The 72,089-nt window shown below is 37.4% G+C and overlaps 1 long non-coding RNA gene across 1 annotated transcript; it reads left to right on the plus strand.

Moving 5' to 3' along the window:
- Positions 1-19,837: 19,837 nt before the first annotated feature.
- Positions 19,838-50,141, plus strand: LOC130859669 (uncharacterized). Its single transcript, XR_009055239.1, has 5 exons — positions 19,838-20,089; positions 20,341-20,435; positions 24,339-24,362; positions 48,708-48,791; positions 49,915-50,141. It is a non-coding gene; the product is annotated as an uncharacterized LOC130859669 (long non-coding RNA).
- The last annotated feature ends 21,948 nt before the right edge of the window (positions 50,142-72,089 follow it).

Raw genomic sequence — 72,089 nt, forward strand, 5'->3', positions numbered from 1 at the left:
GAAAAGCAACAAATAACATATAAGGGAAAACCCATAAGGTTAACAGCTGATCCTTCTGCAGTAGATACTTAAAGTCTTTAAAGAGAAAAACCTACAGCCAAGAATACTCTACCCAGCAAGAATCTCATTCAGATTCAATGGACAAATCAAAAGCTTTATAGACAAGCAAAAGGTAAGAGAATACAGCACCACCAAACCAGCCTTACAACAATTGCTAAAGGAATTTACCATGCAGGAAACATAAGAGAAGGAAAAGACCTACAAAAACAAACCCAGAGAGAAAAGATGGTGGCAAAGTAGAGAGACGTGGAGTGCATCCCTCTCCACAGATGCGTTGGGAATGCACGGAAGGACGCAGTCATTCCCACAGAGAACCAGCTGAACACCAGCAGACGGCCTCGGACACCAGAAAGGGCTGAGGGGAGCCCAACATAGCCGGTAGGGAGGCATCTACGAGGGCTCAAAGAGGGTGAAGCGGCGGAGCTGTGGCAGACGGCAGGGAGTGAGAAACATACGGAGGGTCCGCAGCGCAGCTCAGCGTTCCCGGACCGAGACATCGATCCGCGGCTGAACGGAGGGTCCGGGAGCGGGAGCGTGGGAACCGGAGAGCTGGTTCAGGGTGAGAAACATTGTTGCCAGTAGGGTGACGGTCCGAGAGGACAGGAGGGAGGAGGTCCGCGGAGAGGAGTGCCCGTCCCTGAGAGCTGCCCGGCCATGATGGCGGCTGGAGGCTGCAGGCTCCTGGGCGGAGGGTAGGAGCCGCGGCTATAGCCTCTCCCTCTCTTTCTGTGCCTCTGCAACAGGCAGTGGAGAGACGCCCTGCGGGCCACCTAAGGCGCTCAGGGATAACAAGCACCCTCAGGCACTCGGGCGGGGCTAGATTAAAACTCCTTGCAACACCAGCAGCAGGGAGGCTGCCGAGAGAAAAAAAAAAAACAGCATCAAAAAGAAAAAACCCCGAGAGAGGCCCAACTCTAAGACTTTCTGTGTACGCCTGAGCCACCAGCGCCCTCTGCAACAGGCACCTCCAAGCCTGACTGAAACAACAGTGCACCACTGCACACTCACTCCCAGGAGAAGGAGCCACTATTGTACCCTCTCCCTCCTCACACACCTAGGCTTACAGACGAACAATAAAGGAATCTCTGCTGGTCACAGAATAACGCAAAAAAAAACCCAAGACTGAATATTCGTTTAATCCAATACTTGGACATTAGTCTGAGGCTTGGACAGTCTTCTATAAACACCTCTATCACCAGGACAAGCAACCCCAAAAGCTTGGACAACCATGAGGAAACAAAGAAACCCCATGCAGGCAAAGGAGCAGGGAAAAAACCCACAAGACCAAATAAATGAGGAGGAAATAGGAAAAATGCCTGAAAAAGAATTTAGAGTAATGATAGTAAAAATGATACAAAATCTCGATAACAAAATAGAGAAAGTACAAGAAACAGTTCATAAGAACTCAGAAAAACAAACAGCAATGGGTAACAAAATAACTGAAATTAAAAATACTCTAGATGCTCTAACCAGCAGAATGACTGAGGCAGAAGAACGAATAAGTGAGTTGGAAGATAGAATGGGGGAAATAAACGCCACAGAGCAGGAAAAAGATAAAAAAATAAAAAGACTAGAAGACAGCCTCAGAGACCTCAGTGATAACCTTAAACGTACCAACATTCAAATTATAGGCATCCCAGAAGAAGAAGAAAACAAGAAAGGGTCTGAGAAAATATTTGAAGAGGTTCTAGTGGAAAACTTCCCCAACATGGGAAAGGAAATAATTCACCAAGTCCAAGAAGCACAGAGAGTCCCATACAGAATAAACCCAAGGAGAAATACACCAAGACACATATTAATCAAACTAATGACAATTAAACACAAAGAAAAAATATGAAAAGCAGCAAGAGAAAAGCAACAAACAACATATAAGGGAAAACCCATCAGGATAACAGCTGACCTTTCTACAGAAACTCTGCAGGCCAGAAGGGAATGGCAGGATATACTGAAAGTCCTGAAAGAGAGAAACCTACAGCCAAGAATACTCTACCCAGCAAGAATCTCATTCAGATTTGAGGGAGAAATCAAAAGATTTCCAGACAAGCAAAAGTTAAGAGAATTCAGCACCACCAAACCAGCCTTACAACAAGTGCTAAAGGAACTTCTCTAAGTAGGAAACACAAGAAAAGGAAAACACCTACAAATACAAACCCAAAACAATTAAGAAAATGGTAATTGGAACACACATGTCAATAATCACTTTAAATGTCAATGGATTAAATGCTCCAACCAAAAGACACAGACTGGCTGAATGGATACAAAAACAAGACCCTTCTATATGCTGCCTACAAGAAACCCACTTCAGACCAAGGGATACATATAGACTGAAAGTGAAGGGATGGAAAAAGATACTCCATGCAAATGGAAGTCAAAAGAAAGCTGGAGTAGCAATACTCATATCAGACAAATTAGACTTGAAAGTAAAGACTATTAAAAGAGACAAGGAAGGGCACTACATAATGATCACGGGATCCATCCAAGAACATATCACAATGGTAAATATCTATGCCCCCAATATAGGAGCACCTCAATACATAAGGCAAATGCTAACAGCTATAAAAGGGGACATCGACAGTAACACAATAATAGTGGGAGACTTGAACACCCCACTTACATCAATGGACAGATCATCCAAACAGAAAATAAAGACACACAAGCTTTAAATGACACATTAGACCATCTCGACTTCATTGATATTTATAGGACATTCCATCCAAAAACGACAGACTACACTTTCTTCTCAAGTGCACACAGAACACTTTCCAGGATAGATCACATCTTGGGTCACAAATCAAACCTCAGCAAATTCAAGAACATTAAAATCATATCAAGCATCTTCTCAGACCACAACGCCATGAGACTAGATATCAATTACAGGGAAAAAACTGCAAAAACTACAAACACATGGAGGCTAAACAATTCACTCTTAAACAACCAAGGAATCACTACAGAAATCAAAGAGGAAATCAAAAAATATCTAGAAACAAATGACAACGAAAACAAAACAACCCAAAACCTATGGGACGCAGCAAAAACAGTTCTAAGAGGGAAGTTTATAGCAATACAATCCTACCTTAAGAAACAAGAAAATGATCGAATAAACAACCTAAACTTACACCTCAAACAACTAGAGAAAGAAGAACAAAGAAACCCCAAAGTGAGCAGAAGGAAAGAAACCACAAAGATCAGAGCAGAAATAAATGAAAAAGAAAGGAAAGAAACCATAAGAAAAATAAATAAAACTAAAAGCTGGTTCTTTGAGAAGATTAACAAAATTGATAAACCATTAGCCAGACTCATCAAGAAAAAAAGGGAGAAGATGCAAATCAACAGAATTAGAAATGAAAAAGGAGAAGTCACAATGGACACCTCAGAAATACAAAACATCATGAGAGACTACTACAAGCAACTCTATGCCAATCAATTGGATAACCTGGAAGAAATGGATACATTCTTAGAAAAATACAATCTTCCAAGACTGAACCAGGAAGAAATACAAACCATGAACAGACCAATCACAAGTATGGAAATTGAGGCAGTGATTAAAAATCTCCCAACACACAAAAGCCCAGGACCAGATGGATTCACAGGCGAATTCTATCAAACATTTTGAGAAGAGTTAACACCTATCCTTCTCAAACTCTTCCAAAATATAGCAGAAGGCGGAGCACTCCCAAACTAATTCTACGAGGCTACCATCACCCTGATACCAAAACCAGGCAAAGATGTCACAAAAAAAGAAAACTACAGACCAATATCACTGATGAATATAGATGCAAAAATCCTCAACAAAATACTAGCCAACAGACTCCAACAGCACATTAAAAAAATCATACACCATGATCAAGTGGGGTTTATCCCTGGGATGCAAGGATTCTTCAATATACACAAATCAATCAACGTGATACATCATATCAACAAATTGAAGGATAAAAACCATATGATCATTTCAATAGATGCAGAAAAAGCTTTTGACAAAGTTCAACATCCATTTATGATAAAAGCTCTCCAGAAAATGGGCATAGAAGGAAATTACCTCAACATAATAAAAGCCATATATGACAAACCAAAAGCCAACATTGTTCTCAATGGAGAAAAACTGGAAGAATTCCCTCTAAGAACAGGAACAAGACAAGGGTGTCCACTCTCACCACTGTTATTCAACATAGTTTTGGAAGTGTTAGCCATAGCAATCAGAGAAAAAAAAGAAATCAAAGGAATCCAAATTGGAAAAGAAGAAGTAAAATTGTCCCTCTTTGCAGATGGCATGATATTATACATAGAAAACCCTAAAGACTCTACCAGAAAACTGCTAGCACTCATTGATGAGTTTAGTAAAGTAGCAGGATACAAAATTAATGCACAGAAATCTCTTGCATTCCTATACACTAACAACGGAAGAGCAGAAAGAGAAATTAAGGAAACTCTCCCATTCACCATTGCAACAAAAAGAATCAAATACCTAGGAATAAACCTGCCTAAGGAGGCAAAAGATCTGTATGCAGAAAACTTTAAGACATTGCTGAAAGAAATCAAAGACGACACAAACAGATGGAGGGACATACCATGTTCCTGGATTGGAAGAATCAACATCATGAAAATGACTGTACTACCCAAAGCAATTTACAGATTCAATGCAATCCCGATCAAATTACCAATGGCATTTTTCACAGAACTAGAGCAAGAAATCTTACGATTTGTATGGAAACGCAAAAGACCCCGAATAGCCAAAGCAATCTTGAGAAGGAAAAATGGAGTTGGTGGAATCAGGCTTCCTGACTTCAAACTATACTACAAGGCCATAGTGATCAAGACAGTATGGTACTGGCACAAAAATAGAAAGGATGATCAATGGAATAGAATAGAGAACTCAGAAGTAAGCCCAAACACATATGGGCACCTTATCTTTGACAAAGGAGGCACGAGTATACAATGGAAAAAAGACAGCCTCTTCAATAAGTGGTGCTGGGAAAATTGGACAGCAACATGTAAAAGAATGAAATTAGAACACTTCCTAACACCATACACAAAAATAAACTCCAAATGGATTAAAGACCTACATGTAAGGCCAGACACTATAAAACTCCTAGAGGAAAACATAGGCAGAACACTCTTTGACATCCATCAAAGCAACATCCTTTTTGACCCACCTCCTAGAATCATGGAAATAAAATCAAGAATAAACGAATGGGACCTCATGAAACTTAAAAGCTTTTGCACAGCAAAAGAAACCATAAACAAGACTAAAAGGCAACCCTCAGAATGGGAAAAAATAATTGCCTATGAAACAACGGACAAAGGATTAACCTCCAAAATATACAAGCAGCTCATGCAGCTTCATACCAAAAAAGCAAATAACCCAGTCCACAAATGGGCAGAAGACCTAAATAGACATTTCTCCAAAGAAGACATACAGATGGCCAACAAACACATGAAAAGATGCTCAACATCACTAATCATCAGAGAAATGCCAGTCAAAGCCACAATGAGGTATCACCTCACACCAATCAGAATGGCCATCATCACAAAGTCTGGAAACCACAAATGTTGGAGAGGGTGTGGAGAAAAGGGAACTCTCCTGCACTGTTGGTGGGACTGTAAGTTGGTACAGCCACTATGGAAAACAATTTGGAGGTTCCTTAAAAAACTACAAATAGAACTCCCATATGATCCAGTAATCCCACTCCTGGGCATATACCCAAAGAAAACCATAATCCCAAAAGAAACTTGTACCATAATGTTTATTGCAGCACTCTTTACAATAGCCAGGACATGGAAGCAACCTAAATGCCCATCAACAAATGAATGGATACAGAAGATGTGGCATATATATACAATGGAATATTACTCAGCTATAAAAACGGATGAGATGGAGCTATATGTAATGAGGTGGATAGAACTACAATCTGTCATACATAGTGAAGTAAGTCAGAAAGAGAAGGACAAATATTGTATGCTAACTCACATATACGGAATCTAAAAATGGTACTGATGAACTCAGTGACAAGAACAAGGAAGCAGATACAGAGAATGGACTGGAGAACTCGAGGTAAGGGAGGGGGCGTGGGGTGAAGGGGAAACTGAGAAGAAGCGAGAGAGTAGCACAGACATATATATACTACCAACTGTAAAACAGTCAGTGGGAAGTTGTTGTATAACAAAGGGAGTCCAACTTGAGGATGGAAGATGCCTTAGAGGACTGGGGCAGGGAGGGTGGGGGGGACTCGAGGGGGGGGCGTCAAGGAAGGGAGGGAATACAGGGATATGTGTATAAAAACAGATGATTGAACCTGGTGTACCCCAAAAAAAATTAAAAAAATTAAAAAAAAAGGAGTTAAAATTAAAAAAAATAAAAAAAAATAAAAAACAAACCCAAAACAATTAAGAAAATGGTAATAGGAACATACATGTCAATAATTACCTTAAATGTAAATGGATTAAATGCTCCAACCAAAAGACACAGACTGGCTGAATGGATACAAAAACAAGACCCTTATATCTGCTTTCTACAAGAAACCCGCTTCAGACCTAGGGACACATACAGACTGAAAGTAAGGGGATGGAAAAAGATATTCCATGCAAATTGAAGTCAAAAGAAAGTCAGAGTAGCAATACTCATATCACACAAATTAGACTTAAAGTAAAGACTATTACAAGAGACAAGGAGGGACACTACATAATCATCAAGGGATCAATCCAAGAAGAAGATATAACCACTGTAAATAACTATGCATGCAGCATAGGAGCACCTAAATATATAAGGCAAATGCTCACAGCTATATAAGGGGAAATCGAGAGTAACACAATAATAGTAGGAGACTTTAGCACCCCACTTACACCAATGGAAAGATCATCAAAACAGAAAACAAGGAAACACAAGCTTTAAATGACACATTAGACCATCTCGACTTAATTTATAGGATATTCCATCCAAAAACGACAGAAAACACTTTCTTCTCAAGGGCACATGGAACATTCTCCAGGACAGATCACGTCTTGGGTCACAAATCAAGTCTCAGTAAATTCAAGAAAATTGAAATTGTATCAAGCATTTTCTCCAATCACAACGCCATGAGACTACATACCAATAACAGGAAAAAAACTAAAAAATATAAATACATGGAGGTTAAACAATATGTTATTAAACAACAAGGAAATCACTGAAGAAATCAAAGAAGAAATCAAAAAAAATACCTAGAAACAAATGACAATGAAAACACAGCAACACAAAACCTATTTAGAGAAAGAAGAACAAAGTAACCCCAAAGTGAGCAGAAGGAAAGAAATCATAAAGATCAGATCAGAAATAAATGAAAAAGAAATGAAGGAAACAATAGCAAAGATCAATGAAACTAAAGGCTGGTTCTTTGAGAAGATAAACAAAATTGATAGACTCATCAAGAAAAAAAGGGAAAAGACACAAATCAACAGAATTAGAAATGAAAAAGGAGAAGTAACAAGCAACACAGCAGAAATACAAAAGATCATGAGAGACTACTACAAGGAACTATATGCCAATAAATTGGGTAACGTGGAAAAAATGGATAAATTCTTAGAAAAGTACAATCTTCCAAGACTGAAACAGGAAGAAACAGAAATTATGAACAGACCAATCACAAGTATGGAAATTGAGACTGTGCTTAAAAATCTCCCAACAAACAAAAGCCCAGGGCCAGATGGCTCCACAGGTGAATTCTATCAAACATTTAGAGAAGAGCTAATACCTATCCTTCTCAAAATTTCCAAAATAGAGCAGGAGGAACACTCCCAAACTCATTCTACAAGCCCACCATCACCCTGATACCAAAACCAGACAAACATGTCACAGAAAAAGAAAATTACAGGCCAATATGACTGATGAAAATAGATGCAAAGATCCTCAACAAAATACTAGCAAACAGAATCCAATAGCACATTAAAAAGATCATACACCATGATCAAGAGGGGTTGATTCCTAGAATGCAAGGATTCTTCAGTATACGCAAATCAATCAATGTGATATATCATATTAACAAATTGAAGGATAAAAACCATATGATAATCTCAACAGATGCAGAAAAAGCTTTTGACAAAATTCAACATCCATTTATGATAAAAACTCTCCAGAAAATGGGCATAGAAGGAAATTACCTCAACATAATAATAGCCATATATGACAAACCAACAGCCAACATCATTCTCAATGGGGAAAAACTGAAAGCATTCCCTCTAAGAACAGGAACAAGACAAGGGTGCCCACTCTCACCACTGTTATTCAACACAGTTTTGGAAGTTTTAGCCACAGGAGAGAAGAAAACGAAATCAAAGGAATCCAAATTGGAAAAGAAGTAAAATTGTCAGTCTTTGCAGATGACATGATATTATACATAGGAAACCCTAAAGATGCTACCAGAAAACTGCTAGCACTAATTTTTGAATTTAGTAAAGTAGCAGGATACAAAATTAAGACACAGAAATCTCTTGCATTCCTATACACCAGCAACAAAAGAGCAGAAAGAGAAATTAAGGAAACAATCCCATTTACCATTGCAACAAAAAGTATAAAATACCTAGGAATAAACCTGCCTAAGGAGGCAAAAGACCAGTATGCAAAAAACCATAAGACACTGATGAAAGTAATCAAAGATGATACAAACAAATGGAGGGACATACCACATTCTTGGATTGGAAGAATCAACATTGTGAAAATGACTATACTACCCAAAGCAATTTACAGATTCAGTGCAATCCCTATCAAATTACCATTGGCATCTTTCAGAGAACTAGAAGAAGAAATTTTCCGATTTGTATGGAAATGCAAAAGACCCCGAATAGCCAAAGCAATCTTGAGAGGGAAAGACGGAGCTGGTGGCAACAGGCTCCCTGACTTCAAACTATAAGGCTACAGTGATCAAGACAGTATGGTACTGGCACAGAAACAGAAATATAGATCAATGGAACAGAATAGAGAACCCAGAGGTAAACCCAAGCACATATGGGCACCTTATCTTTGACAAAGGAGGCAAGAATATACAATGGAAAAAAGACAGCCTTCTCAATAAGTAGTTCTGGGAAAACTGGACAGCTACATGTAAGTGAATAAAATTAGAACACTTCCTAACACCATACACAAAAATAAACTCAAAATGGATTAAAGACCTAAATGTAAGGTCAGACACTATAAAACTCTTAGAGGAAAACATAGGGAGAACACTCTATGACATAAATCAAAACAAGATCCTTTTTGACCCACCTCCTAGAATCATGGAAATAAAATCAAGAATAAACAAATGGGACCTAATGAAACTTAAAAGCTTTTGCACAGCAAAAGAGACCATAAACAAGACAAGAAGACAACCCTCAGAATGGGAGAAAATATTTGCCAATGAAGCAACCGACAAAGGATTAATCTCTAAAATATAAAAGTAACTCATGTAGCTCAATATCAAACGAGCAAACGACCCAATCCACAAATGGGCAGAAGACCTAAATAGACATTTCTGCAAAGAAGACATGCAGATGGCTAACAAACACATGAAAAGATGCCCAACATCACTAATCATCAGAGAAATGCAAGTCAAAGCCACAATGAGGTATCACCTCATAGTGGTCAGAATGGGCATCATCAAAAAATCTAAAAACAATAAATGTTGGAGAGGGTGTGGAGAAAAGGGAGCTCTCCTGCACTATTGGTGGGAATGTAAGTTGGTACAGCCACTATGGAAAACAGTTTGGAGGTTCCTTAAAAAACTCAAAGTAGAACTACCATATGACCCAGCAATCCCACTCCTGGGCATATAACCAGAGAAAAGCATAATCCAAAAAGAAACATGTACCACAATGTTCATTGCAGCGCTATTTATGATAGCCAGGATATGGAAGCAACCTAAATGCCCATCAACAGATGAATGGATAAAGAAGATGTGGCACATATATACAATGGAATATTACTCAGCCATAAAAAGGAATGAAATGGAGCTATATGTAATGAGGTGGATAGAACTAGAGACTGTCATACAGAGCAAAGTAAGCCAGAAAGAGAAGGGGATGCTGAGAACAAGTGAGAGAGTAGCACTGACATATATACACTACCAAATGTAAAATAGATAGCTAGTGGGAAGCTGCTGTATAACACAGGGAGATCAACTCGATGACAGGTAATGACTCAGAGGACTGGGATAGGGAGGGTGGGAAGGAGCCAGGGGAGGGAGGGCATATGGGGATATATGTATAAAAACAGCTGATTCACTTTGTTGTATAGCAAAAACTGGCACAATAGTGTAAAGCAATTATATTCCATTAAAGAGCTTAAAAAAAAAAAAGGAAAGAAAATGACTGTGAAGGAACAAATGCAGGAAACTGATTGGTAGGTTTAGGTGTTAAACTCTGGGCAATAGTCCCTTTGAGAATCTGATCCTTGTAAATTCTACTCTGAGAAAGACAAGAAAACAAACATCACATAATGCCCTCTGTCAGAAATCAAATTTTGCATCAAGCTGAGTAAAGCAGGCATTAGTGGGATGGATAAACTAACAAGGCTTGAAAGAAACAGGAAAAGCAGTTGCAACAGAGCATCTCTCAAGTCAAATTTGCAAGCACTGACAATTACCTGGAGTGCCTTTATGTATCATTAAGCGCGCATTTCTCTGAGCCAGAGTTGGATTCAGAAAGGAGTAGAACTCAATGAAATATTGTTAGTATTATTATTCCTAGGTCTTTATGGAATTGTAAATGAATCTTCCATTATCTCAAAATATATCACAACTTTATTATAACTGCGATTCCATAACCTTCTCTGGCTGTTAAATATTACTGTGTCTTAAAAATTCTTACAGGAGTAGTTTCAAAATCAAGTTATAATTTCCCCCATATTTTCCAGATATAAATAAACAAGTTACATAAAAATTGCCATTTAATTTTATCGCTACACTTAATAAGTTGTCCAATAAACATAAAAATCTGTTTATTAACGATTTATAGATTTGTTTGAACTTTTAATTTTCTTTTAATAGACAGATATACTCATTTGTTAGCAGTTATTCATAAAAAATATTCTTAATCTGTCTTGTCTGTTTTTACATAGAGCTATGAGAGAAGAGATTAAGCATTCTGTCTGGGGGCAGAATGGCAAACATACAGTATTATGACAGAAGCAGTGAAATTTAGTTTTAAATATGAGTGTAAATTAGATATGTAAGTCAGTAAAAATGTACAAGTGTGTTAAAAAGAAAAAGGATTTTTACTAGCCTAGCTCTTACTTGTTCAGAGAGATTTAAAGAACTAAAGACAAATGAAGGAAAATTTATAGAATATGACTGGTATGAGAAATCAAGAAAGCTTTCAGGGTAAGAAAGGGATATTGGGAGGTTGGGATTAGCAGATGCAAACTATTATATATAAAGTGGATAAACAACAAGGTCCTACTGTACAGCACAGGGAACTATATTCAATATCCTGTGATAAACCATAATGGAAATGAATTTGAAAAAGAATATATATATATATATATATATATATATATAACTGAATCACTTTGCTGTACAGCAGAAATGAACACAGCGTTGTAAATCAACTATACTTCAATAAAATTTTTTAAAAAGAAAGGTTTATAGCCTGATTGACTAGACAGAGTAACTATTGATAAATAGGAAAATCAAAATGAGCAAGAAATAGTTTTATTAAGAATTAATGAATTTGGCCTTAAAAGAATTGAATCAAATGTTTCAGTAGGCTATCAAAATGAGAATAAACATTTATACAGTACTTACTGTTGTGAGAGTAGAATTCACAAAGGAGATAATGACAGAAATAAAAGGCATGGGGACTTCCCTGGGGGCGCAGTGGTTAAGAATCCACCTGCAAATGCAGGAGACACAGTTTCGATCCCTGGTCTGGGAAGATCCCACATGCCATGGAGCAACTAAGCCTGTGCACCACAACTACTGAGCCTGCACTCTAGAGCCCTCGAGCCACAACTACTGAGCCCGGATGCCACAACTACTGAAGCCTGTGTGCCTAGAGCCTGTGCTCTGCAACAAGAGAAGCCACGGCAACGAGAAGCCTGCGCACTGCAACAAAGAGCAGCCCCCCCACCCCACGCCACAACTAGGGAAAGCCCTCGTGCAGCAAAGAAGACCCAATGCAGCCAATAAATAAGTAAATAAAACTTTTAAAAAAGAAATAAATAAAAGGCATGTGTGAGAGTCTTTTAAAGAAAATAAGGATGTATGACATAGTTAAGAACTCAGAGAATAAAGATTTAGAACAAGAAGGCAGAGGCAGTCAATGGAGCAAGTAAAGCAGCAGTAGCAATCAGAAACAGAGAAGAAACAGAACGTGGCTAAAACAACACTGGGACGTTGCACAGTTCACTCAGCTGGGTCTAGAGTCAGAAACCACCCAACACTTGGACTACATGGGAGGTTCTCAGCTCAGCCAAGGGCTTGGTTGTTTCAGAACACACCACTTTCCTTCCTGGAGTCACATACGTAACAAATAGGTAACCCCTTTTACTTGACAGTAAGAGCAGTGCTAAGATGCTGCTCACTTCCCAAAACACTGCACCCCAAATAACCACACTGGCCACGGGGAGAGTTTTTCTTCCAGAGAGGCCTCCTAGTAACAGTCCTCTTCAAAAGGCAAGAGTTTTCATTGCCAAAATGTGCCCTCCATCAACCTCCAAACAAGAACAATCTTGCCAAATATCCCTTTCTTTAAGGAAGAAGGAGTGTATTAATCCGAATAGGCTAGGCTGCTGTAAAAACCCCTAAACCTAAGCGGAATAATAAAACAAAAGTTCATTTATCTTTCCCTCACAAAGTCTTCTGTCATTTGTGTGACTCCCTAGGGCAAGTGTCCTCTCGGAAGTCACTCAGCAATCCAAGAAACTTTGATCTTATGACTCCACTATTTCAACATGTGATCTGTATACTCACCACTGGAGGAATGAAAAGAAGCCTGCTGGCTGCACAAGGGGTGTGTGAATTTGGCCAATCTGAAACCACGTTTCTCAGAATCCTTTGCCCCTTTAAGTCTCCCAACTAGAGGTGGCCAACACAAGAATAGCCCAAGATTTGGTACGCAGAAGTGAAATAGCAGTGGTTATATTCTGAAAGTCGCCATGGCTAGAGGTGGGGAGAGACAGATGTACAGCTATCAGCAGATTCCACCTTGTCTTTGCTCTCCCCACACTGACAAATAAATGCAGTAGGGCAGAAGACTGTAGCTTCTTCTGACTCATCTTGACTCCGTGTTCTGACTACCAGCCTCTCTCATCAACAGTAATTTCCATTTCTCCACCAGTCGCAGAGGCAGTAACCCTCTGCAGATTTCTCTAGCTGTTTTTGTTCACAGTCCCACGCTAGCAGGTAGACATATCTGCTTCACAAATTCCCTGACAAGCATCAATTTACCCACCTGTGCCAGTGCTTCAGAAGTACTACTTTGTAGTTTTTTCATTGATCTGCAAATTGCCCTTTTACACTCTTATTTTTCCATCTCATATAATTTTATAAATTCTTATCCAACGATAAAACCCTTGATCCACAATACTCAGAGTGGTTCTGCTTTCCTGACTGACACTACCTGCTACAATGTTGGTACCAAGAGTGGTTCCAGGTGAACAGAAGTTTAAGAATGAAAACAAAGAGTTAGTTCTCTGACTAAATAGTAATATAGGCGTTAATGATCCTATTGCCGGTAGTAAAGGGAAGTCTGGTGTTCTGTAATATACAGTGGTAAAAATGTCATACAGTGGTTAAATTCTTTCCTATACTCAGATGCCTACGGAAGGCAGGACTTTAGGTGACCAAGAATTTGCTCTTATAAGAAATTTTAATATAAATAAAAGTATAACAGATTGCTTGGTTGTTCTAAGTGCACTAGAAAACTTGGAGAAAGGAATTTGATGGGCTCAGGGTGTTAAATTTCCATCTCAAGGACAGTTAAAGAAACAAAGTTTCTTTGCTCCAAAAAGTTACCCTTATTTCTTTAGTTGTAGGTCAAGATTTCTGAAAACAAAACTGGAAAAGTCCAATGCCCTGCTTGGCTGAAGAACAACCCCAATTGAATTCCCAACCTCAAAGTGAAAGGCATTGGGAAAGGCTGGGGCCCTAAACAATGTGATGGGCAGATTCCAATAAAGTATAGAACCCTGACTCCTTAGAGCAGCCCTTCTCACCTTGTCCAAGTATGGAGAAGGCCTCCCCTGAGATAGTTACCGTGAAGAGATCTATCTTTATCCATCTACTATGAAAGGATAAATACCAACTCCCACTAACTCTCCTTGCTTCTAGACCCACTACCAGACTTAGTAATAGGTCTGGTACTGGCAAGACCCAAGTGGTCAGGTTTAAAATAGCTACCATACCCCTCAAAGATTTGCAAGACTTCTGTCACTCTTTAATCAAAGAAATCTGAATAAATATGTATGGCAATGGCTCATAAGAGTGTTGAGTTGTGGTAGAAGGAACATTATGTTTGTGCTGGACTTGTTGATATGGCACGGGTCAATTGGGACTCTTAGCTACTATTATAATAGGCAGCAGAGCCAAAGTAGTAATTTAAATGATTTGACCAACAGTGATCCTTGGCGTTTGACAATTTACCACAGTGTACCTAAGAGGGGAAGACTACTAAACTCTTACTTGATTTGTGTAAGCAGAAATTATCTTGAAACAAATGTCTGCCTTGAATCATTAAAATAGTCATAACTCCTTAACCAGTTCCAAGGCTTGAGCCAGTTCACACACCCAGAACTATGTGGATGAAAGGAAGGCTGAGGCCCTTGAGGAAGGACCTTGATACATTGCCAAATAATATATTACAAACATTTTTCTTATCCCTTCCTAAGGGACGTGTGGCATTTTACCAGGGTGGCTATGCATTGGAGAGGAAAAAATTACCCACTTTTGAGGGAATTATTGGACCCTCCCTCTGGAGTGAGATAATTTCTGAAGAACAAAAACGCCACTGTGGACCACGAGCTAGTCATAGTACAGGCTTTTGGAAGTCAGGCAATTAATGAAGTGTGGGCTTGGGTCTATCTCACAGTAATTCCAGTGTGTCCCAAAAAATCAGCTCATGATTCTTTCTCACTTCTAGAAAGCATTATTGGAAAAGACAAGATAAGCAGCCTGTAGAATCTCCACATTGGTTCCTTGACTCACAGAGTAAGGGCTAGTAAGACCAACTGGAAACATCCAGAACCACTTCTACACACCAAAATAATACAGTAAAGGCAGTGCTTCATTCTTGGAGAGATTGTAGTTCTAAGTGCCAACATCACTGACTTGAAAGATACAGAAGTAGTGATTCCTACCACATTTCTGTTCAACCTGCCTATTTTTCCTGTGCAAAGGACAGATGGATCTTCGAGAATGACAGTGGCTTATTGTAAACTTAAGCAGGTGGCAACTCCTATTACAGCTGCAGTTCCAGATGTGATTTCTTTACTAAAGTAAATCAACATGTTTCCTGGTATGTTACTACTAAGCATATGGATGCTTTCACCTAGCAGAGATAGCAATACACCATCACAAATCTACATCAGGGTTATATCAGCTCTGCAGTCTTATTCATAATCTATTCCAGAGAGTACCTCCTTGATCATATCTCCATTCCCCAAGTATCATGATGGTTCACATTAATATACTGATTAGATCTAGAAAGCAGGAAGTAGCAACTATTTTAGACACTTTAGCAAGGTATACATACGTAAAATATTCAAAAAAAGTTTCTAGGATTCTAGTGGTCAGTAGCATGCCATTACATCCCTTACAAGCTGAACATCAAACTGCTGAATTTGGCCCTAACATTGAGAGACGGACTATGCCTTTTGGGCGTCTTTAGATTTGAGGGCAACATACATGTCATTTGGACATGCTATCATGACCCCAAATATGGAGTAATCCAAAAGGCTGCCAGCTTTGAGTGGGGCCCAAACAAGAGAAGGAGGTACAAAAAAATCCCAGACTTTCGTGTAACCTGTTATGCCACTAAGGCCATATAATTCAGCAGATCCTATTGTGCTTGAAACGCTTGTGGCAGCAGGAACACTGTATGGAGCCATTGCAATGTCAAAATAAGGTGAAAAAGAGTGCACAACTTTAAGAATTTGGCGCTAAGCTATGCCACCCCTTGCAGATAACTAGTCACCTTTTGAGAAATAGCATCTGGCTTTTATTAGATCCTAGTAGAGAAGTGGATGCTTAACATAGGCTACCAAATTATCTTGAAAACTAAACTGAATATCAAGAATTGATTGCTGATTGACCTACCAAGCCATACAACTGGGAGTGAACAGCAGCACTCCATCACTAACATGAACTCCATCATTCATGTCATGAACCAGAAGGGGTATACACTAGATCAGGCTGGGGCAATTCCTGAAGGCACAAGTAAGACACAGTAGAAACTAGTTCAGATCCCTATGACTCCTATTTCTGCTCATTGCCTCCACTCTAATCAGCCCACACCTATGGGAGTCACTTTAACCAGGTGACTGATGAGAAAGAAAACTTTGGTGACAGCTTCACAAATGGTTCTGCACAGCACACTGGCCCTACCTCAAAGTGGAGAGCTCTTCCACTACAGCCCCACTTAGGAGTGGCCCTGAGGACACCGGTGAAGAAAAATATTCCTGGTGAGCATAAACTTCGAGCAGTGCACCTGCTGTTTTGTTTTTTTATTCTGCCTAGAATGAGAGATGGCCAGAGGTATGGATCCACGCTGATTCTTAGTCAAGGGCTGACAGTGTGTTTGCTGGATGGTCAGGGACCACGACTGGACTTGGAGAAAAGGAGTTCTGGACAAGAAGCGTGTGGGTGGACCTCTGAAAATAAGCACAGAGTATGAAGATATCTGCCTCGTATATCAATGCCCACCAAAGAGCAACACCAGCAGAAGAGGTCTGAATAATCAGGTGGAAAAATTACTCATTCTGTGGATGCCAGTCAGCCTCTCCACCAGCTTATGCATCAAGTGGTTACAGTAGTAAAGGTGAAAGTTACTTATGAGCTGAGCAACATGGACTTCCACTCTATCAACTGCTGGGTACTCAGCCTGGGAACAGATTAACGCTGAGTTTCAACACTGTACATGATTCCCCAGGGAAACCAGACATCTCAAGGCAGGTCGATTACTTTGAGTCATTTCCTTCATGAAAGGGGCAGCAATTTCTTTATTTGAGAAGACACTTATTCTGGATACAAATTTGCAATCCTGGGCCACACATCTTCAACCAAAACCACCAACTGTGAATTTACAGAATGCCTCATCTACCAGCATGGTGTTCCATGCAGCCTTGCTTCTGTTCAAGGAACTTATTTTACAGTGAGAGCAGTAATCAGCTTTTGCTCAGCGAATTCACTGATCTTACTATATTTCCCAGAAGCAATGAAATGGTCTTTTAAAGACTCTGATACAGTGACAACTGGATGATCACACTTTTGGGGGTTGGCGTAATGTCCTTAAGCATTTAGTATATGCTCTGAATCAATGACCAATATGTGATGCTGGGTTTTTTCCCCTACAGCCAAGCTTCACTGGTTGGAGAAGCAAAGAATGGAAGATGGAACAGCTCCTCTCCCTATTACTCCTAATGATCTAATAGCAACATGTTGCCTTCCTGCCTCCATGAATTTAGGATCTGCTAGTTTAGAGATCTTTGCTCCAAAGGAAGGATTGCTTCTGATGGGCAGCACAACAGGAGTTCTCAAAAACTGAAGTTGAAACTGCCACCTGGTCACTCCTTATAGCAATGACTCAGCTGTCAGAGAACAAACCAATTGTGGTGAGTAGAATGATCGATTCTGACTACCAAGAGAATATTGTGTGATTGGCAGAATTCTAAAATGGCTCCCAACGTTCCCACTCCCTGGTGAACATGCTAATAACCTCTCCCTGAATGTGGGCAAGACCTCTGAATATGATCAGATAGGTACTCCTTGATTAGATTACATTCTCTAAGATTCAGTTGCAGCAGTCTGGAGTAAGTTTCCCTGATGGAGCTGAAGAATTAAGCTGTCATGTTTCAAGATAAGAGGGCCATATGCCTAGGGCCGAAAAGAGGCTTCTAGGAGCTGAAAGGGACTCTCTCCCCCAGCCACCACACAGAGAGTAAATGGGTCTCAGTCCTAAAATCACTAGGAACTGAATGTTGCCAATAGCCTGAATGAACTTAGAAAAGAACCTGGAGTATCAGATGAGATCACAGTCCTAGCTGACCACTTGGTTTCAACCTGAGGAGACCCTGAGCAGAGGACTCAGTTAAACCATAGCAATATTCCCGAGCCACAGAAACTGTGAGATAATAAGTGTGTATTGTTTTAAATTGCTGAATTTATTATAATTTGGTTTGCAATAATAGAAATCTAATGCAGTTGTGTTGCTTCTGTACCACAGGGGAGAGAGGCAGATGTCTGTGACACAGGTGATCCTCTAGGGCACCTCTCAGGACTCACATATTCTTCCAACAAAAAATGATTGGAACAGTACAAAAATTCGAAATAATCAGAACTGCTAATGCTATAGACCCTTCAGGAATACAGGTTTGGGATACCCTACCAGTTAAAAAACCATTATCAGCTAAGCTGCTTGCTGGGGGCAAAGGGAATATGGAATGGGTATTGGAAAAACCAAGTTATAAATACCAGCTACAACCATGTGACTATTTACAAATTTAAGACTATAGTAGTTATGAGTATTTCCTCCTCTGATATGAATGTATTTGGGTATGTATATCCACATGCTTAGATAAATATGTTAATAAATCTTTACTATTTTCATCTCTCCTATTTCCCTACTCTGTAACATGTTAATAGCAATTAATCTAATATGTCAATACTTAAGTTAGAAGATGTCAACAAGAGAGTAGGACTCGGCTAGAAAAGGAATAAATATCACCCAAAGATGGGGCCTTAGTGTCCTCTTTTGGGAGAGGATACAGTGTTAGCATGTTTTCAGTTGCATGTAGCTGCATCATGTCAGGTGGAATCATTATTTAGCTGCTAGATATAAATATGGTTGGGCTTCCCTGGTAGTGCAGTGGTGAAGAATCCGCCTGCCAATGCAGGGGACACAGATTCGAACCCTGGGCTGGGAAGATCCCACATGCCACAGAGCAACTAAGCTTATGGGCGACAACTTCTAAGCCTACGCCCTAGACCCCGCGAGCCACAACTGCTGAGCCCACGTGCTACAATTACTGTAGCCCACATGCCTAGAGCCCATGCTCCACAACAAGAGAAGCCACTGCAATGAGAAGCCTGCATACCACAACGAAGAGTAGCTCCTGCTCTCTGCAACTTCAGAAAGCCAGCGCACAGCAACGAAGACCCAGCACAGCCAATAAATAAAAATATATTAAAAAAAATAAAAATAAAAATGGTTAAAAACAATATGAACCGATGTCTGTAGCTGTTTTGCACTTTATCAATCTGGCTAATCTGAAACCATGTTTCCCAGAATCCTCTTCCCCTGTATGGTTCTCAGTTAAATGTGATCCAAAGAGAAACCGATGTGATTTGGAAAGCAGAAGTGCAACAGCAGCCTTTACTCTTAGAAGGTCATCCTAGTTAAAGCCAGTGAGAGACACAAAGATCTTCCAGAAGATTTCAGCTTGTCTTTAATCTTCTTGATGTTGAAAAACAGATGCAGGCGTATCAACAGATTCAGCTGTTCTCACTCTCCCCCACTCTGCATTCAGCTCTCCTCCCAAACTGCTAACTCCGCTAATAGACAGGAACCCTAACCACCACCAGACACAGAAATAGTAACCTTCCACAGACTTCTCCACCAGTTCCCCTTTACGGTAATACCCCAGCAGCTGCACGTATGTCACTTCACAAGCTCCCCGGCAAGCTAACTCATCCACCCACGCCAGTGCAGAGAGGCTGGTTATAACCTCAATTCTCCAGCCTCTCCCACAGCCTTCCGGGTCTTGTTCCTATCACAAATCCTGCTCTACAACACTCAGAGTGTCTCCTCCCCTGACTGAAGCCTGACTGGTAGAGGAGCTTCTCACATCTGCTGCCACGAGACCATCCATGAGGTAAAGCATCCACAGTGTACTTATCTCCAGGTGGGCTGGGGGAGTTTGGAGAGCATGGACAGGTGAGCAATAGTGATGTAAACCACTTCTTTTTTGTTTTTAACGTTATTTATTTTAAAGGATAATAGCCATGTGCTTGTTATTTTTAAAACTGTGGGAATATAAACTTTCTATCTTATAAAAGTCAAGATGTTCCATTCTTCACTCTCCCAATAATCCTACTTTAAAGGAGCCCTTTCTTTTCTACACAGGGTACAGGACAAAAGGTTTGAAGTTGCATTACACTCCTCTACAGAGTCCATTTACTTTCTACACCTGTGGTCAGAGGAGAACGCAAACTGCACAGGTGAGTAAGAGGCCCTAAAATGCTTCTTAAAAATAACAGGTCTAGCATCCTTGTTAACAAAAACAACAACAAAAGAGAAAATCAGGGCTAGATGGTAAGGAAACAGAGCAAAGAGCATCCTAAGAAGTTAATAGATGAAGAAGATGGGACAGCAACCTGAGAGAGCAATAAAGTCCTTAGAAGATTTTTCTGAGACAGGGAGGATCTGAAAACATTTATAGAACACAAGGATGATGTCAAACTGACAAAGGAAAAAAATAACTAAGATTTAGATGGCTGCTAAAGACGGAAGACTGGAATAAAGAGCATAAGGAGAGAATGTGCCTTAAAAATGAGAGGCCCTGTATCCCCTGCCATTGGGGAGAGAGAGAAGAGCTGAAGCAGAGATGCCAAAAAGTTCCGATAGAAAAAGTACAGTTTCTCTCTTTCTCCCCTCTCCCCCAACACACATCCACCCCCATTGAAAGTTTTTTTCCAATGACCACAGCTAACAAATAATACAAGATCAAATTTTAAAAAGGAACTTGCCTTACTTTAATATGGAGGTATGTCCTGGCTGAACCTAAATTAAGATTAGAAGACTGACGCCAACAGAGATGCTCTCAACTCTGCCACCACCATTATTCCCTGACTCCCAAACACAGAGAGAGATGGAGAGAGAGAATACTTGAGTGATTGCATGGAACAGAACTTGACCTGTATGGAGGACTTTGGGGGATGGAGAAAAGAGTATAAATAACACATGCTCTCAATACATTAGTTGGGAAATTATCTAAACCCATCGTTACTTTGATTTATTTTAATTATAGCCATCAAACTGTGGTTTCCCCCAAAAAAGGATAAAAGCATAATTAAGAAAAATATTAAAACATAATCTAATACATAGCAGTCACTCTACAATCTTATAGCTAAATGGTCAATTGGAAACCTTCAAAGAAAATGATGAAGCTTGGCTTATATCTGAAGCCATGTTACAAAAAAATTGAAGCATAGTTGTTTCAAGAAATATAATGTAATACAGTGCATCAACTTAACTTTTGGTCCTTAAAACCTCTATAAGACCAATCACAATGTTACACACTATTTCCTGGTAATAGCAATAGCAGTAGTGGCAGCTGATATTACTAAGAGCTTACTCTTAGTAAGCTTAGACACTTCGCTAAGCACTGTATTTATCTCATTTAATCCTCAAAACCTTAGAAGGGAAAAAATACTATTATGCACATTTCACATATGCAAGAAAATCGGAGTTGAGACACAAGTGATTCACTCAAGGTCACACAGTAAGAAAGGAAGCTCAGTACTTAAACCCACAGCTCTCTGCTATGCTGTCCCATGTTCTCCACCACTGAGCTATGCAAACTTCTTACATTCACAGGCTTCTAAAAAAGTTCATCCACCTATAAACACTGTGCATCCCCCAGCAAAAAACTTCTTTCCTATAAATTCTATTAATTTTTCATGAATGCAAATCTTTTATGACCCTCTACATAAAAAATGATTATTTTGGTTATTTTTGTGGCCTTATTGTCATTCAAGAAGACAGTCTCTGCAAAGTCTAGGTTTAATTTAAATTCAGCCTAAGTTGTAAAGGTTTGGCACTCTCCTGAGTACTACCATTTCTCGTGTGGAATTACTGACCTAGTACTAAACTAAGGGATAAATTCACGTAGCTTAAATGTACTCTTTAGGGAAAGAGTTGAGTTATTGTTCATGTCCCATTTATACAGAACGCTGACCTTTGAAAATAATCCATTTCTTATTGTAAATGTTTAAAAAGTAAAAATAATTCTGCTTCTACTTTAATAACAATGATCCATGCTACTTTGGCCTTGCTTTTTTTATCTTATAGTTGGAATACTCCACTTGGGTTCAGTCTTAGTATATATGACAACATGTTATGTAAGGTAAAACATCACATAATTAACCCTATATACCTTTAACCTGGAAGGTAAATGGGTAGGTAGAAAACAGCTGTCTCTAACTTACACTAAATCAGATAAAGAGGAGGAGAAAGCCCATTAATTATCTAACTACATGACATGAAACAGTTATTACTGACTATTGCATTGATATAGACATTGATTTTGGCTCATATAATAAAGTGTCAGCAACGCTAAAAAAATCTACTGATTAGAGATATCAAAATTATAACCTGTGACACAAGCTTCAGAATCAGAAAATGCCTCCAAGTTGCATATTGTTTTATAGTATTTATAAAGAAAAAGTATTCAAAGAATTATAGAATTATAAATTCTTGCAAAATGTGGTATAAAACTCCAAAAGGTAAATACTAAATGATAAAGAAAACAGAGTTGTAGTTGTATTAATCTTAATTTGGTACAAGTTAATGAAAAACAATGATATTCAACATGATTAAGTAAAATTTGCAGGTTAAATAAAAGAAACATGCGTCAAGAAAAATATTCAGGGAAGAATGTAAAAACCTACTTTTTAGTATAGGCATATTATATTCGATTGCAAAGAATAGGAATCCTCTCAACATAGCTTAATGAAAACAGGATTTAACATAAAGGTAAACACGCACATTTCATGATCACTCAAAGAGAGGAAAGGAAAAACAACTAGACCACAACAGTCTCAGAAATGGAACTGAAAATTGAGACTTAAGGTGTGTCTTACCGTCTCCTGTCTCTGGGAGATCGCTCAGGTCTCTGCTCGCCCTCGCACCCGTTTTCCTGGCATGCGCACTGCCAGTGTGGCCGCGCCACTCCAGCTCCCACCTCAGGCTGTTCTTTGAAAGACTATCATTGGATGAGCACGAGCCCCGCTTGCATCGGCTGTAGATTGTTAGCTCCTGGGTCAGGTGTCCATCCCAAAGCACATCAGCTGTGGCATTGGCCCAACTGAAAGATAATTTTAAAGAAGGGAAACTTTGATAGGAAAAAACCACCGAAGCGTACAGCTACCTCCAGCTACAAAAAAGACAAAAGAAACAACAATAAAATGCAGGTTTTAGTCTATACATTTAAAGTTGAAATGAGAAAAAAGAGAACATTCTTTTGGTGATTTATGAGATCTGCCCAAATACAAAAAAAAAAAGGGAATTCCCAAAACAGTTTACTTGGTCTATTTTTCTCCTACTTTTAATGCAAATAAAACAATTACTTTCATTTTAAACTACTGTAAGCTGAAGACAAGTGTTTACCAATGGTTTTAACTTGGGTTTTTGAACTCAACAAAGGCTGTTTGAATAACTAAACTAAACTTAAAGCAGCTTCAACACGCACATTTTCAAAACGGCGGGTCTCTGGATAACAGGTAGACGTAATGAACACAGAATTAGGCCACTATTTTCAAAAGTACTTACATGGTATCCTGACAGTAGGATTTCTATTGTGGCCAAGCAAAAAACAAAACACAAACAACAACAACAACAACAAAACCCTTACCGTTTAATGCAATTTATTTTAAAGTCAGTTTTGTTAGATGTACTCATAAAATATTAGTTATTAATTAAAAATCAAAATTTCTAATATCTTATAAATATGGCTTTTGGGTATATTTCTAATAGTCAACTATCAAAACTTGTATATATAATATTATATACAGTATCTTACAAAATTATATGAAAATGTAATAGGTATTGCTTATCATTCATGATAGAAACACAATCTTTTTTTTCTTTCACTTAGAATCTGTGAATTATTTTCTTTTCTGTGATATTCTTAGTAGTGTACTTTCCACATAGGAGGCATTTAAATTCACTGACTGATTTTAATTTGTGGTGGTCTATCTTTCCCTTATCTACAATTCCATAAGTTTTATTAAGTGCCCATTTTGTGAAAAGCACCATACTTAGTGATACAATTAAGTTTTAGACTGGCTTTAATCAATGATTAAACTTCCATTTTATTCTCTTTTCCTACAATTCCCTAACAGATGAAGAAATATATACATGAACTGGTAAGTCCTTAGATATTTGAAGATTGATTACATTTCCTAATAATTTACCAACCTTAATTGGTTCTCCTTTGCCTTTACATTCTCTTTATTTCAGGATTCCTCCCTTAGCAATCTTTCTCTGTGCATCTTAAAATAAGTTAATGTCAAGGAAAAAAAAACTAACATTTTTGTGCATAATCGTGTTATTTTTAATTAATCTTTTAAATGGAATTAATTGTAGAAACTTGGATTTTTTTTTTAATTTTGTGAAGTTGAATTTACTGCTATTTTAGTTAAGAAATGTTTCTGTGGATGGAAACACTACCAGCTAGCATTTAGGCAATAGTGCAGAGCAGTTGGTGGTTTCAAATTGCATGTATCATTGCTCTGTGTATAGTATGAAAAGCTTTACAAATTTATCATCTATCTGAAATTTATGTTCCAGCTTTCTTCCAAGTAGCTATTAGTATAAGCCTCCACTTCCATTTTCTCTCTTGCAATATTAAAAAATATTGTTCATTTAAAATTAACCACACTTTGGAAACTTTTTTCACAATAATGATTCTAAAAATGAAGCCCAATTATAGCAGAGTAATAAAACATTACTGCCTACAATTTCAGATCATGAAAGGTAAGAGCAACACTATGAGGATCAGTGAGTTAAAGACAGAACAGGAAAGCTCTAGGCTGAAATTCTAGAGTAAGGTGACTCACAGAGTTATTTGTTAGGAGACAAACCAGTTGCTAAGGCCAAATCAGGAGGTACGTGTCTTAGTACAGGTGTAAGCAGGTTGAGACCATTATGTACTAAGTGATAAATTCCAAACTAAAACCGAAAGGAGATGTCAGAGGTCAGTTCTTTGGCGAGGATTGTCAGCAATTCTTCAACTAAGGTTGGTGGCAGCATCAGAGAAGGGAATGAAGGAAGAAAGGGATAGGTCTTCAGGGTCAAATAAGAAAACCGTACTAAAAAGGTAAATAAAATACTTAGGTGTAAATCTAACAAAACTTGTACAGAATATATGTTTTTTATCTGTACACAACCCTAATGAAAGAAAACAAAGAAGATCTAAATAAATGAAAAGACATACCATTTCCATGTCTAGGAAGACTCAACATAGTCAAGATGTCTATTTTCCCCAAACTGATATACAGGTATGTCACAACATCCATCAAAATCTCAACAAGATATTGATGAGATTTTGATATTGATGTAGATATTGACAAGATTATTCTAAAATTTGTATGTAAAGACAAAGGAACTAGTTTAGTTTAAATAATTTTGTAAAAGAAAAATGAAGTACCAGAAATTAGTCTACCCAGTAATCAAGTCTATGTGGTATTGGTGGAAGCATAGACAAAAGATCAGTGAAATAGAGAAAGCAGTTAAACCCACACAAATATGCCCAAATGATTTATGGCAAACTTCACTGTTGTCTCATTTTAAGAAATGGCCGCAGCCACCCCAACCTTCAGTCAACAGCCATCAACATCAAGGCAAGACCTTCCACCAGCAAAAAGATTACGACTCACCAAATGCTCAGATGATAGTTTTTAGAGATCAAGTATTTTTTAGCAATAAAGTATTTTTAATGAAGTTATGTACATTGATTTTTAGACATAATGCTATTGCACACTTAGACTACAGTATAATATGAATATAACTTTTAAAATCACTGGGAAATTAAAAAAAATTCATATGACTAGCTTTATTGTAATATTTGCTTTATTGCAGTGGTATGGAACCAAACCTGCAATATCTCCAAGGTATGCCTCTATATAGAATATTTTTAAAATTTCTCAAGATTCAACAGTAAAAAAGCAAACAATCCAATTAGAGAACATGCAAAAGACATTGAGACATTTCACCAAAGAAAATATGCAAAGGTCAATAAATACATGAAAAGATGTTCAACATCATTAGCCATCAGAGGACTGCAAATTAAAACTGTAATGAGATATCACTACACACACATCAAAATGACTAAAATAAATAATACTAGTAAAGATATGAAATACCTGGATCACTCATACATTGCTGGTAGCAATATAAATAGTACAGCCACTCTGGTAAAGAGCTTGTCAGTTTCTTAAAAGACTAAATATTTTACTACCATAGTACTCAGCAATTGCACTCCTGGGCATTTATCCCAAAGAAATGAAGAGTTATGTTCACAGACAAACCTGTACACAAATGTTTATAATTTTATTCATAGTAGTAAAAAACTGGAAACAACCCAGCTGTCCTTCAGTGGCAAATGCTTAGGCTCACTGGTATATGCCTACCACAAAATATTACTCAACAATAATAAAGAAGGAACACACAGAACAACCTAGTTGAATCTCCAGAGAATTATGCTGAGTGAAAAATACAAATCCTAAAGGTTATATGATATACGATTCCATTTATATAACGTTCTTGAAATCACAAAATTATAGAATTGTAAAACATATCAGAGAGTGACAGGAGGGGCAAGAAGTAGGTGTAGATGTGATTATAAAAGGGCAACATGAGGCATCCTTGTGGTGCTGGAAATAGTCTATGTCTTGTCAGTATCAATGCCAATATCCTAGTTTTGATATCATACTATAGTTTTAAAAGATATTACCATTGAGGGAAACTGGGTAAGGGGTACATTGGGTCATTATGTATTATTTCTTACAATTCCATATGAATCTACAATCAACTCAAAATAGTAAGCTTAATTGAAAAGATTCACAGACCTAAAAAAAAAAAACCGGTAGAGAGCATAAGGAATGCTCAGGTTCAGGGTCAAGGTGGAAAACAAGGAATTTTCTTGAAATGTGGTTTCTTGACATTATTTGGCAGTTACATGCATTTGAAGGTATATCCTATGAAGGAGGAAGAAAGGATGTTTGCTTTAAAGAATAAAACTAGGGAAAATTATGAGTTAGAAGAATACAAATTAAGGCTTAAGCAGGGAGAGAGCTTTTCAGTAGTAAACGGGGCGGGGAGGGGGGGCGGTGGCAGAGGGGAGTCCAATACTGGCATGGGTTGCCTAGAGAAGAAGTGAACTTCTAGGTGATGCATTAAAGCAGGAAGGATGTTACAAAAGCCATGACTGTATTTGGTGGAGGCTGGGCTTCATCAGGGAATCAAAAATTCAAATGTCAACAGGGAACTAGCTAGGTAATCAACATGAACTAGTAAAGTATGGTGGGAGAAAAAATAGAGAACAATAAGAAACAATGAGGCTGTGGAAAGCCAAAGAGGCCACCTGCCACTCAGCTCTATGAGAATGCTAACCTAGAGGAGCTAGGTTTTCATATGTTTCAAAAGAAGTTGGGAATCTGGCTTTTTAAATGAAATCTCCCAATAATTAAAATATCTTTACTAATTTGCTTCTGATGTACAAATACTATGAAGTCTAAAATTGTGTAGTCCAAATAAAAGTTATCTGGAACTTATTCTATTGTTTTAATTTTAATACTTCATATGAGTCACCAGAAAAAAAAAAAAGGCTTCTATCATTACGTCCATGCATTTTAATTTAACCTTACATTTATATCTCATCATAGACTGTTGTTTCCATAAAAATATCTTGAGCGAATATCTCATTTGCTGCAGTTGGTATTTGATATTAAGGTAGCCATTAGGCCAGTGCCTTCCTGTTTAGTCCTGCATATGATGGCCCATTTTTAGGGGGAGGACATTTATGAAAATTCCAGTTGCATTGCAGAATATATCATCTTTACCACATATTCAGAGATACAATGATATATCATGTTTCATTGTTCAAATTTACTTCATGAAGGTATGTCTTTTCTCCTAACATGATAGGAACTTTCTTGAAAGAAAGTGTCATCTTAAATTTCCTTTTTCTGTCCTCAGTATTGCTTACCACAGTTTGGATCATACAATAAGTACTCAAAAATGGTTAGATTGCAAGGCCCTGTGTCAAATAATATAATTGAAGACATCCCGGTCAAAAAAGGAAAAGTTGGGATAAGTGGGCTGGAAGATTTATTCAGCCCTACCCTCTACAGACTTACCATCAGCACAATCACAACCTCCCAGCCCCTTAGCTGACCTCTCCTTAAAATTTTAACACCATTTGTATTTCCCCAAGAGTCCTCAGGAGCTCTTTAATAGGCAGTGATTGAAAATTCCATTCACTGTTTTGAATTTCAAAAAGAAATAAAGAAAACAATCAGACAAAATCTTTCTGTATTTCATGCATCTTATGTAACTGTGGCCTTGGGAGAAATTGGCACTGTAGGGCAGCTTAGATGGGATTTATCAACCAATTGAGGAGGTAAACGGCTCATATTTATTCCTTTCCTTTCTTTCTTTCAAATTCAAGTAGATGCTATGGTATTAGTCAGCATCTATAATGTCTATGGTAGGGGTCCTAGGGCAGATGGAGGGTTTCTACAAATCAGATTGAGTACCCACAAACATGGCAAATGGCATTTGACATCAGAGAAAAGTAATGAATTCTCAAGCAGAGAGGGTCTTCAACTTTCCGTTTACCTGACACTGAGATTTTGAGTTGTAAAAATAATGTTGCGTTTAAAGAGCATAGAATGACCAGAATGCAGGCAATTTTATGCTAAGGAGGAACCCCCCACCACCCGCCCCCAACACACGCGACTCCTTTGCTCATGTCAAATAAAATGAAAACTTTTAAGGAGCCACCTATAAGGTCTTTGACAATCAGATATAGTACTTTTTAAAACCGGTGGTAAAAGATAAAGTTCAGCACAACTGGTGTCCAGAGAAGCTTCATCAAAAACTTCTTTTAAGGACGTCTACTTCCAAAAAAAAGAAAGAATCTGAGAGTCAAAATCCAGTTTCAGAAATGCCCGTTCACCAAGAGTGAAAGGTGCTAAGTTGTTTTGCTCTGGGCACATGTCCTGGGCAGGGCTCCTGACTTTTCAAGACAGCGAGGTTTTTTCACTTTACTGTTTCCTGTACTGACTTAGTCGTGTTCTGCCTTCCCAGCCAGGAAGCTGTATTTCCTTTAACTTATTTCTTTGCCTCCATCTAACTGCTGCACACTTAGTGCATTCCCTTGCCTGACTATTGCTCCAAATATGAAATATCCCTTCCTTTCTTCTCCACTGATGGAGTTATTTGGCTTTCATGAAAGCATTTTTTTTAACAGAAAGACAAAAAAGGTCCATGTCCGACTGTATATTTCCGCTTCAAAAATCACTTCTGAGGACACAAGCTGCATTGGGAATGGCTGACCAGAAATCTGGGCACGACAGTACATAAACCTCAACACTAGAACAGTCTTTCAGATCCTGAAATGCCACAGAGCAGCACAAAGGAGAGACACATGCTCTCGCTATTTCACGTCACCTTTTAGTCCTGAGAGAACAGAGGTTACCAAACAATAGACAATTTCTCTCAAAGTGCAGTTCTTTTGCTGACGCTGAGTGTTAGATCTAAGTCCAGTGAAAGCAGTAGCACAGCATTACTTGGCCTTCTTACTTTTTTTCAATCTACTGCGAAAAGGAAGGCAGCACCTTGTTTACCTGGATTACCGGACCAGCCTTCTAACTGGTCCCCAGCCTCTGCCCTGACTTCTCTCACCCCCTCCAGTTTATTCTCCAAGAGCAGCCACAGGGAGCCTTTGAAACTCATCAGATGGTTAAATGTCTTCCATTCCAAATGCAACAGTTCTGACTCTCCATCGGGATGAAAGCCCAAGTTTTACCCCATCTCCTCACACACTCAACCCCCCCTTACTGTGCTGACCTCATTTATCACCCCCTCAACATCCTTCACTCTCCTCCAGCCTCATCAGTCTCTTTGCTACTCCCTGAATACCCCAGGCAGGCTCTAGGACGAGGGTACCTGCACCAGAGGCTGCTCGGCCGCAACCGCATCCTCATAGACATCACTGCCTTCAAGACGTTGGTCAAATAGCAACGTCTCAAAGAGACCCGCCTCGACCACCCTATAACAGATCAAAATTCTTTTTTCTTTTCTTTTACTATACCTCCAACTCCTTTAATCCTGATCTACTTTTCATTTGTCTATATTATACATTGTCGTCTGTGTACTGTTTATGATGCAGATCTACAAACGCAGGGATCTTTGTTTTATTCAGCCACTTCATCACCTGAAACAGTGCCTGGTCTATGTGTGGTAGAGACTCAATTAAATCTGTTGAATAAATTAATTAGTGGTAAACTGGCTTTTTTTCAATGAAGAGAAAAACATATTGTTAACAAAGTAATTGTAATTCACAATTACTGAATAATCAAAAACTTGATGTTCTAAATTCAAACTCATGGACTTTGGTTTGTATTTCCCCAAAGATTCAGGTAAGACCCCCAATACTCAAAGCATAAAGGTAAGCTGTAAGGTTCCAGGTGAATTTGAGTTAGCAAGTGAATTGAAAATTTGGAGAACATTTTTTAATTACCTTCATCCAGGAAAACAAACCCACTTTTGCCCTCAGACTAGTTGTCCATCCTCAGCTGCAAAGACATGGAACTAGCATTTCGGTACAGTAATAAAATTGTTTCCAGAACTTTGGCTCAGAATCAAAATTCTCTTCTGTCGTTTGGTGCATATGTCAGTTAGTTAAACTCATTCCTGGCAAGAGCTGTGGTCAAGAGTCTGGGCCTATGACCCTGAGTCAGATTCCCTGGTCTCCTAGTGACGATTTTCAGTCCTTACTTTCTCATCCCCTTGCTCTCTGGGTCTCTTGACTGTGCACACTCACACCCTCAGTTTGTTCCTTGAATCTGGCTGATTTTCCAAATATTGACCTATATGATAGATAAAGAGATGTCCCATCCAGATCCCCTTTCTTACAGGTACTTACTGACCGGCTGTGACAAGTGCGGGCAGTAGACAGTCTCCAAATGCCAGCCCCATCAGGGACTGCTTCAGCTGCAAAGGCTCCTTAGTGGGTCCATCCCTGGGCCACCATGGGGCGCATGCTGCCTCAAGGAAGCATACAGCGCACACCCCATGATGGCCCAGGGCTGGACCTGCTAAGGAGCAGTCCTTGCTCCAGACTCCCTGCAAGTTGGCCAAGGCAGGTCCAGGCATGTATCACAAGCCAAATTCTCCCTCTCTCCAAACCTGCTCTCTCTCCTCTTTCTCTCTCCTTCATCAGTAGTGATCTCTAATGAACACTGTGTATCCCCAAACACGAGCTCAGTATCTGCTTCTGGAGAATCAAATAATAACAACGTCTAACACTCTCAATCAATAGAAATGTCAAAACTGAGAAACTTGAAGAGGTAGAAAGTGCAGTAGAATATATATGAGTAATACTCAGGGAACAATACTCTCATGATACATGAGATACTTAATCTACTGCTGAAGAAATGCTAGTAACACTTGAGAGTCCTCATTGTACTGTGTGTTCTTACCATCAGCTAATAATGTAAGAAAGCTACTTTGCTTTCTTAAGACTTTGAACCAAAACTCTCTTCTAACTCACCCTCTTGGAAAACTCTCCTTTAAGCTGATAATTCTTTTACAAAAAAATAAATAAATAAAACCCATCCATTCTGAGGATAATAAAAACATACTTTAGGTTCTGAATGAGGACCTAGGAGAACTAAATTTACTGTATCATAGAATTTATAAGAACATCATCCTGATATTTGTATATTAACAACATCCATTTTGTAAGAAATTTACTTTCAACTATATGTATTTCAGTTGCCGTTTTTATTTCTAAGATACAATGAATTTGTTAATATTTCTGCTGGAATCATTTGCCCCTACTTCATTGTGATATTTACCTACATTATCAAGGTAAAACTGCCTTTGATGCAATGTATCTAATATCTAGGAGACACCTTAGCTAGATCCAAAACCACGCATAGGTACTGCCTTCCCTTTGCCTGAGGGTGAATATAGTTACCATTTTCCAAAACCCCTCTAGTCACCACATGACCCTTATGAGTGGCTGATTTCTGTGCCAAGCTCATTCAGCTTGGACCCTTATGAGAGGTTCTAAATTCCAAAGGCTGCTTATTTGAAAATTCATGAGCTTCTCAATGATGCAGTTCCTTTTTTGGCTGCCCCACTGCTTGGTTAGTTCAGACAACAAGCTGCTTGGGGATGGATAATTTTTCCCTTTGGCTGCAAAAACCTACGGGGGAGGGGGGTTGGTATTTCACTGCTATTGTAGGATTTTCAGAAGTTTGGAAAACAGAGGATTTTATTTTTTGTTTTGTTTTGATATAGGACATTTTGACAATGGCTTTGGCAGTGATACAGAAATCTCCATGCTTGTAAACCAGAATAACATTTGCAGCCATCTGGCTTGCATGCAGCACCCTCTGAGTAGGATAGATATAAAAGCAGTAAGCAATTAAGAGGTTTAAAATGGTTTTCCCATTAGTTTCGGAACTGAACTATCCCATGATAAAGATATAAGAGGTAACGAAAGGGTTGCCGATTCTTTGTCAGCACACATCATGATAAAAATTGCCTGATACCTCCATTATTTCTTAATTTCTCAATCTCCCTTCACTAGCACCACCATGATTTACCCAGATTGGTGGACTCATATTTTCCTTTTGTCCTAAATATAACATCCCCGATTATGACAAACCACAAAATCCATTAAAAGATCCACTATATGCCCAGTTATGTTTATTATGCTCTTTTTTGAATATGACTAAGGCTTGATTCCAGAAAACAGAGGAAATCTCTTAAAACAACATAATATGAATCATGTTCATATTATGACTTTTAAGTTTCTTAGGATAGTTTCAAACAATGAAACACAGAAGAAAGTTTTGATTCTTGAAACTGAAAAGACATAACTCCTTTAGACCAGGAATTATACCTTTTAACCACTTTAAAATTATTCAAAGGTATTTAGTATAATATCTACCCATACCAAGACATATAAATAGCACTACCAACTTGAAGTCTTGTCAATTTCCAGTACAATAATAGGAAATCAAAGTTGTCCAAAACTCTAGAAGCAAAGTTTGAGCAGTTGTGCTGAAAGTAAAGTGAGGCAGGATTTGAAAAGAGATGTTTATTTTCCCCCATCCAGCTTGCTCCTTAGGATCCTATCCTGCTTGCCCAGGAAACGTGATCTGCTAGTAACCTGCAACAGAAGCTTTGTGCTGTCACATATTTTGCACATTTTACATACAGTAACATATTTTTATCTAAGGCTTTCAGAGATTTCTCACTTAGTTGTCAAGTTCAGAAAACCCAGAGCTGGAAGAGATCAGACGGGAATTTTCCCAAACAAATTAGCATGTTCGAGGATGATGTAAATGGCAGTATGAATTTCCCCTATGCTTGAGCACGTTTTGCAGCCCAGCTAAGACATTAACAAGTGATGGTTTCATGCACTTGGGCTAGTGATTTACGAAGTTGCTTCCTGATTTAATAGAGTGCTAGAAAGGATTGTTGTTATACCAACTAAAAGAATCATAAAATGGTAATGAATATTATGAAACTTCATGAATATTTCATCTGAAGACAGGCTGTCAGATTTATCTTGAGGTTAAAGAGCACATGGGCCATAAATCAGGCCCAAGATGGAGTTGCTTGAAGTTCGTAGTTGGTGAGAACTGTTTACATGTTAGGCAAGGCTATCCGTGGGTGTTTATTACTTTACTGACATGTTAGAACTCAGTTAACCCAAGATAAAGAAAAAAACTTCAGTTGTAAAATAGAGCACTTTAAAAAGAATCAGCAAAGGTTTCTAGGAAGCACTATAGTATTTTTTGGAACAAAATTGGCTTTACTGTAATTTTCCCATTGAATTTATTAAGTATTCAAAACTACTATCAATATTCAATAAAAAGGTATCACAAGGCTATTAAATTGGTGCAATAAAATGGAATAATGAGCACAAGTGTGTTCTTTAGCTATGAACTGCACATATAACCATCATTTATATTAAACCTTTAATATATCATCAGTTTCAAGGCAATTTCTCATTTGAAATATTTATAGTTAGTTTAAAATTCACTACTTATGTGTTAGATAGGTGTGTTTTATTTCTTTCAATAGAACCCTCCCCAGAAAAAATATGCTTCCCCAGACTATATTAATGGCATAGAAGTGAAAGTTAATTCAGTGATTGCAGGATTTCCCCTCTAGCTCTGTAACTAGCTGAGAGCAAGCCCCTTACCTCTTTTAAATTAAGTTTTTTCCCTTTTCTATGTTTTTCAAAGTATGAGACATGTTATTTAAATACAGAGATAACCCTTCTGAAACTCTTATTTATCTGGCAGTGGAAATAGAAACCTAACAGCTCATTCATTTATTTGATCAGTCACTCAGCATAATTTTGAATGCTTACTCTGTGACATGTACCTTGCTAGGTGATGGGGATGACTTTATGAAATATTAAAACATGGTTCCTACCTGTAGAACATTTTGCTTCAAAAGATAAGTAAATAAGAAATTATATAAAGTGTGATGGCTGACATAATAAGGGCTGTTATGAGACCACATTGGAGGGGTACATGCCCTAGAGTTTAGGGGTCAAAGATGGCACCTTGGAGAAAACAATATCTAAAGTCAGACCTACACAAACAATGAGTAAGTTCTAGGGAAGCAGGGTGTAGACTAGGAAGAAAAAAAAAACATGATCTATCAGAGGAGCTGAGGAATGCTCGTAATGGTTGAAGTGTACTGAATGTGTGCTTTCTGGGGAAAGGATGGGAAGATGGGGAGGGAAGCAAAGTGGGGCACAGACCATGCCTATAAACCCTGCAAGAAGTTTAAACTCTACCCCAGAGCAATGGATTTCAGCAGCGTAATGACATCATTAGATTCCTATTTCATCTTGTTTAAAGTTATATTTTTTGTTTGGTAGGAAAAAGGTTTTATACTTCTATTCTTCATTCTAAAATGAAAATCAAGAATTTGATCAGATGTTTTACGTCAGTGACTGATGGGTTTTAAAAGTAACTCTATAAAGAGAGTTGGCGGGGGGATGGGGGGGAGTGGGGAATCAAATTATTTTTGTAAAAAATGTTGAACATCACCAGTGCTCTTGAGTAGTGGAAAAGAGGGCAATGAAATAAAGACACATCTCTAAGAATAAAGTAAGATTGGGGTAATTACCCCCAAATTTCCTGGTAAGAATGGAGTAGTTCCAAAGGTAGATAAAAAGATCTCTTTATGAAGGTCTTAAAAATAAAAATTATCCTTCATTTTAAAGAAGAAAAAATAGCTAACATTCTAAAGAAATCATTCCCATGCATATCTGCATCCTCATCCTGCTCAATATCTGGAATATATTATATTAAAATAATAATCAATATTAAGAAAAGTGTCATCCTTGTGTTTTACATATATTAGCTTATTTAATCCTCATTTTTAAATCTATATAGTAAATACCATAATCATCTCAATTTTAAAATTGAGAGAATTAGGCACAGCAATGCATCTATGTCATATAGTCAGTGAGCTGCAGAGCTGGAATTTGAACCCTGGCAGTCAGGCTCTTAACAACAATGGCAAGCCCCAGTGTTCTCAGTCATGACACATCATTCAATACATAGTCACTAACACATATATGCAGAATCTAGAAAAATGGTACAGATCAACCGGTTTGCAAGGCAGAAATACAGACACAGATGTAGAGAACAAACATATGGACACCAAGTGGGGAAAGGGGGGCGGGGGGGTGGGATGAATTGGGAGATTAGGATTGCCATATATACATTACTAATAAGAAAAAATATATCAAATTGTATACTTTATATATACACAGTCTATTGTATGTCAATTATATCTCAATAAAAGTTCTTAAAAAATACATAGTCACACAGTTTACAGTTTTTATGGTAATAATCAATGGAAAGCATCATCTAAAAGAAAAAACTGTTCTCATTTACCATTGAATATTCTTTTATGCCTATTTATGAGGGAGTTCATATTTCAAAGAGGAAAATTCTAATTTGATTTTCTGCAAGGCAAACATACATTTGCAGATTTGACACTCATAGCAATGTATTCGTCCACTGATTATTGATAAATGAACTTCATGTTCTTACTTTGGTACTGGTGAATGGTAAATGCACTGAACACATGACATCACTTATAAGAATAAATAATTTAAAAAATTTTCCTTCACAGGATATATCATACTGAACTGTCATTCACATTACCCTAAACTGAGTTATAATGTTATTACCTAGTAGATGTCACATCCTTCATTCAAAATGGAATCTGTGCTTTTAATTTCTAGAGGAAAACACCCTACATATTTAAACTGATCTATAGGGCATAATACCAAAGCCTCCCCAATACAAAGAGTCATTCGTCCAATTGTCTGACCTGCTCCAGCCTAGCAAATAAGGACAGCATAGGATGACAAAAGGTTTCCAGCGGAAAAGGATTTATAGTCAGAATCAGTTTCCTATGTTTTCTTTCATTTTGAATGAATACAAAGAATAATCTTGCCGCTAATACAAATGCAGCAAACTGAGCCATTAAATTGACAGTGTGATCTATCCCACTTCACACTGCTTTATAAGCAAAATGTATCATTCTCGGGAGCTTTCTCCTGGTTAAATAATTGTAAGAAATATATCTCTTGCCATTACTTTTATTGATAAAACACAGCATGTCATCTTAATTCATCCTTCCACTGCTCTATTTTATCATCTTCTACCGAGTGATTGGGATTCTGATTACCCTGTGTTCTGCTCTCAGATTGAAAGCCTCTATCTACTCATCTGTTATTCTTCATGAAGCAAAGCTCTGGTGTAACATCTGTTTTCTCGCTGAATCTTCACCAGACATTCAGATGCCAGCAAGCAATAACCTTGGGGTTCTCTTAGAAATCCTCGAGGGTCCCTGCTATGTCTGGGCTTGAAGCTAACAGAATTAATGGACAAAGTGCTGTTATTCAATTTTCATTTCTGAATGTGATCTGGGGGTCCATGAGCTTAGTGGAGTGCTGATAATGTTTTAACCGATCTTTGAAGCTAGTCATCACTTGATGAAAGGTTTATAAGGCTGGACGCTTTAATTGCATATCTTAAATTTTATTCTTTCTCATTTCCTCCATTGATATTCAACTAAGCTCACACCTTAGTTTAATCTTAGAACACAAAGAACATTTGTTTCATCTCAATCAGGTATTTTTAGGAAATTTTCCACTTATAACAAATGATTTAGAATTTCTAGTGTGAAATTGGCATGTTTGAATTTTTTTTTATTTTCTTGATGGAATTTGCTGAATTTTTTTTATCCACATAGTTCAAATTACTGAGAAAAGGTTATAAATGAACTTAAATCAGAAGCAGAGTTTGGTCATGACACAAGTCAAAAGAAATATATAGCCTAGAAAATTTGTGGATATTGATCATTTTTATAATAGGTCATAACTGATGCTATAAGACAAACCATATACTTTAAACTGGTTTATCTGTGTGTATTAACACATAAACATACATACATGTAAATACTTAGAAATAATATTCATATATATACACACCACAAGAATAGAATTTTTTTCAGGCTTCTTTTTCTTCAGCTTTATTGAAGTATAATTGACAAATAAAATTCTAAGATATTTAAAATGTACATCATGGTGACTTATGTATACATTATGAACAGATTCTTTCCATCTAGTAAATTAATATATCCATCACCTCACATATTAATCTTTTTGTATTTGAGAGAGAATATTTAAGTTCTAATCTCTTAGCAAATTTCAATTACAAAACATAGAATTTTAAAGTCAATATTAGGGGCTTCCCAGGTGGTGCAGTGGTTAAGAATCCGCCTGCCATTGCAGGGACATGGGTTCGATCCCTGGGCCAGGAATATCCCATATGCCGTGGAGCCAACTAAGCCCGTGCACCACAACCACCGAACCTGCTCTCTAGAGCCTGTAAGCCACAACTATGGAGCCCATGTGCCACAACTACTGAAGCCTGAATGCCTAGAGTCTGTGCTCTGCAACAAGAGAAGCCACCACAATAAGTCCACGCACCTCAATGACGAGTAGCCCCCACTCGCCACAACTAAAGAAAGCCCGTGCAGCAATGAAGACCCAAAACATCAAATAAATAAATAAATAAATAAAAATTTACATAAATAAATAAAGTCAATATTAGGAGCAATGAGTCATCTACTGTTTCATTATCCATTACTGCAAAACAATCCACTCAAAATTTAGCAGATTAAAACAACAGTTTATTATTTTTAAAAAAGTCTCTTAGTTGACCAGACTCAGCTGGGAAATTCTTCTGCTTCATGTCGCCTTGGCTGGGTTCACACACTCAGCTGCATTCAGCTGAAGACTGAGCTTGACTGGAAGATCCAAGAAAGCTTTACTCATAAGTACAGCACTTTGGTGCTCTCCATGTGGTTGCTACACATGGCTAGCTTGGACTTCCTCACAGCACAGTAGTCTCAGGATGGTCAGACTTGTGCATAGAAGCTGGCTTCAAGAGGAATTGCCGAGACCAGCTCGGCGGCTCCGAACGAATAACGGGTGCAGCAAGCTTAAAGAAACACAAACACAGATTTAAGAGAAAGATGGGACCAGGGGACTCAAGACCTGTAGGATCAAGAGCCTCGCTGATTCATCCCACATTGCTTTTATTGAGCTCTCAGCATTCAGGAAGCAAGATAGCATAAGGTTCTCACACTCCCAGTTCCGTCCCACAATCAAGGTTTTCTTTGAAGTAACCAAATTTCTTTTTGTACATCTTTTTGTACAAAGGGCCTCACATGATTGGGGGCAGTGGTCTTTTGCAAGAACAGCAGAAGGACATTCAGTGTGTGCGCAAGCAGCATTCTAACTTGCGCTGACCCCGGCATTCCTAAGTCCGCACCCTTAGCTCCTCCGCTGCTCAAGTAGGACATCCTGCACCCAGTTGCTTGGCCCACATATTTTAATTACTTTTAGCCATATTTTCTGTAACATTTTCAAGGCTTCAGAAAGTCTTCTGAATGTTTTCCCACAAGGAATAAAGTAGAAGCTGCCTGTCTCCTTAAGGGCTAGTCCTAGAATTGGCCATAGCATCACTTGAGCTCCATTCTATTGGGCAAAGCAAGTCCCAAGCCCAGCTGAAATTCAAGAGGAAGGGATAGACTCTACCAACTGATGGGTAGAGCAACATGAATATAGGAAAGGTAGAAATAGATGGCCATCTTTGGAAACTATCTAGTGCACTTACTGAAATTTAAATTTCAAGAGTCTATTTTAAAAATTAGACCAGAAGTACTCTCAACCTTCTTCATTATACTAGTCAATAATTGGTTTTCCCAAAATATTAATCTGTCTAAAGTCCATGTAACACTATATGTTTAAAGATTCATGGATTAATCTGCCTGTGATCTTTTAGGGATATTTACTAATTTTAACACTAAAATCAACCCTCTTAGTTCAAATGTATTGTCTTCCCCTCACTGTGCTTCCAATTTTCACTAGCCTTCTTTAGTTAACATTTTCCCCTGGAATACAACTTGAAACCAAGCAGAAAATGAAAATTGAAGGCAAATGTATAATTTGTTTACACGTATGACCTACTCAATCTAGTCAAAACCAATCATCCACCCAGAAGGCCAGTAGGCATTGTGGCGCCTGAGAAGTTGCCAGGCAGTGTTTCTCTCCATCCATCTCACTCAACATAGTGGTCCAGTCTTCAATTATCCACACCAATGGTTTTCCCAACTGACAGGCGTAACTTAGAAGTAAGTTTACATTTAATAAGCATTTAATAAATGTCAGTCACAAAATATTTTTTACAAATATATCAAAGAGAGTCATCCCAGTTCTTTTGTGTAAAAACACTGATCAAGGTCCCAGTATGTGATAGGCATTGGGAATATAAAGGCATAGATTTCCTTTTCAAAGTTTCAGAAAGCTAGGAAAACATAAAATACTGCCTGAGGTTTCTGGTTTTGCTTTTTAAATCCTTAATTTAATAATATGAACCAATATGACATTTCATCAGAGTTTCCATTTATAATGCCTTCAGTATCCTCAAGTGAGATTAAACCAAATAAAACTGCTGGACTGAAATAAGGATATTTAACAATAAAATGTTTCTAAATTAAAGACAGTGATTCTAGGGACAGTTTTCTCACCTGCAGATCAGAGATTTAAAAGACATAAATCTCACACAGAAAAGTCCTCTGTAGGTTACTACAAAGTGAAATAGCCAGCTCTCACAAGATATGAGTGATACATGGAGGGTTTGGTTTACTGATTAATTCAATACATATTTACTGAGCCCTTACGTGCCAGCTTTGTGCTGGGTATACAGGGGAACGCAAGAAAGATGCAGTCTCTGCTTTCACAAAGCCTCCTCTCCAATGGTAAATACAGACATGCACGCAGCTACAATCTAGTGTGATATATTTTAGAAGTGAGTAATATGAAGTCCCATGGGAGTACACCATAGGGTCCTCTACCCCAGGGCTGCAAGATCAGGAACAGGCTCAAGAGAAAAGGATGAGCATAAATGCGTTAAATGAAAGTTTGAGGGTGGGGGATAAGTGTGTTCTAGGCAGAGGGAATAGAATGCATGCAGGCCCAGAGTTAAGAAAGGATGTTCTCTTCTGGGAATAAAACATCCTTACGTCCAGCAGAAGCACTATTGTGAGAGGAAACTGTAGAATGAGAGTGCAGCTTCAGGAGCAACGCTGCTGATTCCTGAGGAGTGGGAAAGGGGGACTTTAGTTGTGTAGGCCCATTAACAGCCCTATTCTAAAGATGTCCATTCATAGAATACACTATGTATGTTTTTAGCCGTGAACAGCATATGTATATGTATATGAGCATAACACAGACGCGCACACACACACACACACACACAAAAGGAAGGGGAAGAAAATATATCAACATGTTAACCATGCTGGATGGTAGAATTACAGATGATTTTTTTCTAAATTTGCTACTTTATACTTTTTTTGTATTTTCAAAAGTTTACACAATTCCACACACAAATAGTATACTTAACAGAAAAACATCATTGCCTAAATGTAACATAACATCTGAATATAACTACAAATGATGTTTTTGAACCTTTTCATAAATCTTCCATTTCTAAGGGACACTTTCTATTCAAATGTTCTTTATGTTTTTTAATAAGAAATATTTTGTATTTGGAGAGAGCTGAATTGAGTGAATAACTTTAGAACTGGATGAGTTCTTTAAAAGAACAAAAGCAATATTAAGAAACACAGAAAAGTACACATTTTAACCATGTTCTCTACTCACAGGACATAATCCTTAAATTTGGTAAATATGTTTTATGCATATTTTATATATTTTTTCACACAAAATATATGTGTGATTTGAATCCAACATAGCACAAATTATTTTGAACGTGCTGTGAATATCCTGCACATTGCTAAAATTCATCTCTTACATAAAGTACCTCTAAACTTCAGCAAGACATAAATAGAAGTTAACATTTTTCTAATTCTAACAGTTTTCTGTTCATAAGTCACCCCAAACAATGTTTTCCCCGTTATTTATTTGTAAATTCTACTTATCAAACTCAAATCCACAAGACCATCACATGGTTCAGAATTTAAACTCAGAGTAGATAGGAAAACAAACTCATGTTTAACCTTGTGTGCATAGGGGAGACCACAGAAGATGCACACAGAATAAATGCATCTGGTGACAACTGCAATAAAGATGGCAAGAGTGATGCATTTCCTCGAAAGGCAATAAAAATAAAAAGTGCTTTGTCTGCCGAGTTCCATTTCTCAGAGCTGAGTTTATACCATTTTCCATAATTCCAGGCATGACTGTCAACACGGAAGTGAATAATCTAGTCTTAGCTCACACACAGACCTTCAAAAGCCCCTGGCATATTCAGAACATCAAAATTCATAATTTAATTTGTTTACTTTAAGGAAACTCACTTGGTTATGAAATATGAAGTGTCTTATAGCTAAGATTTAAAAAAAAGAAAGAAAACTAACATGCTTGAATTATTAATTATCAGTTTACAGTTTAAGTCTTTACTTGGCAAAACAATTCACTTTTCAAAGATTGTTATAACAAGTCTTAGGCACAGCTAGAGCAAACATTTGTGTTTGTATTAAATCTGGCTATTTCCACATATGCTCACTGTGACTTCAGGAACAGAGCCACAGGGAGAAAGGCCAGCAGTCATTCATTCACATTGCGCTGATAACAGCGATTTGGGTTGTAGGCTAGCTGTGTCAAACGAAACACTAATATTAATATTTATAACTCGCCTTTCTCCTGCCTTAAATCTACCGAAGACCGTGTCATATTTATCTTTATGCTATTCTTGTGAGGAACACAAGCATGAATTAAAAAAAAAAAAAAGAAGAAAATATTAAGAAGGTTTCTGTATTCCTGCTCACATAGTGTAGTTCCAATTAAGAAAAATATCATCGGTATTTGAAGTTCCCAAACTGATATTCCCTGATTGGACAAGAAAAGGTGTTCCAGTTATGTACTTTCTGTGTGGCTGTCACTAAATCAAAAGTGTGACTTACAGATTGAAGACAGGAAGAAGAATGACCAAATCCAAAGGAGACTGATTGGATTTGCAACAATGCTCTGCTGTCTTATTCTCCTACAATAGGACATCTTGTTCCAGACCCTTAAAGTCTAGGGGAGAAACAGAGCTGTGGCTCACTGGCTGCACGGTAACTGTCGAGGTCCAAGGGATCTGGGAGTTTACCCGCACTATGTCCCTTCCTTGAGGCAGCCTACCACCCAAACCATGTTGGGAATGGCACAAGTTGCAAGTAGTGGAACAGGCAACTTTTAGTAATGAATCCAAATCCTCGTGTCCAGCTACTGTTGTCTTAGTGCTGAAAATTACATTTTTGTATGTCATTCTTAGAAACTAAAAAAAAAAAAAAAAGTCTCTGAGACTTCCTTCCTTCCTTCCTTCCTTCCCATTTCCTTCCTTCCTTTTTGATTTTATGAACTAAACTTAATTCTTTTGTAAAATCTTTGGGACAGTTTACCAAACTATCACATTTTATGTCCAACAACTTGGCTTGCCCGATAAAATCTGTAAGTAGTAGAATGGGCATAAGGGCCATAAGAAGTGAGTTCAGATGCTTTCAGATGGAGTGATGCAAGCTTCATCCAGTCATGAGGGCCACTTGCAGATAGAAAGATGCAGCCTAGAAACTGCAGAGTAACGAATTATTTCAAGCAATGGAGCAATGGGAATACGAGGGTAAGTCAAAAATTATCCACACTCTGGCTGTAGAATTTATAGAAGTTTTAATGTAACTGGAGTGCGGATAATTTTTGACTCACTCTTGTATATAATGTACATGAAGCATGAGTTATAGAAGTCACTCTCAAATTTTTGTGCCTCAAAACAACCTAATACATCAATAAAAATGCCTATCCTAGAGTCCCCACCCCCAGAGGTGGTGCCCAGGAATGTGCATTTTTAACTAGCACCAAGGTAGTTCTGAAGCAATTGGTCTATAAACCACACTTCAGGAAACACGAGGTAACAGTATATATTCTACTCCTAAGAAAAATCTATAATAAAATAGTCATTCACAAATGCCCTGTGCCCAGAAGATTTAGCAGAAGATAGGGCAGAAAACAAGCAAGACAATAACCTGCCCTCATGAAACTTATGCTCCTACCTGTTGAATACAAACAATCAGAAGAAAAATATGGCTATAGACAAAAAACCTTGGTCATTTTTATTACATGCTCCATTCCTGACTTTGCCTTTGAATACCCTTTACACAGTATAAACTTTAAACAGTGAGAATAACTTAGAAACAAGATTTACTTCATATATTTTTAAATTCATGTCCAGTGATAAGTCTCCAGAGATAAAAGAAAATACAGTTAAATATTTCATGAGGCTCTCATTAAATATTATGATAATTTAGAGTTCTATTTAGAGATAGCAGCCTAGAAAACCCACCAGACTCAATCAGGTTGAACTGAGCTGCTTCACTTGGTTTTCTTGGTAGGTGTGGAATCATGTGATCTGGGTGAAGGCTTTCATGGGCTTTGATCAGGTAGTTTGAGGCACTTAGCAAGTGATACCTAGGGAGACACTATTGACAACTCAAGAAATCTGGTGGTTATCTAGTTAATCTTGACCTCTAGAAGGTTTCAGTTGAGTTAGGGGCCCTAAATTTTAAAAACTAGATGACAATGATGGTAAGTAATGTGATGGAAAACAAAACAAAACAAAAATAAACAAATAACAACAACAAAAAGCTACTTTGGGAATTCTACAAAAGAAGTGATTAGCATAGTCTGGAATAGCAGAAACTGTTTTGTGGAATAAATGGCTTAAAATAGACACTAAAAGATAGATAGACTCTACTAGCTAGAGGGGTATTCACTATCAGCATAGTATGAGTACCAGGGGAGGGACCAAAATAGTCTGAAGAGAATTAATAATTTGGGAATTTCAGGAAATAACATTAGACAGAAAGATAAGAGCAGGCCTTGAAATCCAGATCAATGGCAGCAGTTACAAATTTATTTCAGGTTAAAATGAAGATTCAAACAGATGTTGCCAGCATTGGATTTGTAATTCCTATCACTATTCTGATACCAGATAAGTCCTGGAATATAAGCTTGGAATCATGAAGAAAAAGCTATTATGAGCACAGGCCAACTTATTGCAAGTTGTCCTACATGTCTATTTTGCCAACATAACATTCATTTTGTTACATACGGCCCAGAGCTGGGAAGGAAATTTTTCTGTTCACAGTGAACTATTAAAGTTTTCCATATATTAGAGATTGTATTTGTCCCTACAAGTACATCTACTTATACATGAGGGAATTTGAAAAGCCAGTGAGCATATCCAACCATCTCTGACAGAAAAATTATATAACTATGACATCTTGCATAAAAATTCAAATGCTTAATGCCAAGGCATTTGTATTTGAATTTCATGTGTTTGAAGAGATGAACACCGTGTGTTCACAGATTCTTTTTATGTTTTTAGAGAATAAGATAGATCACAAATCTATCCACATTCTTTAATTCTTTCAAAAGAGATTCCTTGTAAAGATAAAGGCCTTTATTTTGTTTCAGAAGTTACCCAGCAAAGATTTTCATTTGATGGTAAACTATTACCAAATGTTTCTGGGTACTTTATAAATACATGGCCCTAAGAGATAAGGGATAAGGGGAAATAAGGAGGAGAATGTGAACAGTCATGCATGGACCTGTCCTAATGGGTGTAATAGTGAGTATCTTATATAATTGTTATGGTGACTAAATAAAGTAACGTATACATCATGTAACTTGGTGCCTAGATCCAAGAATCTGCTCTATAATAGTGACTATGGTCATTATAAGAATAGAACTAATAAAGTACCATCAAATTTCAGAGGAAGTAGAAATAATTTTAAGAAACATTATAGAGATAAAATTTATAAAACTTGTGGGAGGTTAAAACTTATTAGAGGTAAGGGGAAGGGAGGCAGGGCTGAAGGGGAAGTTTTGAAGACAAGTATATTAAAGAGTGGTGGTAGTGCCATTAATAAAAATACAAACAAGGATGCAGGAGTATGAGGAGATTAACCAATGAAGGGAACTGCTATTTACAGAAAAGGACATCACTATTATTTGCCCATCTTGCATTTTGACCAGATATTTTTCGGATGTTTAGAAACAGGAAGAACGTGGGGCTTCCTAGGTGGCGCAGTGGTTGAGAATCTGCCTGCCAATGCAGGGGACAAGGGTTCGATCCTTGCTCCAGGAAGATCCTACATGCTGCGGAGCAGCTAAGCCCATGCACCACAACTACTGAGCCTCTGTGCTCTAGAGCCTGTGAGCCACAACAACTGAGCCCGTGTGCCACAACTCCTGAAGCCCATGTGCCTAGAGTCCATGCTCCACAACAAGAGAAGCCACTACAATAAGGAGCCCACGTACCACAATGAAGAATAGCCCCCACTCACCACAATTAAAGAAAGCCCGCACACAGCAAAAAAAAAAAAAAAAAAAAAAAAAAAGACCCAACACAGCCAATAAAATAAATAAATAAATAGATTTATAAAAAAAAGAAACAAAAAAGAAACAGGAAGAACGTGAAAGAAACAGGAAGAACGTGAAAGTCCTTTCCCCATGGGTCTATTTTAAGCAATTTAAATTACATGTTCAGCAGAAGTGCTTGATACTATATGAGATGTAACTTTTCTAAAACTTTACCTGCACAGGCCTCCCTGGGCCATGCAGCTGGTTCAGAATTACCTGACTGTGCAAGAAAATGATTTTGAGAGATTTGAAAAATCTGGCTGTTGAGGAACAAATCTTTTTGTACCCACCTAACCAAAAATGAATCCAAAATTTCCAAATCCTCCATGCTAAAAGAGTCTTCAAATATAAGATGATGTAAGCTTAGGTTGGAAGCTGTTTGAATGATGAAATCCTCTATTACATGAAGAGATCTGCAACAAACAGAAAAACCCTCAGGTGGTTTCACACAGCACCAGTGACTTTCAACTTGGTAACCTCCAGAAATGCTGATGATGCTAAATTACTGAGTGAAAGGATTTTTCTATTCCTTGCAGGTAGGCTCTTGGTCTACATCCAAATGCTTCATATATTTTGCATTCTTTAATTTTTCTTCACAGGAATTCAGCACAATTATCTTAAAATTATTCAAAATGTAAAGCTGCTTTAAAATACTTCCTCCACTGTGTTACTAGCGAAAACACCCATGTCTGAACTGACCTTAGTACACACCCAGGAAATAAATGAACTGACTGATTATATGAGCAGTTTTTCCCACAGGAAGTTGGCTAACCAGCTTGACTCTTTCAGGTCACAGCAAATAAAGGCAGATCCCACAGCAGGCTGTTTAACCTCTGGAAAAAGAAAGCATCTTTTTAAAAAAAGAAAATACTGCATTCGTTTAGTCTTTGGACTTCATCCTAAAATAAATACGATCATTTTCTTGTTTTTCAGCTTTCCTAAAAGCAAAATGCATAGCTCTTTCTAACTGTAGTTTTCTGGATAGAGTTCTGAAGCTGTCTAGAACCATACCTCTTTCATACTTAAAAATGACAAATATGGTCACGGAGCACACATCCATAAAACTATGGGATATAACCTTCCAGCGAGTATTAAACATTCTCTGGGAATGTGGCTCTATAGAAAAGTTCTCCCCAAGAAAAAATCTCTTATCTCATGTAGTATGTTGAGGAGAGCCCTTTATCTTTTGATTTAACATTCATTAGTTCCTTTTTAATACAGAAAATATGAAAACAAAAATAGAATTGTTCACAATCCCACAGCACACATAAATTCTGGTGATATTAAAGACAGAAAAAACAAGATGAATAATATATGCAAATAGGAAGAAATTTCAAATACTACTGAAAGGTATAAAATTAAAGTCTCCCTCTCATCCCCAGCTCCAAACCCTTTTCGCAAAGGTAAACAGTGTTAACAGTTTCTTATACGTCCTCCAAGTAAATAATTGGCATATCCACTATACTAATCTTTAAAAATGTTTAGACCAAAGAATCATACAAAACAATTGTCATGTGCTTTGCATTTTTTACTTAATATATCTTGGAGATCTTTCTTAATAAGTATGTGTAAGAAATCTGCTCTGGGGCTTCCCTGCTGGCGCAGCGGTTAAGAATCCGCCTGCCAATGCAGAGGACATGGTTTCGATTCCCTGGTCCTGGAAGATTCCACATGCCACAGAACAACTAAGCCCGTGCACTACAACCACTGAGCCTACGCTCTACAGCCTGTGAGCCACAACTCCTGAGCCCACGTGCCACAACTACTGAGCCCATGTGCCACAACTACTGAAGCCCACACACCTAGAGCCCATGCCCCACAACAAGAGAAGCCACTGCAATAAGAAGCCTGCACACTGCAACGAAGAGTAGCCCCTGCTGGCCACAACTAGAGAATGCCCACACACAGCAGCAAAGACCAAACGCAGCCAATAAATAAAAAATAAAATTAAAAAAGAAACCTGCTCCATTTCTTTAAAAGAGCCAGGTAGTGTTCCAGTGTGAATGAGTTATAATTAGTTAACAGTGTCCTCAACTGATGAACATTTAGGCTGTGTTCAATCTTGTTTTGTTTTGTTTCATTTTTCAATTACAAATAATACTGCAGTAAACATACTGCACATACCTTGAAGAATTATCATGAGCATATATATGTGTGGGAAAAATTTTCTAACAGTCAATTGCTTGGACAAACAGTTCAGTTAAAGTTTTCATAGATATTACTAAATTGTCTTTCAAAAGATAGACCAGTATACACCCCTAATATCTGTATGAGAATGCCTGCTTCCTCCCACCTCACCAAACTTCACCAAGAGATGTTGAGGTCCTAACCCCCACTACCTGTGAATATGACTTATTTGGAAATAGGTTCTTTGCTGATGATCTAATTCAGATAAAGTATTAGGGTGGGCCCTAATGCATTATGACTATGTCTTTAGAAAAGCGGGAAATTTGACAAGAGACTGGCACACAAGGAGAACACCATGCGAAGATGAAGGTGGAGATCAGGGTGATGCACTGGGGTGAGCCAAGGAATGCCAAAGATGTGACTGCCTGTGAACCACCAGAAGCTGGGGTGGGGGGTGCATGGGTTAAATCGAGTCTTCTTACTCAAGAAAAAATTATTCCATTCTACATAAAAGTCTCTCAATTTCCCTCCAAATTATTTGTTTTCTTAATGTAGTACTGCTTATTTCTTCTTAGATGTATTTCTAGATATTTTATGATTATTTTTAATTGGCATTATAAATGTGATCTCTTCCTGTCAACATGTTCTTATTAATGTTAGTTGATTGAAAATTTATTGATTTGGAAATATTTATTTTGTAAATGACCACTTTGCTGGATTTTTAAATTTATAATAGTTTTTATGGTGATTCTCTTAAGTGGTTCAGGCCACAATCATATCATCTGCAAATAATAGTGTTTGTCTCCTTTTCAGCATTTTAGTTTTCCTGTTTAATTACATTGCTTGGTACTTCTACAAAACACTAAATAACAGGGTTGATAAGTACTCTCCTTTTCTTATTTCTGATACTGAAGGGATTCTTTTATCATTTTTGCCTAACAAGTTAAACCCTAACTCCGGGAAAAAAGAAAAAAGGAAAATGTTTAAATTCTAACATTTGATCCTCAGATTCTATAAGCTTAAAATTAATTTTAAAACACTTGCCTCATATGGTTGTTATGAGAATAAAATTATGATACATTTAACAGGCCTGGGGCACAGTAAGCATTTAATAAATGCTATACACTTCTCTCTCCTGGAAAATTTTAGATGCTTTTAATGATTTTAGGTATCTATTAAAGAAGAATACTATTTTTATTTTAGTAAAAACTACTTGGACCCAAAATATTCAGGAATAATTCAATCATCACATATTTATTATGCTGCTTTTATGAGTAAGACATCATAAAAACTCTGGCATTGCCACTTCCATAAAGACTTCCTAACTCCATCTCTTGACTACACTGCAGCAGCCCTGAGGCAGGCTCTCACTACCCCAATTACTAAGTGGCCTCTGTTTTAGTCCACATTGCAATAAGAGCAAACCCATTTATAGAGCTTAATATGTGCCAGGTATTGTTCTGAGTATTTTACAGATATTAACACTTAACTCTCATACTTTGATTTCCATTTTATAGATAAAGAAACTGAGACACAGAATTTAAGGTCTTTCAGCCTGAAGATGGTCAAGATGTAAACCCAAGCTGATCCAAGGCTCATACTCATCACAAGCATTTAATACCCATCAAAGTATAGTGTCCATATTTCTGTTCTTCCCTTCATTCAGTATTTGCTGTTGATTCTACCTCTTTCACATCTGTTTCCTCATTTCACATCTGTACTTTCCTTTATATTCCTTTACTGAGTACCCTAAAATCAGCCCTGATTAAATTCTTCTAATTGGCTGCCAGTGTCTCCTAATTAGTCTACTAAACTTCTCTCTGCACACCATCCCTCTCATTTTATCTGAAGTTCTTCTGCCAGTTTAAAGTTTTTGAAGTAGAATTTATGTGCAAATTTCTTAATCTGGTATTTATAATGCCCTGTAAGTCAGATTCCAATCCACCAAGCACCCCAAAATAGTTCTATGTGTATTTTATGTTTTGTCCAAGCTGGATTTTTCATTATTCCTTGAGAATACCCTACATTTTCCAAACTTTGATTCATTTTATATACTATTTCCTCTACCAAGAGTGACCTCTATTTATCCGTTTAGAAATTCTAAGCCATTTTTTAAGGACTCTTTCAAATATTAACTACTTCAAGGAATCCTTTCTCAAGCCCCAGGCTGAAAGTGGTCTCTCCCTCTTCTCCTCACCCTAGCAATTTGAACTATGCTGGTGGCATGAATCACATTCTATTTTACAAATAGTTTTGTGTATACGTTTGGTCACAGTTTGGGCTGGTGTGCTGATAAAATATTTGTAAAAAATATTTGTAAAATATACTGTATTAAAGTATATTTAAGGAGAGTGTTAAGACTGGGTTGAATCTGGATAGGCAAAGTAGATAAGGAGAGTATTAATAGAATGAGCAAAAAGCAGGAAAAGAATAAGGAGGTGAGACAACTAGAAGGGAAAACTTGTACAAAGGAGAAGTTGGAAATAAGATTGAAAGGTAAAATGGGGTCTGACTGTGGAAAACATTTAATTACTTGTTAAATAATCTGATCGTGAACACAATGGAAGACTTCTAAAAGTTTTACATTTAGGAATGGAGTGTCTATAAGCGGTGACCTGAGAAGGTTAATATGGTGCAGAGTGTAGCATGGATTTGCAAATGGGAAGACTGGAGGCAAAGGAATAACCAACAGTGGAGTTAGGATGAAAATTCAATTATCTTTCTGGTTAAATGTGAATCAATTCATAGATGTGGTTGGCCAGAGTATATTACTGTATCAAAGAAATTGTCCCAAAGCAGCTACTTAACAGCAAAATCTTTCAGGTCAAAAGGACAATATCCCTCTTGGCAAACTATTCTATAATCAAGTTTTCTCTAACAGCAAGGAGAGAGTTTCCAGGCTAGCATCTATTGTTAATAAAGGCACTTGCACAGTTCTCTCTTTTCATTCCAATCCCTGGAAACACATTTCCACATCTTCTTAATGGGAAAATGGAACCAATATTTGTAGAGGGATTATTAGGTTTCACATTTAACTTCACAACAAGGCTACAATTTAGATATTATTTTCCCCATTTTACAGTTGTGGCACAGGGGTCTCAAAGAGATTAGGTAATTTACACAAGAAAACATAACTGGTGTGGAGCAAGAACAAAAATTTGATTGCAGGTCTGGCTACTAAAAGCCTCATCGGCTTCCAAGTCCACTATGCACTCTCCTCTAAAACGTGGGCCACGCTTCGTTAAACATACTGGATAGTATGCTTGCTAGAACGCCCATGAGAAGTTCTATATGACACTGACTCTAGGGAAACAGGCACATCACTAACAATCTAACAAATGTCTTTACTCATTACTTGTAGGATGAAAGAATGAGTACATTCATTTGTTCTATACTAGTTTACTTCCTTATGAATAGAGAAAAAGGAACAAAAGTGACACTTTACTAATTTTTTAAAAAATCCCTTTGAGTAATTTACCTTCAAAACTCTGAATTATTTATTTTCAGTTAATTTGTGCACGCCAACTTTTGGAGATGAAGTCTCACACAGCGGGTAGCACAGTGGTTTAGGGGTCTCCGTAATTACCGAGAGTGCTCTGTTACGGTGTGACCTCCACAGCAGCCAGCCTCCAAGACGGCCCCCGGTGAGCCTCGCTGCCCCGCACTCTTGCCCCCGTGGAGTTCCCTCTCACACTGCAAGAGGATTAGTCTGTGTAACCAACAGAATACAGCAGGTGTGGACCTCCAGGACTAGGTCATAGGAGCATGGTGGATCTGTCTCTCTCTCTCTCTGGGGTCCCTCGCTCTGGAGAAAGACAGCTGCCATGTCATGGGAAGCCCACGTGATGAAGATCTGAGGTTTCCTGCTAACAACCGTGTGAGTGACCTCGCAAGGAAATCCTTCAGCCCAGGCAAGCCTTTAAATGACTGACATCCCTGCTGATGTTTGGACTGCAACATCAGGGGACAGCCCATCCAGGTAAGCCATTTCAGAAGTCCTGACCTATAAAAACTGAGAGAATTTCCCAGTTGGTCTCCTCGATCTTCTTTAATTCCTAGAAACACAGAATTATTGAAGTTAATATCTTATAGTTATCTGTGTGTGTGTGTATGTGCGTGTTTAATAGTCATAGCTAATATTTATTCACCATATATCAGGCACTCCACGAGCATGTTGTAGTTTAATCCTCACACAACTTTGAGATAGGTCCCATAATTATCCCCATTTTAAATGAGCAAAATAAAACTTAGAGGTGTTGATTAACTTTCTGAAGTTCAAACAGGTATTATATGATGAGACTGAAAAATGCTTGAGTCCAGACTTAAAACTGCTACATTAAATTACTTTAAGGATTGTTCTGGCTACTATTACAGCATAAAAATTCACCCCTAAGTTTGGCAGCTAAAAAATAATTTTATTTTGCTCAGATTTTATAGGGCTCAGCTAGGCCATTCTCATTTGAAATGTCATGTGGTTACAGTCAGATTTTGGCTGGGGCGACAGTCATCTGAATCTCCACTGTGTTGGACATCCAAGATAGATCACCTTACGTGGCTGTCAGTGATGCTGGCTGTTGGACAGAAATGGGTTGTCAACCAGAACACCCACTCATGGACTCTCCAGCATGACAGCCTCAGAGTAATCGGACTTCTTACAGAAGGACCTTTCCCCCAGAATGAGAATCCCAAGAAAATCAAACAAAAGCTAGATGGCCTTTTCAGACTTAACCTTGGAAATTACACAGCATCACATCTGTTGCATTCTCTTGGTTATAAGTGAGTGACTAAGTCAGTTGGTCCATATTCAAAGGAAGAGGACATAAATCCCACATCTCAGTGGAAAAAGTATCAAAGGAATTGTGAGTATGTTTAAACCCATCACAGAACTTAGCTGGATGGATATTTGGATTCAATGTACCTCTTTGAAATTTGCTTCTAATGAAATCTAATGAAACTTAAAATAGTCTGGATCATTGTTTATAAGTATAGGTGAGATTTTATGATTAACTAATTGTGAATAACATTTGATAGAAGAAAAATTAAACTAACGATACTTATTGATTTTATTAATTGATTAAGGCAGTCTAATTTGTAAGCATGCATGCATGTAGAAAAACCTTATCATGGAGGACACAATTTAATCTTGAGTCAGATCTTTATAATCAATATTTAAATATAAAAGCAATAACAGTAAATCCACACCCACCCCAATTCAGATGCCAGTCACAAGTCCAAGTTTTCATCTGTGCTTCTGACCTACCGGCTATTAATCAGAGGTTCCAATGACCTCCTCCTTGGGTTTGATTAATTTGCTAGAGAGGCTCACAAAACTCAGAGAAACATTTTACTTCCTAGATTACCAGTTTATTATAAAAGGATGTAAGGTAGGAACAGCCAGATGGAAGAGATGCATAGGGTAAGGTATGGGGAAAGGGCACAGAGCTTCCATGCTCTCTCCTTGAGTGCCACTCTCCCCAAATCTCTGCGTGCTCTCTGGATGCTCTCTGAGCCCTGACCCATTGGAGTTTTAAGGAGGCTTCATTAAAATAGGCATGACTGATTAAATCATTGGCCATTGGTGACTGAATTCAATCTCCAGCCGCTTTGCCTCCTAGGAGTGAGGGGGTGAGCCTGAAAGTTGTAAGCCTGTAATTATAAGGTTGGCTCCCCTGGCAATTAGCCCCCATCCTTCGGTTATCTAGGGGTTTCCAAAAGTCACCTCATAATTAACTGTGAATCTCCCCCAAATTACACGATTCTTTTCCCCTAGTTACCCCCCACCAGAACTTTGCAATAAAAGGCTCATAATTCTAAAAAAATAAAAACAAAAACAAAAAAAACAAAAGTCACATCAACTTAATAAAAGACAACTCTCGATGTGTAGGAAATTCCACAGGAACTATGTGCCAGGGACCAAAAGAAGACCAAACATATTTGCTACTATAAATCACAATAATAATTGTTCAACATTGTATGTGTGTGAGAGGAAAAGGAAGGGAGGGAAGAAAAGTGGAGAGAGAAATAGGTAAGGATTAAAAACAAAAGATTTGGTCCAAGAGTTGGCAAACTACACAGACCAAATCCAGCCTACCTGTTCTTATGTTTTCATATGGCCTGTGAGCTTAGAATAATTTTCACATTTTAAAATCTTTTTTAAAAAAAATATAAAGAAAGATAATGTTTAATGACCTGTGAAAATTAAAGAAATTAAAATTTTAATGTCTACAAATAAATCTTTATTGGAGCAGAGCCAAGCTCACTCATTTACATATTGTCTATGGCTGCTTTAGTGCTACAACAGCAATGTCAAGCAGTTGTGACAGAAACCATGTGACCCATACTACCTAAAATATTTACTATCTGACTCTTTACAGAAGTTTACCAGCCCTGATTCAGACAAAATGAGAATCAAAGTGAGAATGGGAACAATAGATGAAGTTTTTATTCTTAGCATAAAACACAGTGGGTCACACAGAGACCAGTATAATGCTGATAGAAGTAAGTCTGTCAACAGTTTAGTAAATTAATAGGAGTCGTGAAAGGAAAATCAATATGGAATTGGTATTGCTAAGAGAACGCTCTAGAATGAAGCCAGGAGGCCATTTAGGAAGTGTGACTTACGCACGTCTCAGCCTGGATGGAATTTAACCTTTGACCACTAATTGTCCTAATGAAGGCATCCAGAACAACTGCCAGAAACTCAAGATACTTATCAGACCCTGACCCTAAAACAACTCAGGACAACCATCCCTTAAGGACAAACGTGTCTTTTCTTATTTCAGAGTACAAGCTCATGGCTTTACCTTTAAAAGCCCCTGACTCTTTCTTCCCCAGAACATTTTCAGCTTTCCTTGAATCTGTGTCTCCTGAATTGCAATTCTTAAGACTCTAAATAATCTCTTTTCTTATTTACAGTCTTCTGCGTTTTTTTTGGCTGACAGAGTATAAAAAGTTTTCTTCCCTAATTTTATACCAATGATGCTAGAATACTTGCCCTGAACATCCATGCCATTCTGCAAATGCAAACGTACATCTTCAATAATTATAATTTCATTTTCCATAGTTACAAACCAGAGGCTATAAGAAGCAGATTTTTCATAAATGTGTATTTGCCACAGATGTGAAAGTTCAGAGAGAATAAAGCTGGGGATGTTTTTTCCATTTACTCTTTTACTTATTTAATACCATACTGTAAATTATTCAAAAGACAGGTGCTCTTTGCAACATAGTCTCTATTGTTCTTTTGTCCATCACTAGCATAGGATCAATATGCTGACAGGTAGCTCAACCACAAACTATAGCTTTAACCAGGGACTCATGAAGCTGGAAGTTGGAGAGCTAGACTATATACATTTTTCTTTAGTCTAGCTATAGAAATAGATGCCAGCAAGAAACTTTAGTCTGCACTCCCCATCTAATAGGCATTTCCAATCATAAGCTAAATGACACAAGAACAGCAGCTTGGGTACAATGAATGCAGTCTTTCACCTCTAAGCTAAACTGAATTTAATCTACCCTGAATGACACTCCGATTTTATCTTCTATAGAAAATCAATCATTCAACAGCTTTTCAAGGTTGGCTATTGAGTCTATAAGAGTAGATGGGATTATCCAAAGAAAGTGACAGGCTGGGGACAGAATGTGCATGTCTCACGACATCACACCTGGGTCCGAGCTCCAACAGCTGAGGCATGGACAGGGATGAGCAGGAGTGACTTTAAGCTACAGAACACAGAAATCTACAGAAATTTCTAGGATCCAAGAGATTTCCAAAAAACAATGCCCAGGTGAGATAACTAGACATCAAGTGCCTCTCGATATGATGTACCTATTGCAGCCAAAAACGTTTAAACTAACTTTCATCAAACTTTTATCATCTAACTTTCAGTTATGAAGAAATACAGGGAATAGAGGACAATGAATATCATGAGGAAATGTCTGGCAAAATCAGAACATGAAATTTGCTACAGGAAAACTGGCCTCTCTTGGGAAAGACAACACTGGGGCAGGGTGGAGGTAGGAAGAAGGAGAACTATTCTAGATTAAAAGGAATTTAAGAGATATAATTTAAGAGATTTACATGTAATGTATAGTCCTTTATTATATCTTGATTTTTAAAATACAATTAGATATTCTGGGAGAAAATGGGGGACATTTGAATATGTGGCTATGTAGGAGAATGTGCTTTTTTTTAAATTTAGAAACACATACTACAATGTTTAGGTAAATTCCTCCAGATCCATAATTTACTTTAAACTAGTTTAGCCCTTGCTATATATAAAGAGGAAACAATATCGTATCCATATGCAAGTAGTAGTTATATGTGTATTAATTCTCCTTTTCTGTATGATTGAAAATTTTACCACAAAATGTTTTAAAAAACAAAACAAAACAAAAACCTTTCTGGGCAAAGGAGGGGATAAGCCCTAAAGCAGCCCTATCAAAGTACTGATCTAAGGGTTAACACTAGAATGGCAGAATCCAACTAAACCACACACACAAAAATAGAGCAGAGAAAGAAGATTTGGAAAAGAAAGTGGAAGACAGGACTTAGAGTGATGCCCTGAGATGCGTGCACATAACCAAGTGGTCTTTGCATTCCTCCAACAGCTCTCATCCGTGGCATAGGAGTTGACAGCATACCAGGCATGTTCACAAAGAAAACTGAGCCCCTGACCCTCTGCCCCCTAAACCTCCTTCCCCTGTTTGCACATTTCAGCTATTAGCCTTCCTTATAATCTTGCATTGGGACCATACTAATTTTTTTTACATGAGTCTTTAGTTATGCATCTCCTTCACCTTTTATACCTATTTTAAATCTCATCAGAAGGTTCTGTGAACAGCAGCATCACTTTCTTCATTTGTTTCCATCTCTTTTAACTTGCATGGATCTTTTTCTTTCATATTTTGAAATTTGTTTTTGACAGCACTCAAACTTCGATGATTTTTTGCTTTCTATATTTTCAGGCTACAAGAGTATGCTCATCTTATCTCTTATTTGGAATCTGCCTTCCTATAACCAACAAGACACTTTCTTCTGTCCATGGTGCCCCTTCCAGGACTCCATGAGGACTTAGAGGGCAGCAGTCCTTCTGCCTCAAGTTCTAGAACTTCCAATTCAATGGCCAGTTCTTCTTCAAGGCCCAGAATTAGGTTCAGAGTAGCAGCTTCCAGATTTCTAACTCTGATGTCTGAAAAATTAATCAATAAAAGAAGTAAAGAATTTAGCATTGTGTGTCATTTAACTCAGGTGATGCAACAGAAATCCAACACTTGAATTCCCTAAAATTAATACTGCCTCTGTGATCTGTGGAAAGATTAAGACTTCCTTTCCTCTGCTTGGCCACTTACATTTATCCATTTATCCTCACTTAAATGTTCTATTATTACACCCTTGATTTTCCCAGGTATTCCTTTATTATATACTTCCTTACTCCATCTTATCTTCTGCCAGCTTTTGACAAAGTTTTCCCAAAAGATGAGAAATAGAGTTGGAATTAGAGAACAGAAATTGGACTTCCTGTGAGATCTGACCCCACTCTATCACACTGCTTTCCTTCTAATCAACAAGGAAGAACAGGTTGATAAAAGAAGAGACTTCCTTAGAAAGCAACTATCAGCTCCTACTAGTGAGGAAGGGGAAAGCTAGACATAATCAACCATATTTCCTAAGGGATTAGGTTTAGGAATGATGAATTCAACCCCAGCTTCTAGTGGACCAATCTTGGTAGAAATAAGTCAGTGAAGAGAACTGTGGGGGCAGGAGAACAGGAGTGGGCAAAACTAAAAGAGAACTAAGTCTTAATCACAGATGTGACTGTTACAGGGTTGTAGAAGCCAAACCCAACGGGTGCTTTTGGCTTTCTTCTGAGATCAGGTCTCAGAAGCAGTCAAACCATTGTCCAAATAGAGTCACCACCATCACACTCAATGCCGGCTAACTCCATTCAAGGGAGGATGCCCAGCACAAAGGAAAATCGTGACCTGGAACCAGTATTGATTGTACTAGTTACTTATTTGTCAATTTTACCCACAATATAAAGGATTCTATTTTTAAAGACCTGTGTATTAGGACCCCTTATGTTAGATTAACCCATATGTGTAGATTAAGGGGGATTCCCCATAGATGCTCTTTTTCATAAAGGACAATTTCATATGCTTCAACCTATAGAACAAAAGGGTGGGACAAGCATTTTAGGGAGAGTACAGAAACATGTCAGGTAAGGCTACAACAGAAGAAAGCATGTAGCTACCCTAAATGAGTATAAAATACTAGGTTTATATTAATCCCTGAGGTATCAATAAATGTTAAAACATTATCTCAGAGCCAGGTTAGTGATTCAGGGAAATCCTGAAAGAGAAAGAGGCCAGATGGCTAGAAATGGTAATGTTCAAGCAGAGAAAAAGGAAAGAATACAGAAGCTACAGCTGTGGATATTTAGCAAAATCTAAATATTCAATAACAATTATTATACAGTTAGTTTGTGAACATTTATAAACAATGCAGTGATTGCTAAAGCAACTGTATATTTTGAACCAACAGCCAAATCATACCTAACAGTGAAACAAGACAGAAGAGATAATTTAGAAACAATAAATCTGGAAAATTGAATACAAAATTTTCATCATCTCCAGATGATATAATTGTATAATCAGATAATTATAATCAACTGAAAACTCATTCTAATTAATAAAGCAGTTCAGTAAATTAGCTATTAGCTAAATAAAAGATAAATAAAAATCAATAGCTTTTCTATGTTTTGTCAACCATCATTAGACATTTTAATAGGGGCAAAATCAGAAAGATGGCACCTGGCTAGTAATGCATGAATCAGCCTTGTGCAGATTCCAAAGGAAATAGCTATAAAAATTCAGCAAAAGAGAAACACACTCAACAATGCTGAAAATTAAGACTACAGTCTAACTACTGTGGGAATTGGGAAAAATTGGCACTAACTACAAGAGCTATTGAAATCAAAAGGCTATTATAATTTGTGACCAAGTCACATACATACTTTGCATTATTCATCCTTTATAGTTGAGCAGTCAAGCAATCGTGTTTCATTTTTTTTAACCTAAACAATTATAAAAATAAAGGGTCAGGCATATTTTAAAATTAAAAACTAGTAAAATGTAAAACAATGTAAAATTTGAAAAGAATTCGAAGAGAAACAAAAATAGCAATAACAAAAAAGTTGTCCACATAGCAAAAGATAGATGAGAGAGATAGATGAAAGAAAAGGAGAAAAAGAAGGAGGAGGAGGAGTGGTGGGATGGAGGCAAAAAGTGAAGCAAAAATAGAAAATTTAAAACAATATAAAACAGCAGGTAAAACATTCAATTATGGCAATAAATAAAAATGGGTTCAAGACAAAGTCTCCAGTAATGAACCTTAAATAAAATGCAACCACACATTGTTTATAAGAATCACACTTAAGAAAATGTGACCAAAAAAAAAAAAAGTTTAGACATCTAAGCATGTGGAAATGTTTACCAAACAAATACAAAAGGATGCAAAATTAAACAACTGCAAAATGATGCAAATGCAAAGATAATTAGCAAGTGAAATAATAATATATTAAAAATAAGAAAAAAAGTATAATTAGCATGAACCATTATGTATTAATTAAAAGCAACAAAAAGTACAAGTGTAACAGGGCACGACTCTATGAGGCCTTCCCAGGATAGACCCTCCACCCCATGTCCTCTGCCTGCCTTTTGTCTGTAGAAAAACTATAGTCTCCCAGGCCACCCCCGAGTCAAAAAAGCCTAGCTCAAGAATTAATTACTGAGAAAATGCAAACAAAAATAACATTTGGGAGAACTGGTAACAATTTAAACAGTAAATTAGCCATATAGCAGTCACAGAATCTTTAATTCTTCCCTGAAATACACAAATAACAGTGTCTGATGCACATTCCTCCAGATAGAAAGATGAAAGAGAACACAAGAAAATTAGGTTTGGTTAGACTATAGAAAGTTGAAAGAGTCCATCCTCTTACCCTAACAACCAAGACAAACCAAATAAGCTGAAAAATTTAAAATTTTAAGCCAATCAGAAATCTGAATGTGGCACATGAAAAGATGCTCAACATCACCAATTAGAGAAATGCAAATCAAAAGTACAATGAGGTATCACCTCATACCAGTCAGAATGGCCATCATCAAAAAATCTACAAACAATAAATGCTGGAGAGGGTGTAGAGAAAAGGGAACCCTCCTATACTGTTGGTGGGAATGTAAATTGATATAGCCACTGTGGACAACAGTATGGAGGTTCCTTAAAAAAGTAAAAGTAGAACTGCCATATGACCCAGCAATCTCACTCCTGGACATATATCCAGATAAAATCATAATTTGAAAAGATACATGCATCCCAATGTTGACTGCAGCACTATTTACAATAGCCAGGACATGGAAGCAATCTAAATGTGTATCGACAGAGGAATGGATAAATAAGATGTGGTACATATATACAATGGAATATTACTCAGCCATAAAAAAGAACAAACTAATGCCATTTGCAGCAACATGGATGGACCTAGAGATTGTCATACTGATTGAAGTAAGTCAGACATAGAAAGACAAATATCATATGATATCGCTTATTTGTGGAATCTAAAAAAAAAAAGGATACAAACGAACTTATTTACAAAACAGAAGTGGAGTCACAGATGTGGAAAACAAACATGGTTACCAGGGGATAAGAGGTGGGGGAGAGCTAAATTGGGAGGTTGGGATTGACATATATACACTACTATATATAAAATAGATGACTAATAAGAACATGCTGTAGAGTACAGGGAACTCTACTTAATACTCTGTAATGGCCTATATGTGAAAAGAATCTAAAAAAAGAAAGTGTATATATGTATATGTATAACTGATTCACTTTGCTGTATACCTGAAACTAACACAACATTGTAAATGAACTAAAGAAACCCAAATGAATTAATTCAAGAAATGAAAAAGTCCTTCTTAGGAGAAAAGAGACCACAGCTGCTTTTATCTCAGGCATAGTGACAAGAATGAGGACAATGTAAACAGATTTGTTTAAGGAGGAATTCCACATGGAATTATACACTAAAATTCAAAGGAGTCCCAGCCACAGAGTGTATCTGAACCCATTTGCCAATCTATTTCCATAGTTCTTCACGTGGTACAAAGATAATTCCCCAGCAACTCAGAAAGCTGGTAGTCAGAATACAAAGGAGAAAAAAAAATCATCAAGAGTTTGTAAAGCTGGTGGCTCACCTATAAAGCACTAAGGAATTTCTGGAATCTTGCCAGTGCTTCATCTCCAAACAGTATTGAAGGAAGTCCTGATCTTACCCTAAGATGTTGAAACCAGTGGCGGACTGAGTCAAACAAAAGCTAAAAAATTAACTGGTAACAGTTCAGCTCAACAACAACAGATGACCACATTAACTTAGTTGCTACTCTAGCAGTGTGGTCAAAGAAGTAGCATACTCTTTTAGGAGGTAAATATTAACTTCAGTGTCTAGCATCCTTTCATGCAAAATGCTCTCTATGCAAGCAAACATTATGAGACACACAAAGAAGCATGAAAATGTGGCCTGTGATCAAGATAGAAAAGTATCTATCCAATGAAGACCCAGAAATGACTCAAAGGTTGGACTTATTAGACAGGGACTTTAATAAAATGCTAAAAGAACCAGGGGAAAATGAGGACAACATGCATGAAGAGAAAGAATTCAGAAATCAGTTGCAAACTGCTAAAAAAAATGCTAGAAATGGAAAGTACTATATCAGAAATATTGACTGGATATATCAGAGTAAACATTCTCACCCTATCTTAGAGGAAAAGCATTCAGTCTTTGACCATTAAGTATAAAGTTAATTGCAGGGTTGGAGAGAAGGAGGCAAATTATTATTATTTTTTTTTTAGATGTCTTCATACAGAAGAATTGTCCTTTTTGGTTTGTTGGGAGTTCATTTTATTATGAACAAAGGTTGAATTTTGTCACATGTTTTTCTGCATCAATTTGGATAATATGCTTGGCATCAGCAGTGGGACTCTTGGGACTTCCCTGGTGGTGCAGTGGTTAAGAATCCACCTGCAAATGCAGAGGACACAGGTTCGATCCCTGGTCCGGGAAGATCCCACATGCCTCAGAGCAACTAAGCCCGTGCTCCACAACTACTGAGGCTGTGCTCTACAGCCCGCAAGCCACAACTACTGCAGCCTGTGAGCCTAGAGCCCGTGCTCCACAACAAGAGAAGCCACCGCACTGAGAAGCCTGTGCATCACAACAAAGTAGACCCTGCTCACCACAAGTAGAGAAAGCCCATGCACAGCAATAAAGACCCAACACAACCAAAAAATTTAAAAATAAAATTAAAAAAATAAATTAATTTAAAAAAAAAGTGGGATTCTCTAGAACAATCCTGACTCACTAAAGCATGGTGAAAGCATTATTTGGGAAAAGGATGAGAGGGCAAGCAATGATAACCCTTTCCTGCTGAGATAGCTACCAAGTTACCTGTAACATGAAACAGCAGTTGTGCCATCACTTACTGGAGGTAAAAGTCACCAGTGGAATTTAGAAATGACAGACCTAACACCCAAGCAGTTGGCTCACTGAACACACAAAAACATGCAAAGTCATGACAAACAAGCTAAACATACAATCCTTGTGGTTATTTTTGTGTGCAATAGGTAAAATCAAAGTAAAGCAAAGTGAATCCTGGTGCTACATTATGCTCATGTGTTGGTCTCTAGCCTTAGGGCCACTAACAAAAGGAAAGTTTATGCTGGAAAAACAAATAGCACTTCTATAACTTCTGGTCACCAAAAAGATAGTCAAGGCTATGGGGGGACAAAAAACTACTGAAATCAGAAAGTATCATGTGAAGGAGTTATCTCACTTTGTGAATCATCGACGTCATCAGGTTCCTGAAGAACCTTTACTAAACTGAGTATGAGAGTGAGAAACCTAGGGGCAGTTTATTTTTTTTTCTGTATTGTACGCTGCAGAATGGAGGAGCATGTTTGAGCTGATGCAAGACCCAAATCTCACCACCGAACACTCACAGGTGACTGTATAGTTTCTTTAGGAGGAAGGCCCCCAAAAGAGCTGACAAGCAGACCACATGGGGCCACTACTGGTGACCCTGGGAGGCTGTAAATGGGTCCTACAGGAATGGACAGAGATTTGCATAGCTGGAGGCAAGTGCACATGCTCAAAACACCTTAAAGAACTGGGACAGAACTTACTATACCAATTTGGGCCACCAAATACAATCCTTTAGGCCATGGAGCACAGTGCACAGCCAATAGTCTGAGAGTAATTTAATGGTAATTCATAAAATGTAGCAATGGTTTTTTTTTTTTTTTTTTTTTTTTTTTGGCTTAACATAACAGAAATTTATTCTCTCACAGTTCTGGAAGTTCAGAAGTCCAAAATTAAGTGGCCATAAAGCTGTGCTCTCTCTGATGGTTCTAGAGGGAGAGTCCTTCCTTGCTTCTTCCTGCTTCTGGGGACTCCAGGTGTTCCTTGGCTTGTGGCAGCATCACTCCAATCTTTGCCTTGTCTTCATACGGCCTCCTCCCTTCGAGATCCTTGATTTAATTACATCTACAATGGCCCTTTTATCAAATAAGTCCACATTCCAGGTTCTGGAGATTAGGATGTAGGCATATCTTTTGGGGAGCTACCATTCAGCCCACTACCACGATCTTCTTGCTGTCAATAGTGTTTTCATTATGTCACAAATGCTAATGAAATGTTTTCGACATTTTGGCATAATTTAGGAAGTGCCTAGGACCTAATCTCACCAAGTGTCATTCTTATAGATGACAGAAGGTGATATAGCAGGAGAATTGGATAATTGATCATTCATTCTAATTTGCTTTGGATGTTAACATCGCTTAAACTCTTGACATAGGAAACCACTAAAAGGGCAGTTGACTTCAATTATCTTTAAAAATGCTTGGCTGCAACCAGCTAGTCTCCATCCCCTGATTCACCTTGTCCTCTTTGGTGAATTTGAACAGTGTAATAATTGGTAATCAGGCTCTCCTGGAATTAAACTGAGATTTACCCTGTTTTAATTATCAAAGCAGAGAACAAAGAAATGTTACTATGCAAGAAATCATATTAATTCTAAATAAAATTACACAAAAGCACACATTGAAGGGTATAACATTGAATAACTTACATCTAAAAACTTTGTTTTCAGTTTAAATCAGGGTTTCTCAACCTTGGCATTATTGGTATTTGAGGCTAGATAATTCTTTGTTGTAGGGGCTCCTGTGATTATAGGATGTAGCATTCCTGGCCTCCACCAAGATGTCAGCAGCACCGCCACCCTCCCCCCACCCCCACCCCCCCGCAAATTTTGATGACCAGAAATGTTTCCAGACATTGACAGATGCCCCTGAATCTGCATTTTGAAACTTGTGTTGAACTCCTGCACAACTATGTTAAAGTAAAACATACTATTTTATTAATGGAAAAGCTGCTTCATTGTAATATAATTCTTCATTTATTTGTTCTTTATATTCATCTTAAAGTCCTCATAAATTAGATCTCCATAAACTACCTGATGTCTACAAAAGTAGCACACAGCAAATGCACAAAAATCTATAAAGGTAATGAACATGATCGTGCTGATGACAATGACTGATGTGTAGATAAAAAGTATACGTAGCTAATTAAAAACAATTTCCATTTCATCATAAACGAGTACCTAGGAACAACAAGAACAAAAGGAGAAAAATTAACAGAAGAAAATAATTATTGGGATTTTTAAAAGCAAGATCCAAAAGGAAGGTGGGAAAGGAAGCAAAAGAAAGAAAGGAATCACTTAAGACCATTCAGTAAAACATGTAATAAGAATCAGGAAATGCCTAAGGCACTGATACAGCAGCAATTAGAGTCACATTTTCCATTAACGTTCTATTTGATGCCTCAGGGATTCTCAACTCACATTCCTGGGAGACATCATTCTTGAAGGTTGGTTTACTTATTGTCTTATCCTTTTTTCTTTTACAATTATTAAACTATCAATGATATTAAAACAAAATGTCTAATATAGACAAAAAATTGTGTGTAATAAGAATTTGATTGTTTTGAAAATGGATTACTTAATTATTTTGATTTTTGATTGAGTACAGAGTAAGAAGAATAGGCCTTGCCATTTTACATTAATTCATTAATAACAGATATTCATTCCTTTATATTCAATAAATGCCCTTATTTCGTACATTTTTTTCCTGTAGTTCTTAATACCTTGGTAGTAATGAAAGAAGTACCAGAGAAACTGCAGGCCTCTCCAAGGCCAAGAGCATTCTGGGATATAGTCATCTATGTTAAAGCTGGAAAAAATATAAGAGTTTATCTGTTTGAATTTCCTCATTTTGAGACAGGAAAAGCTTCAAATCCCTTGAGACTCACCCAGAATCACAGAGATGGTTAGTTGCAGATCTAGAGTAAAGCCACAATCTCCTCACTACATTTTTGCTACTCCCTACTCTACATTTCATAATCCAGTATATTCTACAGCAAACTGGGAATCAATTTGTGTTAGTTGGGGTTCTCCTGAGAAAGAGAACCAATAGGATGTGTACACAGAAAGAGATTTATTATAAGGAATTGGCTCGCATCATTATGGAGGTTGGCAAGTCCAAAATCCACAGTGTGGGCTGGAAACCTGAGATCCAGGAGAGCTGATGCTGCACCTGGAGTCCAGAGTTAAGGGAAATTGACACAGGAGCTTAAAGACATATCTACCTTAAGAAGTCACCAGGAAGCTTCTGTTCAGGTCTCAAAGTGTGTGGATAAAGGATGAATTTACAGACAGCAAAATTCCACCACTGTAATTCTGACTAGGATTTGATATTTAAGACAACAATGAAATAATTTAAATGTAAGAACTATTATTTATTAGTTTCCATTCCTATCTTCTGATTCATTTGGCTTTCTGATCTATATTCACAAGCACTAAGTTTACTTTGAATACAATTCAAGGATGTTGCTATTGCAAAATGACTTGACTATGAAACTAGTCTTTTCAGGGGCACCATCTGTTGTTCATGACACTTAAAATAAAGGAGATTTCAGTTGCTAAATATTCCACAGAAACATATGAAGAGAATTCAAAGGGTTTGGGTTTCTAAGAAAATACAATATCCCGTAAGCACAATGAAACCGTTTCTTCAAAGTGTTTGCAATAACAAAGCATTTAATTATATTTGATATACATAGATCTTTTCTGGAAAAACAAAATAATACATGAATTAGATCGAGTCTTCTGTAAAGCAAGTGGAATGATGGAGATCAGTGATATTCTTATTTATAATCATGTAAGGACAGAAACAAATAGAGGTAAAGCAATCTTCACAAAATAAAATGGTTCTGAAAAGGCTAATTGATGTCTTCGCCTTACTTAAGACATAAACCTGAGTCAATTGTGCAATGACAGAGTTGAGCTTTGGAGACCAAGTGGTCTAAAAGAATTTCTCTGCAGGGATTAATCATAGTTCCCAGGCCTTAGAGATTCATTTTTAAATGACTTGAATATGCTAGAATGTCTCCTAGGAATAACTGATGAATACTAATTAAGATTCCAAAGTCCTTGCGAATAAAAAGTTAAAAGACAAATGTTTAGACGTAAGAATACCTATTAGTAATGTTTCGAGCTCCTTGGATGAAGGGTTTTCAAGAACAGCTCAGTTGGACTATTACAGAAGAAAGGAGCTGCCATCTTTCGTGAACCACTCTAATCTATAATAATCTACCCTGTCAATAAACCACTTAAACTGTGGCTTTGTCAGAGAGCTGGGGTCAGAAAGTATTATCGTAGATTGTCATTTTGCTCTCTACATGGTGCACTACACATCATTTTTAAATGATATGCTGTGTTCAATATTTTATATGACTGAAGGATAACTCTAGACTTGAATTTATTGCCACACACACTTGCAGCTAAATCATGAAATATTACTTCAAACACTATTTTCAAGATATTAGCTAGCATAACTGATGATAAACTATTTTATATATAAATTCATTTTGTCTCATTTTTCATTTGCCACTTTATTGCTTTATAGCTATCTAAAATATTTTACACCTGGAAAATTCTTTGACATCTTTACATAAAATCTAATTCTGTGGGAGTTGGATAACTAAAATAGAAGACTTGATCCCTTTATGAGAAATACTTTAAGATTTGGGGGTTTTTTTTGTTTTTATCTTGGAGTTGCTATGATTTGTGGAAGAAGCTTTGTTTGTGGACAAAAATCAATGCCTTCTTATTGCAAGTGCTTGTTCTCAATATGGCTGAGAAAAAAATCAGGATACAAATGGTTTGTTATATTTATCTCTGAATTACTGATATCTTGTGCAAATATCAATTCATCCTGAATTTCAATTAGAATTTATTTAACTGTCTTCAAATTTCCTCATAGTGACTATTTCAACACTTAAACATCAACAATAATCTTACATTCCAAAGTTTAAGCCAGGAACTTCACTCAACAAAAATCAATGAGGTCCTTTCCAAGACTTTGAATCACTGAGTATATAGAAAATTCAATAAGCCAAGAGTTTTCTTATTTAAAAGAAAGAAGAAAGTTATCTAATGTGGGCAGAGATCACACAATGATTACAGAAAGCATTTATCCCTTTGAAATAAAAATATTGACCGACAACCTGAAGGCAGATTTGCTCACAAAAGATTTTGTTTTTTATTTTCTGAAAATGTTATGACAGCCTCGCAATATAATTAAGCGAAGAGAGACCTGGGTTTGTAAGTATAGAGAATGACATCTTATTTACTTTTCACAGTTTTAATAGAACTTCCTAATGTGATGTGGGGCTCACCAACTAAATACTACTGCTCCTAATTTTCTTAAACTCAAGGTCGTTCAGGCACAGTGGTTGCAGTGTTAAAACAGAAGCCAAGTTAGCCAAAGTAATTTCACACAATTATTTTGTACAATATATGCTCAATCTATAAGGCATTATACCTCGATATTTAGGATCACATCCCAGTAGATTGTGATTAATAAAATACCATAAGGTTTTATAAAAATAATCAACATAGATCAAATACATGATTGCTTAATGGGCATTTACCTGTGACTAACCTCTGAAGGCCCTGGGTGTAATATTATGTCTCAAGTAGACATAAATCAAGAAGAAAGATGACTACAGGGAGCAGAGGAGCCTGGTATTTGTGTCTCTCTCACTCAAGTGAAGATAAAGTCCATGTAACTTCAGGTAAATTAATTGGTGTCTAGTTCTCAACCCCCTTTCCCACCTCCTTAAAATAAAAATGATGATGCTTGCCAAGGACCACAGGAATGCCAGGATATGAAAAGATTATCTTTTCCATCTACACCCTAAATTTTCAAATAAAATACTCCATGTAAATTGTATTAAGATAACTTTATTTTCCACTGTCAATTTTATATTTATTTACAGCTACTCTATGGGGAAAACAGCTCTCTAGTACATTGGTTGGAATGAAGTATCTATAAACTTACTGAAGTCTATAGCAGGGAAGTGGTTGTAAGGATGCAGATCACACTGTACACCTTAAGTTTACACAATGTCATTTGTCAATTACATCTCAATAAAGCTGGGCCGAGAAGAGAAAAAAAAAAAAGAATGCAGAAGGAAATGCTAAAGGCAAATAAACCTCCAGGCCTACTATGTTTACATAATGTTAATGGTTTGAATGTAAAGAGTAATGTGATAGGAATCATATAAAGGAATAGAACATGGGCGGATTATCAGAAAGAGGAATCTAACATTTCTAGGAGAACAATATGTTAAATTGTGGTAATAGTAACAGTACTGATTAAAATGAAACCAAATCAAGTACTTAAATAAAATATAAAGAAACATTAAATCTTCAGGTGAAAGCTTAACATCCTTGCAAATGCAAAATCTTTGGCCATGATTTTCAGGAGCGTTTCTAGTCTTATTAATAGGCTTATAGACTACTTTTATAGCCATGGCTAACTTCTACATACAATGGCTAAATCATCCATCACATAACCTATCAACCCTTCACGAATTTATCTATGTTTTTAGCAAACAGCACATGTCTTATTCCAGTGGGGACATATTTGGAAGCTCTATTAGAATTCTATGGATCATGTAAGATCAGTTCTCCTAAGGAGACAAAGCATTATTAGCAGAAGATGGGAATGCTAGACAATAAGTAAAAAAGTAGGTATCTTACTGGATTACTATGAGACTTCAAATAAGACTGCAAATGTAAAGTATTTAGCACAGTACCTGGTACATAATAAGTGGTTACTAAATATTTGTTATTAAAGTGGGGACTCTCTCTCTCTCCCCAGATGTTCCTATTTTTGCCTGTGAAGTAAGAATGACTGCCTTTTAAGTTCAGAAATATTGAGAAGGCACTTTCCTCTCTCAATCTCTCCCTTCCCTTCCCTCCCCTCACCTCCCTTCCCCTCACTACACCTTCTTTCCCCTCCACACCCCCCACCATGAGACAGGAAGAGTGATTCATCTCATCCCTAAGGTTTAGAAAACCAATAAGCAACAATGACTCTGCTTTCCCAAGATTCCCCTTTTGCAACAGCCTGTCACCAGGAAGGAGAAATATATTCTTCCCCTGCTTTACAGGAAGCATAGTTAGATCATAGCCCATGGCTTGCCTTCTAGAAGTCAAACTAGAAGCCTACCTCTTCCTTTGGAATATAAGGCACGTTGATCCCCTATGCATCTAGCCTAATGTCTACTCTGTCTCTTTTAAAATGGCCACCCCAAATATGCTATAAGGGCAAGTCTCAAGAAATCTGATTGTGATGGCAGGTCTACAGTTCAGCTTTACCAGAAAAAAATCAAACTAGTATCATGCTTCTGTATATGAATCGTGTATATTGTTTTTATTGAATCCAAAAAAGTGGGATTAATCATCATGTGTTTGACAGACATCTTCAAGACCAGCAGCTTTAGCTGTTACTATTGTTATTGATATATGGCACAGCATTAAACAAGAAAGAGATTTACAGTGGCTGCTCAATGTAATTTTAGGTTAGTCATACTCTTCATATCATCCATAATGCTTTACTAGAAGCTGTCTGATAGACACAACAGCGTGGAGCCAAGGGGGTGGCACTAAGACCTATTAAACATAACAGCTGAGATTTGGTAGATTATAGCCTACTAACCTTAAATTTTTGTGATACAAGGAAGTTTATTAAGCAAAGACTACTTATATAAACAAATAAGCAAAACAAACTTTGGGACCTTGGAGTTCCCAATTTGGAAGAAAAAGGTTAGGCATAACATGTATAAAATGATATCAAAGTATCTTAACATGGGGTTGAATAAATATCAGGATTAATGGAGCCTGAACATATACTTATAGGCATACATTTCTTTGGACATGAAAGCCAAGAAGAAAGGACAGGAGTAAAAGTCAGAGAGGATCAGAAAGGAATAAAGCATAGGAGAAAGAGACTTTGCCTTCAAAGGAAAAGCAGTGTTAAAAAAAAAAGTCTCTTGGTACCTCTTTAATAAAATGTAAGAGGTTCAAATTAATGCTTTTAATCATTGTTTTAATACTCTTAAGCTTAAACTACAATTCTCTCTTATTTCATTAAGTCCTATAGAATTTAAAAGAATTTATACATTTTCTTAAAAATTAAATATTGTTATAAAGGTTGCCTTCCCTAGAAAATTTCAGCAGACTGTAGCAGGAAATGTGAATCCACAAGAAAAGCAAACAAACAAAAAAACAAGTCTTCGCTACCACTAAGATAAAAAATATCCTATTATTACTACTCCATTAAAACTACTGAAAACTTGGATTTTCCAGAATTAAAAATCACTAAGAGAATGCTACACATTGACTATGGAATTCTACATTCAAATATAATTTATATACTTTTTAATATGTCAATCCTATGACACCTAAGTGATATTTATAAATTGACAGAAATAGTTTGAAATTGCACAAGTAGTATTGACTACTCTTGAATAATGTATGAATAACAGATACAAGAATAATGATTAACAAAGAAGAGTCAGGAGTACACACAAAATTCTTTTGATGAGCTGCCAAGAATGCACCAAAAATGAAAGTTCTTCCTTTTGATGTCATGGGTAAATGCCAAGTAATTCCATAATGTCCACTTTTACTTGCATGTAATAGAGAGAGAGAAAGAGAAAAAAATGCTGAGATTTTTCTTTGCTTAGTGGGAGAACAAGGACTGCCTAAGAATTTGAACTAGGATATGTTAATGAAATATTATAATTTTGAATCTTATTTCAAGACCTTTGCAAAATTTTGAGTGTGATTGGAAGAAATATTCTTGAGAGTAAGGGAGATTCTATTAACACACAAAGGTCAAGGAAAGATATAATCATAAGGAATCTCCAAGGCAGAGATAGCAAGGAATGTGAGAACAGTGGTTTTAGGTTATTCTCTGTTGTCTGCTATGATGTAGACTGCCACCATTATTTCAAATCTTCAATTAAAGTGTACTTTATGTAAGTGACGTATGGGGGAATGCGGGCGGTACACAGTCACTCATTGGCAAAGTCAGGTAGAAGTCAAACAGTTATCTTTAAGAGGGATGTAACAAGCAAGGAAAAAGAATTCAACATGAAATCACACAAGGGTGGCTGGGAGATAAACAAAGACACACACACACACCCTTCCCCATCTGTCCTTCATCTGG

This window comes from Hippopotamus amphibius, chromosome 8 (genome assembly GCF_030028045.1).
Source record: "Hippopotamus amphibius kiboko isolate mHipAmp2 chromosome 8, mHipAmp2.hap2, whole genome shotgun sequence".
NCBI classification, from domain to species: domain Eukaryota; kingdom Metazoa; phylum Chordata; class Mammalia; order Artiodactyla; family Hippopotamidae; genus Hippopotamus; species Hippopotamus amphibius.